This window comes from Oryx dammah, unplaced genomic scaffold (genome assembly GCF_014754425.2).
Source record: "Oryx dammah isolate SB20612 unplaced genomic scaffold, SCBI_Odam_1.1 HiC_scaffold_17, whole genome shotgun sequence".
NCBI lineage: Eukaryota > Metazoa > Chordata > Mammalia > Artiodactyla > Bovidae > Oryx > Oryx dammah.
In genome coordinates, this window is record NW_024070201.1 from 27,802,469 (window position 1) to 27,874,360 (window position 71,892).

The 71,892-nt window shown below is 48.1% G+C and overlaps 1 protein-coding gene across 1 annotated transcript; it reads right to left on the bottom strand.

The window, feature by feature from the left end:
* Positions 1 to 3,457: 3,457 nt before the first annotated feature.
* TMPRSS13 (transmembrane serine protease 13) lies at positions 3,458 to 36,686 on the bottom strand. Its single transcript, XM_040258075.1, has 13 exons — positions 36,592 to 36,686; positions 24,146 to 24,377; positions 23,055 to 23,159; positions 20,121 to 20,243; positions 19,069 to 19,198; positions 17,160 to 17,252; positions 16,187 to 16,230; positions 14,979 to 15,141; positions 13,591 to 13,763; positions 8,326 to 8,424; positions 5,906 to 6,048; positions 5,601 to 5,753; positions 3,458 to 4,904 (listed from the first exon to the last, which is right to left on the bottom strand). The coding sequence occupies exons 1-13, from the start codon at positions 36,610 to 36,612 to the stop codon at positions 4,878 to 4,880; spliced, it is 1,506 nt and encodes a 501-aa protein (XP_040114009.1). The 5' UTR covers positions 36,613 to 36,686; the 3' UTR covers positions 3,458 to 4,877.
* Positions 36,687 to 71,892: the final 35,206 nt, after the last annotated feature.

Genomic DNA, 71,892 nt, shown 5'->3' on the forward strand with positions numbered 1-71,892 from the left:
GAGCCAGAGCGGAGGAGGTAGGGAATGAGTGGTGCGTGCTTCTTGGAGTCACCCACACACATCGAGGAGACGTGGAGGCGTCCTGGAGCCTTGGTGTGTCGTGGCATGGGAGGGAAACCATTCCTTTGGGGACTGGGGGTGCGGGAGGTGCCAGGGGGCCTCCTCCCATCCATGAATCATTTGTCCCAGGTTCCAGAAACTGCCTGCTCTACGTTCTGGTCATGTGACGCCCTGAGGGATGTGCCCATCCTCCCAAGGGGTTGCCCACCCTGCCCCTTGCACAGCGAAAGCCTGGTAGAGAACGGAAAGATCCACAGAGCCAGATGGCAGACCCCAGGAGGGGCCAGCTAGGAAGACTCTACCTGTTTTTCAAAACAGCTTTTAACATCAGTCAGCCTGGATTCAAAGTCCAGCTCTGCCCCTTAGTAGCTGTTAGTTTGGGGCAAGCTTATTTCACTTCTCTTGGCCCTGTTTCCTCATCCGTAAAACGGAGGCCATAGAATGCGTACTCCAAGCTCACAGGCCATAATACACATCAAGTGTTGCACAGCATCTGGCATACAGCAAAGGCTAGCTGTTATTGTCATTATCCTCATCATTATCATCACGAGGAGCTCTCCATGTGCATCTCCCAATGTCCTTCCAATTTCATCAGAACATTGGCTGAGCAATTATGGGCAACAATAGCTCTTGGGAACCTAACCAAACCCCAGAGGCAGCTGGATGTGCAGCAAGGCTGTAACTGACTCCTCCAAAGTGTCATCTTCATCTGCCCCATTCCCAACGCATTCACTTGACCCTGCCCCTCTCCGCGGGGAAATTCCAGCCGTCAACAGAGCTGACAAAGCCAGAGAGTTTTACTGGTGCCTAGAGAATGCCTGGGAGGCAGCTAACACAGGACAGTGTCGCCAGCAAACCCTCCCCTCAGTACACACAGCCATCTCCCTGGAGATTCTGGATCAGTTTGGGAAGTCCCATCACCCACCCTCCATGAGCTTTTTCTTTTTATATATAAATCTCTAAGGTGCTTTGGCTTCCCAGGTGGCACTAGTGGTAAAGAACCTGCCAATGCAAGAGACTTAAGAGACATGGGTTCAGTCCTTGGGTTGGGAAGATCCCCTGGAGGAGGGCATGGCAACCCACTCCAGTGTTCTTGCCTGGAAAATTCCATCAACAGAGGAGTCTGGAGGGCTCCAATCCATGGGGTCGCAAAGAGTCAGACACAACTGAAGCGACTTAGCATGCAGCACAACATGGCTAAGGTATCTTAGTCTAGCTGGGAAATTCTGAGATTCTCCCAGCCTCTTTCTTAATGATTTATTTTTATTTTTTTGTTGCACTGGGACTCCGTTGCTGCACACGGGTTTCTCTAGTTGCAGTGAACGGGGCTCCTCTTTGTTGTAGTGCGTGGGCTGCTCTTTGCAGTGGCTTCTCTTGTTGCGGAGCACAGGCTCTAGGCTAGAGGGCTTCAGTAGTTGTAGCATTTGGGCTCAGCAGTTGTGGTGCAAGGGCTTAGCTGCTCTGCAGCATGTGGAATCTTCCTGGACCAGGGATCAAACCTGTGTCCCCCGCATTGGCAGGTGGATTCCTATCCACTGCCCCACAAAGGAAGTCCTTATGGTTTTATAGCCTCTATAGATGTCCTGGGCCTAAGGAATACTTTTATTTTTTCCATTTAGAGATTACTTTTTCTCTTACCTCCCCAAAACATGCACATGCCCTGTTCAGTTGCTCTTTGTGACCCCATGGACTGCAGCAGGCCAGGCTTCTCTGTCCATCACCATTTCCCAGAGCTTGCTCAAACTCATGTCCATTGAGTCAGTGATGCCATCCAACCATCTTGTCCTCTGTCGTCCCCTTCTCCTCCTGCCCTCAATCTCATGCTGCTTTCAACCCAGCATCAGGGTCTTTGCACATACGCCTGCACCCCTGAAAATCAATTACTGCCCTAGGAAGCCAAGAGAGGAAGGAAAGGGTTTGGTTCCTTAGGAAACAGGAGCAGAAAAGGCCTAAGCCCTAACTCTCTGCCCCAAGGCCTCGTTTTTGGGATCTGACCAGCTTCCTCTGGGAGACAGAGATGGCTGGTTATCCTCCAAAACAAGTGTTCTCTCCTGCCTGGGAACTGCCCAGGACCGCTTTTCTTAGGGCCTTTCCCACTTGATCTAGTTGGTGCCACGTGAGATGTGGACAGCCATAAAATATGAGTGAAGTGCTGTGGATCACTCCTGAGTCAGAGCGTTTAAGAAATGGATCTGCCTTCTTCACGTTTTCTTTCCTCTGTCCTCTCACTGGAAGCAGATGACAAAGTCAACTGGCTGAAAAAATCTGAGTCCCTGAAAAACCGCGTGGAAGCAAGGCTCCCATTGGCTAGACACCCTCATTGGACCCTTCGATAGATGAGACATAAGCTTTGATTGGGTCAAGCCACTGAGATCATGGGAAATTGTGGGATCTGTGACAGCAGTTGTGTTGCCCCTATTGCTCATCCAGTGGGCCTGGCACATGCCCCCACCTCATGCTTTGTCATGCAGATGGAACAAGAAAATGATTGGAGGAAGGATTTGCCCTGGCACTGGTGGGGGGAGTTAAACACTCTGCTGCTGCTGGTAAGTCGCTTCAGTCGTGTCTGACTCTGTGCGATCCCAGAGACGGCAGCCCACCAGGCTCCGCCATCCCTGGGATTCTCCAGGCAAAAACACTTTGGAGGTGTCCAAAGGCCAGGCCCATGCGGGCAGGCCTGGAGAATTCTGTGCTCATGGCTAGAGGCACGAGTGTGTGTGGTGGGGGTGGTGTGGGTGCTGGGCATTCATCGTGGGAATGTAATATTAAATGAGGTCAATAACATAAAAGAGGTCAATATATTAAATGCAGGAAAATTAAGTACGGAGCAAGAAGGACTAGATCTTTCAGAAGAGGCCAATGGAACCACCCATCCAATTCTCTTGGAAACAGTTGAGTAAGCACTGGGGCTTCTTCATAAACATGCCTTTTGCTGAGCTGGCAAAGTCAGAGGCAGAGAAAGAGGAAGGAGGCAAAAAGGACTGCTGGACTGCTCTTCCCCCACCCATCTGCTTGGTGAAGACTACGTACTCTTTAAGAGTCATTTCAAACCTCACCTCCTCTGGGAAGCCTTCCCTGACCTCCTTGGTGAGGCTGCTGGCTGTGTTCCAGGCACAGTGTCCACACTGAATCACAGCTTCCATCACACTGGGTCATGACCTTGAGTTCCTGAGGACCACTGTTGTTTTTGTACCTCCTGGGCCTGGTATAAGTTCCTGGTACAGGGCAGGCACCAGTATGGTGGGTAAATGAATAAATAAATGAATCATGATTAAATGAGCAGAACCCAAAGCTGAGGAACCCAAACTAAGAACTAAACTGAGGATGCCTGAGCATCTGGGTAGACAGCCTCAGTTTTCTACCCAAGGTACCACTGAAACATCCAATGACAAATTTTTCAGGTCACATAGTTTTTATTGTTGAAGATCACTGCTGGGGTGCTGTGGACATGAACACTGCTGTTTCCAACCCCAGCCTTGGTAACACATCACCAGCCCCCTCAGAACCTTCCGAGCCAGGCTAGCCAATCCCAGCTGCTCTTCCAGAACAGTCTATCCCCCAAGCAGCCACCTGCCTGAGCTGGGCTGGGCTGATCTGCTCAGACCCCGCTTCTGGGAGTCACAGCACCACCAGATAGGCCCAAGGGAGGCAGGAGACAGCAGGAGGACCAAGTGCCCCAGAGAAAAGGATGTGGAAGATCCCAGACTTCAGCTGACTCAGAGGCCAGACTCACTGATGTCCAGCAGGAGCAGCAACTCGGATCCTTCCTAAAAGCAGTTTGGAAGCAGCCTGGGGACAGAGTCAGCTTTCTCTCTTAGGCAGTTTCCATGGCAACACTGTGTCCCTGAGAAGGTGAAAGATGAGGAAAGCTGAGAAGAAATTCCAAAGTTCCAGGACATCCTGGGACAACAGAGAGGCAGCATCGGTTCCTTCTGATACAGCCCTCAGATACAGCAGCAGTGTGGCTGTCTTGGTGATGGATTTGCTTCCCTGAGTATCTCAAAGGGCCCCTTAATCTGGCCCCTTGAGGCCAAGAGCATTCCACGGGATGCCAGGGGGACACAGCTGCCAGGAGTCCCTCAGAGTGCTTGGAGTGTTTGAGTGGCTAGCTCTCTTGGCTCCTGGAATTTTGGGAGAACCTTTAAATAATACGTTTATTTCCATTACTTGAATATAAAAATGAAATGAAGTTTGCCTCCAACAGCCTGTGACCGAACGAAGACAGTAAGCCCTGTGCGGAGTGATCAGCGTGCACAGCCATGGCGCGGCCCCTCTCGGCATCCAGCGAGAGGGCTGAGAGGGGGCGGGATGGGCCGACGGTCAACGGGAAGATCTTCCCACTAGAGGCGGTCTAGGCACTCTGTGAAATCTGATACTGTCCCTTGCTGGCGGTGATGGCTGGGCCACAGGGGGCTGCCTGTTCTGGACTAGTCTCCAGTGAGGGTCGGAGAAACAAGAGTTCCTGACGTGGCCTTCCAGACCATCCCTGGGCTCCGCCTCCTCCATCCGTGATGGACACTTCCGTGTCGGGGAACCCTCATGGGGCCCAAACGGTTGTCTTCAGGTGATTTCCAGCCGGGGGTTTGGGAAGAGCTGACAGCTCTCCTGATTTCTGAGGACCTTGGGAGAGCAGTAACACACACATGTAAACATACACACATGCGCACACACGTGTGTATTCACAGAGGCAGCAGACAGTGGAGGTGGCAGTAACGATGGTGTCTGGTGGCCTTTAGCCCAGAGGAGGTTGCAAATGGCCCGGTCCCTTTGGCCAGAGTCTTCACGGCGGACTCTGTGAGCTGGCGCAGGACAGCTGCTTACGATTTCTGGAAGCGCACCTCCCTCTGAGGACGAGAAGAGAGAGAACAGAGTGAAGCTGGGCTGGGTGTGCACAGGGCAGGATGCGGGCTCAGAGCCTAAAGTTCAGCCCAGCTGCCACCGGGCAGTGCCCCTCAGAGAAGAGGGGCAGCCAAGGGGACAAAATGGAAGTGGTTTCTTAGAGACCCGCCACCCTGGATTTCTGGAGCAGCCTTCCCCACCCCTACCCGAGCTCTCACTGCCTGGGTGGAGAAGGGAAGGGTGGGCACAGCTACAGGAAGGATGGGGGTCCAGGGGAGGCAGGGGCTGGATTGGGTCAGCAGAGGTGGGGTAGACCTCTCCTTCCTGATGCCCAGTTTCCTGGGAGACCAACCTCCTGCCAAGGAGGGGAGGCCTCCCCAACTCCGTGTGTGAATTCACAACTGTCCATCGCTGGGAGAGGAGAGGGATCCTGGGGGCAGGCCCCCACCCTGGCCCCCACCCCTGTCCAACCCTCTGAGCTCTGTTTTGCAGGAGGAAAAGGAGGGGAAGAAGTCCGGGCAGCTAGGGTTGGCTAACATTTGTCACCTGTCCTGTCCTCTCCTGGCAACTTCTGAACACCCCTGCAGGCAGGGGGTGTGGAGACCTGGCTGAGACCCTGGGGAAAGGCCAGGCTCGCTTCCAGGCACCCCACCTTTGGGGGTCCCCGCCTGCCAGGAGCACGCCCCCAGCAGGGCTCTCACCTCCATCTTGCTATATATCCAGGGGAGCACTTCCGTCACCTTGGTGTACACGCCGGGTTTGTTCCTCTGGCCACAGCCCGTGCCCCAGCTGGTGACTCCTGCCAGGTACCAGCGGCCGTCCTGCTCGCAGACCAGAGGCCCCCCACTGTCTCCCTGCGAGGGAGCACGCACATCAGCAGGGTGGGAAAAGTGGCCCTTGAGCAGGAAACGGTGGGCCCCCGACTCTCCCTCTGACTACAGCACCCCAACCCTCCTCCCTTCCCTCTGGGTCCCAGGACCTGAGCCCCATGCAGAAGCAAGCCCACCTGGCAGGAGTCTCTGCCTCCTCGCAGGTCCCCCGCGCACATCATCCTCGGGGTAAGGTAGCTGTCGTAGACCAAGTAGTCGTTGCACTTCTTGAAATCAATGAGGTTGACCTGCACCTCCCGGAGAAAAGGGGAAGTCCTCTCTTCAGTGCAGTGGGGTGGAGGAGAGAGAGGGCGGGAAGGGAGTGAGACTCCGGGCAGCTCTGAGGCCATCCAGCTGCCCAACCCAGGCCCCAGACTGGCAACCTTCCAGGCGTGGAGGGCACCATTCCCATGGTGGGCCACCCAGGTCACAGGGGCACATACAGCCTCACATCAGACACAAATCACTACACAGAACAGAGACACACATGCAGAGACAAACACACAAGCCTATCAGGCTGCCTGACATGTGCACAATGCTTTTCTGTATTCAAAACAGAAAAGATAGAACGGAAAACCTGAAAGAACTTTTCAGTCAACACAATAGATCACTTCATTTGCCTTTGGCAATGATGTGCTTTAAGGAGAGCAGGTGTGATGAACCCACTTACAGAAGGAGAAATTTGGGGCTGAAGAAGGACTTGCCCACAGTCACAGGTGGCACTAGTGGTAAAGAACCCACCTGCCAATGCAGGAGGCATAAGAGACGCAGGTTTGATCCCTGGGTCGGGAAGATCCCCTGGAGGAGCGCATGGCTACCACTCCGGTATTCTTGCCTGGAGAATCCCATGGACAGAGGAGCCTGGTGGGCTAAAGTCCATGGGGTTGCAGAGGGTCAGACACGACTGAAGCGACTGAGCAGGCATGCAGTCACCCAGGTAGTCAGTTAGAGAGCTAAGGTCAGAGCAAGGCTGCTCCCAGCCAGTCACGTCATCCCACGAGCAAGGTCTTGACACCTGCAGTGGCCAGTCTCACGAGTCTCATGGCAAGGCCAGCTGACTGCTGTGCTTTCCTGCCCAGTATCCACAATCCGACAGAACTGACCCCAGATAAGGCCGCCCAGTAATCTCGATGAAGTGAGGGAAGACCAAACCACTTTCTAACCTTGTTTCAGCCCAGACAAAAACAAAGTAGGCCACATCACAAAAGGACCAAAGGGCCCCCTCTTCCAGCCAGAAGGAGTGGCTGCTGCTTCTTCATTTCTTCATCAACTATAGCTTTAGGCTCAGTCTATTGACTCTTTCTAGATGAGGTTATTAAGATATCTGTGGAGTCCTATCCCAAGATCACAGGTGCAAGGCTTTGCACCAAGGCCACAAACATGGAGCCCAGAACCAAGGCCACCTCCAAAACTGATTAAGTCCCATTGTAACCATTGCCAAAATCCCCACCTGATCATCACCAGCAGGCTTCCGGGCCCCAAATTAGGCAAAAATGCCCAACCCGGTGCCCACCCTACAGCACACTTACATGCACGCTGTCACTTCAGTCATGCCCAACTCTTTGCAACCCTGTGGACTGCAGCCCACCAGGCTCCTCTGTCCATGCAAGAATTCCCAGCAAGAATACTGGAGTGGGTTGCCATGCCGTCCTCCAGGGGATGTTCCCAACCCAGGGATTGAACCTGTGTGTGCTGCATTGCCAGAAGACTCTTTACCACTGAACCACCAGGGAAGCCTGGCTTTGATGTATATGCAGGTGTATATATACACACATTCACATCCAGGCCCATGAATCCATATACCCAAACCCTCATCTAGGTAGACCCTCATCTCTATACCCCTACATATCACCCCATACACAGAAGCACATGTATAGTTTTTCTGATAAGCAACCTGAGGTGACCTCTAAAAATGGTTCACTATTCACTTGATCCAGAAAACGCCACAAAATTGTGCAAATCAAGAGGTTCAAATCTTCATATTCGCTCTAAGAACACTGATGAAACTGCCCAGGCCATTAAAGGTATGCATATCTGAAAAGCCACCAAGTATCTGAAGGGTGTCACTTTGAAGAATCAGCGTGTTCCATTCCATCGTCACAATAACGGAGCTGATACGTGTGCTCAGGTCAAACAGTGGGGCTGGAAAGAATCAGTGGCCCAAGAAGAGTGCTGAGTTTTTACGGCACGTGCTCAAAAATAGAGAGTAATGCTGAACTTAAGGGCTTAGATACAGATTCTGTGGTCACTGAGCACACCCAAGTGAGCAAAGCCCTCAAGATGGAGCACAGGACTTACAGAGCTCATGGTCAAATCAACCCATACATGAGCTCTCCCTGCCACATGGAGATGATCCTTACTAAAAAAGGGCAGATTTTCCTAAACCAGAAGTGGAGGTTGCACAGAAGAAGATACCCCAGAAGATACTGAAGAAACAAAACTTATGGCCTGAAAATAAACGCCACAAATAAAAATACAAGTAAAAGAAAAAAGAAAAGAAACACATGTATACAGTCAAACACACACACACACACACAGTCTAGCATCTGCCTCTTACCATCTGTCTCCTTGGTCTTGCCAAAGCCTGTGATCCAGCAGATCTCATTGAGGCCGAAGGTCTGTCCGTGCATGGGGAGGCAGGCAGGGTGGACATGAGCTGCAACAAGACCTCAAGACATCAGCGAAGGGAAGAGGCTGGAGGTTTTGGAGGGGTGTGTGGAGGGACAGGTGTACCAACATCCTAGAACATCCTCCTTCCCCATAGAGTGCTCCTGAATCTTTCAAGGCCTTCAATTGACCAGGCAAGAAATTCAGTCACTTCATCTTGACCCTCCAGTCTTCAGCATACTCTCAGAGTCCCCCAGACATTCTGACTTTTCAGTGGGTGCCATGTGGGCATATGCATGTGCCTTGGAGTTTCCCTGTGCCAAGCTGATAGTGGGTGGCTGAGGGTGTCTCCACTCCGAGAGCAGCTGTCCTCACTGAGTCTCTTCCACATCTGTCCCCCAGAGCAAGATGCAGCACCGGCTAAATGCTAGGTATTATTGCCATGATGTGTCAGTGGTGGGTCCTGCTTGGTCTGGAGAGGGCACCCCTGGTTAGCCAGGGCCTGAAACTCTCCCTCCAGGGTGAGACAACCTCTCCAAGTGGGAAGAGTGAATCCCTAGAGGCACAGCCCACTAAACTGCTGCTCACTCGCTCCTGCACTCAGAATCGTATAGAAGGTGCTACTGTCCATCAGTTCATAAGTTCCCTCTGAGGACTAGTGTTTCCCTGTGGATTAGAGCATCGACCAGTTTACAAGAGGAAAAGAGTTGATAGAAAGGATACTTGCTGTTGTTTAGTCGCTTAGTCTGACTCTTTTGCGACCCTATGGACTGTGGCCCACCAGGCTCCTCTGTCCAAGGGATTTCCCAAACAAGAATGCTGGAGTGGGTTGCCATTTTCTTCTCCAGGGGATTTTCATGACCCAGGGATCAAAGTCTCATGACCCTAAGTCTCCTGCATTACAGGCAGATTCTTTACCCCTGAGCCACTGGGGAAGCCCTAAAGAGGATATTTGCAGTGTTCATAATTGTTATGCATGCTGCAGATTCCTGTACCTAGAGTTGTGCAGGAGGAGGGAAGGAGGAAGGGAGGGAGGGGGACAGAGAGGGAGGGAGGGAGGGAGGATAAATGTAAAATTTTTTTCTTATAAATTGGGAGTCTAACACATTTATCTGCTACAGTGTAAACAAACAAAAAATAAATGAAGGCATGGCACTAATTAACAACCAAAACCACAAAATATGACTTAAAATAGTCTATGCCTCTGAAAGCATTCCTCCTAAGATCAGGAACAAGACAAGGGTGTCCACTTTCCCCCAAATTATTCAACATAGCTCTGGAAGTCCTAGCTACAGCAATCAGAGAAACAAAAGAAATAAAAGGAATCCAGATCAGAAAAGAAGAAGTAAATCTCTCACTGTTTGCAGATGACATGATACCGTACATAGAAAACCCTAAAGATAGTAACAGAAAATTACTAGAGCTAATCAGTGAATTTAGCAAAGTTGCAGGATATAAAATAAATACACAGAAATCACTTGCATTTCTATATACCAACAATCAAAAATCAGAAACAGAAATTAAGGAGTCAGTCCCATTCACCATTGCAACAGAGAGAATTAAATATTTAGGAATAAACTTACCTAAGGAGATGAAAGAACTGTACACAGAAAATTATAAGACACTGATGAAAGAAATCAAAGATGACATAAACAGATGGAGAGATATTCCATGTTCCTGGGTAGGAAGAATCAATATTGTGAAAATGACTATACTATCAAATGCATTCTACAGATTCAATGCAATCCCTGTCAAATTACCAATGACATTTTTCATAGAACTAGAACAAAAAATTTCACAATTCATATGGAAACACAAAAGACCCTGAATAGCCAAAGCAGTCTTGAGAAAGAAGAAAGAGAAAGAAAGAAGAATGGAGCTGGAGGAATCAAGCTTCCTGACTTTAGATTATACTACAAAGCTACATTCATCAAGACAGTATGGTACTGGCACAAAAACAGAAATATAGACCAATGGTACAAGATAGAAAGCCAAGAAATAAACCCATGCACCTACGGGTTTGACAAAGGAGGCAAGACTATACAATGGGGGCAAAGACAGCCTCTTCAGTAAATGGTGCTGGAAAAACTGGACAGCTACATGTAAAAGAATGAAATTAGACCACTTCCTAACACCATACACAAAGATAAACTCAAAATGGATTAAAGACCTAAATGTAAGGCCAGAAACAAAACTCTTAAAGGAAAACATAGGCAGAACACTCGATGACATAAATCAAAGTGAGATACTCTATGACCCATCTCCTCAAGTAATGGAAATAAAAACAAAAGTAAACAAGTGGGACCTGATTAACTAAAAAGCTTTTGCACAGCAAAGGAAACTATATGCAAGGTGAAAAGACAACCCTCAGAATGCAAGAAAATAATAGCAAATGAAACAACTGACAAAGGGTTAATTTCCAAAATATACAAGCAGCTCATACAACTCAATACCAGAAAAACAAACATTTCTGCAAAGAAAACATACAGATGGCTAACAAACACATGAAAAGATGCTCAACATTGCTCATAATTAGAGAAATGCAAATCAAGACTACAATGAGATATCACATCATACTGGTCAGAATGGCCATCATCAAAAAGCCTACAAACAATAAATGCTGGAGAGGATGTGGAGAAAAGGGAATGCTCTTGCACTGCTGGTGGGAATGTAAATTGATACAGCCACTATGGAAAACAGTATGGAGATTCCTTCAAAAACTAGGACTAAAACCACCATGCTGCTGTTGCTGCTAAGTCGCTTCAGTCATGTCCAACCATATGACCCAGCAATTCCACTCCTAGGCATATACCCTGAGGAAACCAAAATTGAAAAAGACACATATATCGCATTGTTCATTGCAGCACTATTTACAATAGCTAGAACATGGAAGCAACCTAGATGTCCATCAACAGATGAATGGATAAAGAAGTTGTGGTACATATACACAATGGAATATTACTCAACCATAAAAAGGAATGACTTTGAGTCAGTTCTAATGAGATGGATAAACTTAGAACCTATTATATGGAGTGGAGTCAGAAAGAGAAAGATAAATATCATATTCTAATGCATATATATGGAATCTAGAAAAATGGTACTGAAGAATTTACTTACAGGGCAGCAATGGAGAAACAGACATAGAGAATAGACTTATGGACCTGGGGGGGGGGGGGTGGGATGTATGGAGAGAGTAACATGGAAACTTACACTACCATATGTAAAATAGATAGCCAATGGGAATTTTCTGTATGGCTAAGGAAACTCAAGCAGGGGCTCTGTATCAACCTAGAGGGGTGGGATGGGGCAGGAGATGGAAGGGAAGTTCAAAAGGAAGGGGATATATGTATACCTATAGCTGATTCATGTTGAGGTTGACAGAAATCAACAAAATTCTGTAAAGCAATAATCCTTCAATAAAAAATTAATTAATTAAAAAAATAAATAACAAGAACCTACTGTATAGCAAAAAAAAAAGTCTATACCTATTTTGGAGACATACAGTCTTAAAAACATGTAACACTAGTATATATCTACTTGTGTTTTTATAGAGTAATTAAATTTATCCGTGAGTTTTCACAAGCTTTCTCAGCTAGTACAGTGACTTCAAAGTGCTCAGTCTACCAGGCAGTTTAAGAAAATCTGCTCTGATTTCTAAACCAAAAATCGGGGCACATGGTCTGACCTCAGGACTACATAAATCCTAGCTGTGATTTATGATGCTACAAAGATGCTTCTTGACCAGAAGTTGGGGGCAGGGAGGGATGGCTATCAGAGTATAGGGAGGGACTGCTGTAGTCTGAAAAGCATGTATAATGCTATAATAACTTAAATTTCATTTTACAAATTATTTAATTAGATTTGGAATTTCAGATAATATTAATGGGGGTTTGGGTTGATGGTAAGTGAGGTCCGGATGGTCAGCCAAATGGAGTCTGTGTTTGACAAGGTTGAGAAGGCCTGTTTTGGTCCTGCAGACTGCCTGCCCCCTTTTATGTGTGCATGAGGGGGGCAAGGGAGGGGCAGTAGGGCACCCCTCCCCTCACAGTCCCAGGCTCCACAGACAAGGATGTTGGGGGCGGGGCGGGGGGTGGCAGGCAGATGGCAGAGAGGGCCCGCAGCGTGGGCGTGGCTGGAGGCGGGCGTGGCTCTGGGTTGGCCCCACCCAACCGAATCTTGTGTTGGGGATTGGACTCCTCCCCACATCACTCTGATGAGCTATCTGCTCTGACTCAGGACCAACCCCGCCTCCGCAATTAAAGTGCCAGGAAAGGCCAGCTCACAGGCCTAGGGCGCCAGAAAGGCTGGACTAACCAGAGAGTCCTCCGAGGCTTCCGGAAGCCTCTCTAGCCTGCCAAGACTGATTAGGTGCCCACATCTGTGCTACCGTACCCTGCTCCCGCGGTGGCCCCTGACATCACATCACTAGCTTCTAAGCCGCTGTTTGTGCGTGCCATCAGTCTTGTTCTCTTTGCAGGGGAACTGCAGAGCCTCTAGGTAGTAGACACACTATATTTGATACCTGAACAAATGGGCGGATGAACTAATGAACGAAAACTGATCTCCTCCTGAGAATTTCGGTAGCATTGCCTTTCTGTAGCCCCCATTTAGTTCTCAAGGTCTCAGCTCCAACCTTTCAGCAGTTGGCTCTTTTAGGTATTTTGCTTGTGTTCGCAACTTCGGTGTTGGCAATTTGCCAGCACAGAGCAGCGTGGGAAGAACGTTGCCTGTGAGGCAGACCCGCCTGGACCCAGTCCTGAAGCTGCTCCTTATTACTTCACGACCTCAGGAAATTATCTCTCTCTAAAGGTCTTCTCCTCAAAGGGAAAATGCAGCTAATAATAGTACCTGCTTCACAGGATCTGGTAGTGAAGAGTATATGAAATTGTAGATGTAAAACACTTACCATGGTGTCTGGCCTCTGTTAAGTGCTGGATATACCAGTGAAACAATTCGATCTGTTTATCTTAATGAAGCCCAGAACCTAAACCCTGGCTCTGTCACCAACTTGCAATAGAAGAGGAGTCACTGGGGCAAGTTTATTTCCAACCTCCCGGTCTCAGTTCTCCCAATTGTAATACAGAGTTCCACCAAATGATCTCGAAGACTGACATCTGCCATGCTGAAGTTCTGGACCCTGGGATGGGTTTGTGGATGCTGCTAAGTGCAAAGGCTCCGCACCGAGGGCTGCTGGCTGAGCAGGGGGCTCACTCACCGGACAGGGTCAGGGGCTTGGAGAGCCGCATGAGGGCGATGTCATAGTCATCCTGGTCATCTGAGTAGTTGCTGTTGATGATGATCTGGGCGACGGAGGCTGACTCGGGCAGGTGGTGCAGGTCGTTGGTGCCCACGTACACCTTCCAGCCCTCCAGGATCTTCTCCCGGGTACTGCCAAAGCCACAGAGAGCATGGGCCAGTTACCACCCGCCAGAGGTCCTGGCAACATCTGCTGCACACAAGGAGCTTCAGCCAGAGCATCAGCTTGGAGGCAGGAGGATGGATGAAATGACCTCTGGAGGGGGCACTCTATCTTAGCCCAGGGGTCTAGAACAATCCTCTACTTTCAGAAAGCTGCTCTGAACTGGTGGTCCTGTACCTTACAATAGAAAATGGGGGCTTCCTTGGTAGCTCAGTGGTAGAGCCACCAATACAGGAGACACAGGTTTGATACCTGGTCCAGGAAGATCCCACATGCCGAGGAGCAGCTAAGCCCATGTGCTGTATCTGTTGAGCCTGCGCTTTAGAGCCTGGGAACCGCAACTCCTCGCGCCACAGCTATTGAAGCCCCAACACTGCTCCGCAACAAGAGAAGCCACCTCAATGAGAAGCCCATGCATCGCAACTAGAGAGTAGCCCCGGCTCGCTGAAACTAGAGAAAGCCCACATGCAGCAATGAAGACCCAGTGGAGCCATAAATGAATAAATAAATAAACTTTTAAAAATGGAGAATGGGAGGAGATGAGTAAGACTTCTGGAACTACTGGCCCCACTGTCTCCTCTGGATACCACCAAGGATCCAATGAAGTGGATGGGACACATCTCAGTGGTGGTATTCTCAGCAGAAATGGGGCTTTCGACAGGACAAAGTGACCCACTGAAGACTCACTGCTGGGGAAGCTGGTGCCCTTGAGGCCTCATCTCCCAGCCCTTTCCTGTCCACCAACTCGAAGGACAAGCCTGGCTGGTGCCTGTCGAAAGCTGACTGCTCTGTCCTGCCCGCAGTTCCCAGGACAGCATTCCCAATGTCTCCAGCTCCTCTCCTGTAACTTCCAGGTTTTGAAAGCAGCCACAAGACCCAAACATCTTTATTTCACCCTGTTCTTTAGGGCAGGCTCCCAATTCCTCCTGTCTACCTTCCCCTCTCTCTCCCTTGAAGCCAGCAATGGCATTTTCTCACTCTGCACTGGCTCAGGATAAGTAACCCCAACTCACACTCCCGAATCAGGACCGAATCATGGTCCTCACCACACATGTGCCGCCCAGTCCTCGGGGCCAGGCTTACAACCAAAGTCCCCCTGCACAGAGAGAAGTCAGTCTGCCCTCAGCCCTTCCTGGCGTCCAGACCCTCAGCTGCGTTGCATCACGGCACCCTTGGGCACTTACATAAAGAAGCAGTGGGCGGCGGTGAGAATCCACTGGGCATCGATCAGCGTGCCCCCACAAATGTGGGTACGGGAGAACTGCAGGCTAACTTGCCAAGGCCACTTGCTTTCTGGGGCCAGCGCCCCTCCCACGATCCGCCCCGTCATGGCCCTCAGTCCACAGTCTGGAGAGAAGCAGAAGAGATGAACTATGAAGTCGGCTTTTCTTAGAGCTGCTACCATGCTCCTAGGCCCAGAGCAGCTCAGGCATGAGGGCACCACCCACCCACGGAGGCCGCTTTGCCCACTTAATCTGATTCGGCACAGCTATTTCCCACCAACACAGAGCTCCCACATGGTGGGTTAGCTTTCTGGGATCATCCAGTAGGAAGTCTGATCCTAGGAAATATCCTCTTTCCTCCCACTCATTTATTGTTCCAGTAATTCAACAAATGCTTCCTAAGCAACCCCTGCTTCGGGTGATGTGCCAGGCATTAGGGTCACAATGGTGAACCCCAGGGCTGCTGTCAAGAGCTTTGGAAAACAGACCAAGTCTAACACAACCCTGAATTGATGAGCAATGTGATTTGGATCGTTTCAAAACGAAGGAGAAAATTCCTTCCCATGATGCACAAGTAGTTGGTGCTCACATGGTTTCTCAGGGGGTCATTTAGTGCTGTTGGGGACCCTGTGCCCCAGGGGAACATTTCCAAACATGTTCCAGAGTGAGTCATCCCCTGAGATCATGCACAGAGTTTCCTTTCTCCTTTGAAGGAGGAGAGAGTGAAGAGCCAGCAGTGGTCTGAGGGGGCTCTGTCCGTAGCACTGTGCCCACTTGCTCAGGGGGGCACCCCACTTGTTCATCATGAGGACACAGCACTCGTGGACTGGTTAACGGTTTGGGCCCTGTGGTCAGACCCAAGATTCAATACCATCTCTTCACCTACCATGAGCTCTGACATGCTCTCTCAGTCCTCTGCCCACTGCCCAGAATCCAAGACACTTGAATGATGAGGTTGCTGGGCTGGGCAGAGTCAGAAGGGGAAATGCTGCCCTGAGAATGTCTATCCAGATGACTTACAGGCACCCTGGTCCTGAAACAGGCCTGCTGCTCAAGCCCCTCTTCCTGGCTCTGATCCCCAGGATTGGCTCCCACAGGGACTCCATCCCTCTGTCCCCTGACTCCCACCCCACACAGGCCACAATCCAGGAGGAAGAGCATCTTCTTACGGGAACACTGTAGAGCGACATACTGCTGGGAAGGGCAATCAGACCTGCAGGAGGAGATACAAAAGTTGAGAAAAGGGCACATCAGCCACCGCCTCCAGGAAGCCTTCCGTGATTGGCTCCTGCTAAGTTCTATCCTATCCCCTTTGCACAAGAAGATGGAGATTCTGACCTTTCTCCCTCCCAGTAGGATAGACCCTTCCTGTGCTTTCTCTAGAGACAGGGATGACTTAGTGCAAACCAGCCCCACCCTTCTCCCTATCTCCCAGTTTTTCTGTGGCAGGTTGCACATACGGGCTAGGTCATGTCTTCTGAACTCATGACTTCACTGTCCCAGCATCTTTCTGCAGCTAAACATGTGGCCCAGCTCTCCTCTGACACTTGCTCAACGCTCTACCAGCAATGCAGCACGTGAACCACCCAGCACAAGCAGGAATCCAGGAGGAAGCTCATTTGCCTTCCTTCCCTCTCCACGCCTTTTTCTCTCACAGCCTGGTTTCTTCTCTCCTCTCCCCAGGGTAAACACTGCTAGCTGCTGGAGCAGCCCCCCATCCCCCTCCACCCAGTGGCGTTGGGATGAGAGCAGCTGCAGTGCAGAGTGACAGGTGGCAAGGCCCGGCGGGGAAGAGAGGGTGATGCTCCCCAGATGGGCCTCCCTGCCCCCGACTCCCTGCACCTGGCACTCCCCCTCCCCACTGCCACCCCAGCGATGTTTCTCCCCCTCCACCCCAAGCGCCCTCCCTGCAGCAGCTTTCAGTCCTAACATCAGGCTGATCAGCGGCCCCACGGTTTATTCATTGTCTTTGGCAACCAGGTAAATTCTTTGGGCCCCCCTGACTTCGAGGTGCTCTGTGCACCAAGTTTTGATGACTTCCAACTCAGGAGGCAGGTAGTGAATGAGCGCTGTTTCTGAGATGCTCTGGACATTCACGAAGGACTCCTGGAGGCAGCAGACGGCCACACCCACCCCACTTACGTGTAGGTGCTCTCCTGGATGGTGGAGTTAAATTCGGAGACTGAGAAACTGCTGCCAACATTCCTATTGGCCACTTTGGTTGTCCAGTAAGCACTGCAAGGGAAGAGAGGGGAGAGGAATGAACCACCTTGAGAAAGCGCCCAACCTTGGTCCCCGGGCCTGCATGAGAGTCCCAGCCAGCCCTGCTGCAGAGGCCAGAGGCAGTTAAAATCCAATGATCTCAGACCCCACCCACATATTCCACTACTCCCCCCACTCGCCTTACACACTAGCCCAGTAGTTTTGAAAATATGGTCCCATCTCAGGGGACAATGTTAGCACTGCCTGGGAATTTGTTACAAATGCAAATCTGGGGGCCCTGTCTCAGACCTGCTGAATCAACAGTTCTGGTTATGAGTTTTAACAGGCTCTCCAGGTGATCCCACTGCACTCTGGAGTTTGAGGAACATGGACGGAGCCCTTTCCTATCCGGACTGTGATCCATGGACCCACAGCAGCAGCATCCCCTCCAGACCTGCTGAGCCATGCTCTTCATTTTAATGATCTCCACGTTATGGGTTTGCACATTAAAGCCTGAGAACCGTTTAGCTCCTTAGACCAGAGTGTGCCTAAGAACCACCCTGAGGTGGTGTTAAGTGTTTGAAATCCTAATTCCAGAGATTTTGATTTCAGGGTGCATTTTAACAAGCACCCCAGGTGATTCTGCTTTGCGTGATCCATGGACTGCTATCCGTGTGGCACTTTGGTGCGTTTCTAGGACATGGGACGCCCTTACATGCAAGCTTGCCTTTGTGGGTGCTCTTCCTCCATTGCTCTGCTGACCTCCAAGTGCAGTCAGTCACCCTCTCTGTTGTGTGTACATAATGCTTCCCACATATTCTTTCCATTACACATCACACAGCGTTGTGATTATTGGTTAAAGCCTCTCTCGCCCACACCATACCAGAGATTGTCCCACAACAGGGATCTTGTCTGGGTGTCTGGTACATAATAAAAACTCAATGAATATTCTTTGAATAAATGATGCTATCTATTGAAGTCCAAGGGAAGTTCACATTTGCATAAAGTCACACAACTCAATGATAAACCATGTCCATCATCTTCCAACTAGGTCACCCAGGTCATCTTTCATGATGGGAACTCTGATGTGGGGGCAGAGAACTGGTTCTCAGTCCTAACCTCCAAGCTCTAGTTTTCCAGGTGCTTCTTCTACAGAGAACCCACAGTGAGATCCTTAATAAACCCTCTCCCCAGAACTTCACACACATTAGTGAACCCCCCAAACTACTTGGTTTGAAACTCAGACCAAGAGGGAGGATGGAGGTGACTATGTGGCCAAAAATGGAGGGCTCCTTCAAGCTGGAAGGTCATGGTAAACCCCATTCCCTACTCCACCCACTGGTACCAGCTTCCTGTTTCAGATCTTTAGAGCCAAAGGTGCTAAGGATTTTACCTGGCCACATCTGCCCATCTCACTCTTCGTTTGATGAGTCCTAGCTCGAGTTGCAGCTGCTCAGAGTCCACTGAAGGGTTTGCCCAGCCTGAGCTGCTAGTTATCAGATATGAGGAGAAGACAAGACCTGCCCCAATGCACACCCACCTCACAGGCCACCGTGACCATTGAATGTGATCGTGGGCACAAGGGTGCTTTGATGCAAAGAACCATATAGGGGTGCCTTCCTGCTGCAAATCTGCTACTAACTACTTTGGCCTCCTGGAAACAGCTTGCCCCCAGACCTGGGCTCCCCAGGCTACTGTTCCTTTGAATAACTTGAGGGCACTATGAGCTCGTGACCTCAGCCCTGGTCCCCAAGAGTCTTCTTGGTATGAGTGACCCTCATTGAGCCTGAGATGCCTGTGTGAAAAGTCTGAGATGTCCCTGAAGCGAGGACTGGTGGGGAAGGTGTACCTCTCGAAACCCAGCTGCTGGCAGGTCTTCTTCGAATAGGAGTCATTCCAGCTGTCACTGCAGATGGGAAGCCACTGATGGGAGGATCCAGAGTAGACTTTAAGCAGAGACTTGTCCCAGTCAAACCTCACTGCCGGTCAAGAAAAGGGCAAGGTGGGTCCTCAACACTGGGAGGCTCCAAGCTCTTGAGGAATGAACCAAGCGAGGCTTGAGATGCTCCTGTCCCCAGGCTTCTTGCTGAGGCCTTGTAGACGTCTGGGAGCTTGGCCGGGGACAGGATGGCCATCAGCCAGTGCTCAGAGCCCAAGATGTTTGGTGAGGGCAGAGCCAAGGCAAGGGGCTGGAGCAGAGCAGAGAGCTCTCTGTTCAACAGAACCCAGGAGCCTTTGCTGGGAGAAGGGGTGAGCACTGCCAGGAGGCATTACCCCAAGAGGGCAGTGATGTGCCCAAATAAGAGTGTGACAAGGGGAACCTTGATCCAACTGAGTCCTCACTAGACCTGCACAGTCACAGATGGATGTGGTCATGGGCAAGGACACACATACGCACACAGGTGGAAGGGGCAGGTTATGTACCCACAGACACCCACGTCAGGGCTGTACATAGACGACACTTGTAAAAACCACTGAGGACAGCACTTAAAGAGGTCTTTGTCTCATCTGCGGCTTCATTTACAAACTGACCTTCATGAAACCATAGAGGTGACAGGTCAGAGGTTACCTGCTGGGCAAAGAGAAGGGGTACACGGACAGGACTTCGGACCCCACACTTGTCTCCAGCTGCAGAGCAGCTCTGCTTTGCTGGGAGCTATCAGATTTTGAGAAGCACTCATCTTGTCCAATCCACACATTTTGCAAATTAAGAAACTGAAGCCCAGAGAAGGTAAGTGATTCGCCCAAGACACACTCAAAGCCAGGTTCCAGACCCCAGTCTATTATGACTAGAACCCAGATCCTTCAGGTCTCTGTCCATCACCTCCCGTTTGAGCTGATACCCAGTTTGCAGCCCGCAGAGTGCACACACGAACACACGCACACATCCAACCTCCTTACCACAGCCCAGCTCATCACTCTTCAGCTTACAGTCCTCGACTCCATCACAGCGCACAGCGTGACTAGGGCAGCTCTCTTTTGGCTCCTTGTAATTGACCCCTGTGTGGCCCCACCAGAAGTAAACTGAAAAAAAAAAAAAATGAAGCAGAAGCTGGGTCATTGCTAGCCCCAGAGAGACACGACACGATGCAGCCCAAGGCCCTGGGGGTTCTGAGACACCGACCTGCAATCCCTCTTGGGCTCTGGGGTTCTCGTCCCCCATCTGTATGGAGAGAAAGGCTGCTCAGGAATGCTCTGGAATGTTCCAGAATGCTCCTGCAAGCAGGACAGCACCAGGCAAACTCAAAAGCAGCCACTCACAGAGAGAGAGAGAGAGAGAGTAAGGGAGGGAGGTGTGGAGATGGGTAATACTCTGGAAGCTCTCCTGCCCGATGTGCTGGGCAGAGTGTTGTTCCGAGAAATCTTCCTTTTCAGTGTCCCAGAGGCCCCTTCTCAGACCCAGTCCAGCACCCTCACCATCTCTATGCGCTGCAGGTTGTAGCACACACATCTGCAGCCACTGCCTGTCTGGTCTTCTCAGAGGTTGTCCTTCCAGCCTCAAAAGCTCCTAGATTTTCTTCCACCTCCCTCTTCTCTAAACTAAAGCTATTCCCTAGGCTCAGTTCTTGCCCCACTGCTTGTCTCAAGGGCTTTAACTGTCTTCCCAGGGACTCCCTGGTCGTCCAGTGGCTGGGAATCCACCTGCCAATGCAGGGACACAGGTTCGATCTCTGGTCCAGGAAGATCCCACATGCCTCAGGGTCACTAAGCCTGCAAGCCACAATTACTGAGCCCACACACTCTAGAGCCCGTGCTCCAGAACAAGAGAAACCACGACAATGAGACACCTACGGACCACAGCCAGAGAGTAGCCCACTGCTTGCTGCAACCAGAGAAAGCCCACACACGGAAACGAAGACCCAGAGCAGCCAAAAATAAATAAGCGTCTTCCCACTCAGCGAGCAACTCTAGGTGGCTGATTCCCGAATGCACAAGTTGAGTTGAAAAGCCAACAGCTTTACAAACCATATGTGAGCATCAGCTCCACAACGTCTCCTAAGAGCACTTTCCATACTGGGAATTGTCCTGCCTCCTGCCTGGAAACACCTCACCTTGGACGCCTGAGGAAGCCCAGGGTCTGACCACTCACCCTGCCTCCTGTCTGCAACCTGTTTCTCAGCCCTGACTCCGGCCTCTGTCGCTGGCCCCACTGCGCTGTCACGCCAGCTGGAGGTCACCCTCTGTGACTGCTCCTCCCTGGTTCAGACACCAGTCCCCCTAACTTGTTGGACTTCCCCTCCTCCTGTGCCCTGGTCTTTCTACCCCACCCCCACCCCCATCCCGGGCACAGAGGCTCCTGGGATCGCCTTGATGTGTAGCAGAGAGCTCTCATGAGACAGGGGGGCTCTAGTCCTGACCACATTGCCGAGCTGCTCCGTGACGACCTCCCGGGAAGTCCGGAGGTCAGGGGACTTCAGGAAATGCTGTGAAATCATATTGAGAGTCCCCCCGGCCAGGTTGCCCTCTCACCTCCCCCTGGATTATTTCCTGCTGCTTTCTGTGCACTGCCGGAGGCCTCCCCTGGAGCGTGTGTTTTGTGTGGGAAAGGGAGGGAACAGGGTCGAGCATCCTGGTGGGAGGTTCACATGGGGGCCATGAGGCAGGCTCTGTGCTGACACCCTCATGGGCATTGTCAAGCAGGCGGGGAAACTGAGGCTCAGGAAGTTCATTAACTTAAGTGGCTGTGCCAAGATGCTTCAGCAGGTCTGTCTGGTCCTAAAGCTGTACTTGTAACCAGCTACTTCTTTCCATGCGATTCTCTTCCTCAAACAGCCCTGCCAGCTGGGTGTTTCCCTGTAGTCACCCAGCCTGCCCTTCACCGCCCTGTGCAGCCTCTGTAACAGAATCCTCACCCCTTGGCCTGGCACTTCAAGCTCTCTACAACGTGGCCAAGCCATGCCCAACCCAAGGACAGCCTTCAGGTCCCCAGATGCGTATTCACCTTGGTGAATCGGGTCCCTCCCCATGCCAACTTGCCCATTTACCGCACCCCCCCCCACTTCCTGCAGCTGCTCACCCCGCTTAGATGCCCTGCCAGGAGATCCTCCCCTCCCTGCCATCTTCTGGATCCTCATCTGGCCCCACAGCCTTCAGGAACTGCCCCCTGCCTCCGTACCCACACAGCTGTCCTCTCTTCCTGTTGGTAATACTCAAATCCACTTGGCCTTAATTATTTCCATCTCTGTCCCCCAGGGGACTGTACTTGCCCCAAGGACTGGGGGGTACAGTAAGTACTCTCCTTTGCTTCCCACTAAGATTTCCCACTGTGCTGGGCTTAGAGCAGACACCCCCGCAGGGAGCCCTGCACAGGTCCTGAGTGTCTTTTCGAGAAGATGTGGATTTCAGGGAGATTGGATCCCCTGAATGCTTGATCTCACTGACCAAAAAGGCCCAAGGGGCCTTTACCTCATCAATTTTCCAAGTGTTTGTTTTTTAAATAACTCACATTTTTAGAGTGGGATTTTGTGTCAGGCACTGTGCCATTAGCTCATTTATTCCTCATAATCCAGTAAAATCTTCAGGATATTTTACTAAGCACATGTTAACTTGAATGAATGAATGGATTTAATCCCATCTGAAGACACAGAAACTTAGCTCAGACTGGTGAACTACTACAGAAGGGACCCACTCCCGGTTCCTCTGACTTCCCACCCTCTCAACCCACCCACCTCCAAGGGGCCTGGAGGTGCCAGGGTTCAAGGCCGCTTGTAGGAGTGTCCCTCTGTGGACACGGCAGCCGGTGTGTGTTCCCTGCTCTTGTCTCCCTGCTGAGTGTCCCCATCCCCCAACCCCAGTCCACCCAGGGGCCAGCCTCGCTCCCTCTGTTAAACTCACATAGGATGATGAGCGACACCACGAGGGCGATGAGAAGGAGGACACATCCGATGAGCGGCAGCCGCTTCTGGCCCTCCTGCCAGGTGAACTTGGGCAAGGTGATACCTAGGAGCAGGCCAGCAGCAGGGGAGGGTGCGACTGTGAGAGGGGAGTCAGGCAGAGAGGAGAAGGGGCAGGGAAAGAAGGCTGGTCCAGGAGGACCCAGCATATGCTACCATCCCTGCCTGATACCAAGTTCCCTTTTACTTAGCATCTATTATGGGCCCATTAGGCATTTGTGTGTGGTATCTTATTTAATTCTGACAGCAACTGTGCGAACTGGGCATTATTATACCCATTTTATAGATGGGGAAGCTGAGGTTCATGAAAATTAAATGACTTGCTCAGGGTTACTTGGCTAGTGAGTGGCAGAACAAGGATTCAAATGAAATTGTTTGATGCCGAGGGTCTCTATAACAAAGTGCCTCATTGACTCTTCAGAGGGCAAGACGGGCAGACTGAACTCGAGGGCAAGAGGAGGGCAAGTTGGGATGGGGGCAAAAGGGCTGCTTCATTAAGGGCAGAGCCAGTCCCTGAGGCCCATTTGGCATGTCTCTGTATGGGCTGAAAGGGGTGGGGAATGCCTGCCTGATCAGAATCTCTCCCTTTGTTCCTTCACCCACAGATAGGCCCTTGATCATCGCTGTACTCCCGTCTAGACCCCAGCTTCCCTGGCAGACCCTCCAGGGCAGCTCTAGGAAAGAGGCCTGGTTTTTAACCAGGAGCTCTGGCTCTCAAAATCTGCACCTTGACCCAGTATGTGCAGCCTCCAAAGTCATACCTGCTTTGTTGGTCCTGATTTCTTATGCTTTACCACATTTGCCCCAATTTCCCACTGTCTTGGGTTTGTGTGTCATGGTTCCTTTCTGCCCCCACCTCCCCAGGTCCCCAAATGCCCATCCAAACCATCCCCCCTCCTTCCCAGACATTGTCATCCAAGAACTAGAGGAGAAGCAGAGAGTGCCCAACTTGGAGATTTACCTGCACCACACCCCCTCCGCCTTCCAATGGCTTCCCTGTCCCTCTTGCCTTCCCTGCAGGAGTCCCCTTACCTGGGCTCTCCCTGGCGGCCCTGGTGGCTGGTGTGGGCCCGGCAGGAGATGCACGGACAGGGACAGTCCCCACTGGCGTGGCTCTCACAAGGTACACTCGAGTTGGAGATGATGTCAATGTTGACACGGTAGATGAGGACCTGCCAGACGATGACCTGGAAGGTGATGCCCGGGCTGGGGGTGCTCGGCCCGGGGATGCCCGAGCTGGAGTCGTCCTTGCTGGGGAGGCATTCTGAAAGCAGATCAAAGGCTGTCCCTCAGGCTGCTCCTCTATTAACTCACACAGCAGTCAGCTCTGCTGACCCAGGAGACAGAGGTCCTGGAGCAGGTGGCTAAGGGGTGAGCAGAGCCCCCAAACAGGGAAGAGAGTGTCTGAGGATGGAATGAAAGCTCAGAGCCTGCTGTCCCCAACTCCCTGTGGTCTCTCCCCTTACAGAGATGTGGGCAGAGGGCACTGGGCCCTCTGCCTAGAGCATGGGGCATCTGTTTTGGCTGTATGTGTCTGCTGTGCTGTGCTGTGCTAAGTCACTTCAGTCCAACTCTGTGTGATCCTATGGACTGTAGCCCACCAGGCTCCTCTGTCCATGGGATTCTCCAGACAAGAATACTGGAGTGAGTTGCCATGCCCTCCTCCAGGGGCTAAATGTGTCTGCTGCTGCTACTAAGTCTCTTTAGTCGTGTCCAACCCTGTGTGACCCCATAGACGGCAGCCCACCAGGCTTCCCCGTCCCTGGTATTCTCCAGGCAAGAACACTAGAGTGGGTTGCCACTTCCTTTTCCAATGCGTGAAAGTGAAAAGTGAAAGTGATGTCGCTCAGTCGTGTCCAACTCTTCATGACCCCATGGACTGCAGCCTACCAGGCTCCTCCACCCGTGGGATTTTCCAGGCAAGAGTACTGCAGTGGGTTACCATTGTCTAGGGACCCTCAAAAAAGAGGCTGCTGGACCAGACCTCACACTGAGCTGGGAGTTACCACCCTTTCTTCCCTCTTCACTCCCCGGCACCCCATCCTTCTGTGTATGTGTGTTAGATTATAAAACATCATTCTTACTTTGAGCTGTCATCAAAAAGTGTGAGAAGCACTGCTTAAGAAAAGTCCTGACCTGCCTTGTTCTCCCCTCTTCTCAGCAACAAGGGAACTCGTGTGCACTCACACACACACAAACACACAACAACACAACAGGAGAGGTAGAAGGCAGGCGAAGAAAGTGACCAAGGTCCTTAACCTTATTCAGCTATAGGAGAAGTGATTCATTCATTTAGAGTTAGCCCTTTAATCTGTAGTTTCAGAAGACTTAACGTGCTTTATATGTATTTATTCACTTGATCTTGAGAAACAACCCTATGAGGAGGGAACACTGATTATCCCTATTATGCATCCAGGGAAACAGAAGCAGAGAGTTTGATCAAAACTTGATCTCATGTGAGAGTGGCAGAGCCAGGATGTGAGCCCAGAAAGTTGGGCTCTGAAGGTCATGTTCAACCAGGAGGCTTTGCAGCCTCTCTGAGGAGGGAGGTGAGAGTTACAGCAGCTGCAGCCAGAGCAGGTGATCCACGAACACCAGTGCTGTTCCTCCGTGGAAAGCCTAAGCCTTTCAGTTCAGTTCAGTTCAGTCTCTCAGTCGTGTCCGACTCTTTGTGACCCCATGAATCGCAGCACACCAGGTCTCCCTGTCCATCACCAACTCCCGGAGTTCACTCAGACTCACGTCCATCGAGTCAGTGATGCCATCCAGCCATCTCATCATCCATTGTCCCCTTCTCCTCCTGCCCCCAATCCGTCCCAGCATCAGAGTCTTTTCCAATGAGTCAACTCTTCGCGTGGGGTGGCCAAAGTACTGGAGTTTCAGCTTGAGCATCATTCCTTCCAAAGAAATCCCAGGGCAGATCTCCTTCAGAATGGACTGGTTGGATCTCCCTGTAGTCCAAGGGACTCTCAAGAGTCTTCGCCAACACCACAGTTCAAAACCTTCGGGTGCACTCAGTTTGGGACTGGGAGTTGGTGAGCAGCCAGGGCTGATGGAAAATCTTCAAGCAGCCTCTGGTGGCAGCCATGCCCTGGTCTGTAGGACACCCAGGCCCTATCACCAGATTAGGCCTCCTCTCTCCTCTCCCTGGCCCCTTACAGAGGTCTCTGCCCTCCCTCGCACCACCTCTGCCTTCTAAGCCCCTATAGGAGTCCCCAGCACAGCAGGGGGAGCTGGGGGCTAGCCTGGCCTAGGGGGTCACGTCTGCCCCTCATTCTCATTTTTGCTGAAGGTTGAGTGAACACCAAGGAGGGCAACAGGGGAGCAGCAGGAAGCGGGGAGCCAGGACCTGTGCTCAGGGTCCCTGCACTGAGGATACAGTCAGCAGGGCTGTGAGGAGGGGATGTGCTCTGGACCTCAGGCACCTCCTTTTCATCTTTCACCTACCACTGTGCTTAAATGCATTTGACATTATTAGTAAGCAGCCCAGTTACTAAAAAGTCCTACTTATTAGAACATCAAACTCAAGTCAACACTATCAAGCCTACCAGACAGGGTTGTTGTTTTTTTTTTAACTCCATCTTCTAAGAGTCACATCTCAGTTAATTGATGGGCTTGGATTCTCACCAGGCCCCCTCAGAGCAAGTAGAATCTGGCCCCAGAGTATCAAGGGATTTAGTTACTTCTTTGTTTTTCTGGAGGCTGTGAGATGAATCCAAGAAGGAATGTCACGTCCCTGACTATACTCAGCTTGCCAGGGGCAGGGACCAGGAGTGACTATCCCACGAGTCACTAGTCCCTGGGGTTCACTGACAGATGTGGGTAAATATACATGGTCCAGATGCCCCGGCCAGCAGAGCAGCGACACACGCGTGTGTGTTTAGGGACGTGAAGAGTACCTGCAGCAGCTGCTGACCCAGGTGAACCAGAGCTCAAATTTCCCTCCTACCCTCCGTGTCTAGAGGCTAGAGCTCCACAGAACAAAGACAGGTTATGCCCCCGGAAGCCTCAAGGGCATCAGGACAGGAGTCGTCGAGCAGGGAGAGGAGGTGAGACTATGTGTAAATGTACAATGCCTCTGTTCTGGCTTTGGTGTCAGGCAGACCTGGGCCCCAATCCTAGGTCTCACCGGAGGTGTGACTTTGGACAAGCCCCTCAACTTTCCTTTTTCTTAATCTGTAGAATAGGACTAGTCGTCCTGAGGATTCAGTGAGATAAAATATGAAATCTCTGGCCTGTGTCCAGCAGGAAACGGTCATTCCTCTCTCCCTTTGCACTGGCGCACCCAGCACCCACCGTGCTGAGATTTAACAGCCCCGGGGCACGACCAGAGGGCTATAAGGTGGTGTGAGTTCATCTTTGGAGAAAGAAGGAACTGGACAAAGACCAGACCAAGGTCCTACCATGAGAGGGACAAGCTCAGGCTGGGTAGGGTCCCGTCCTTCCTTCCCACCAGTCACCCAAGCCTCAGCACCTGCCTGGGACCTTGGCATGGTGGCATCCCCACTGACCTACCAGGTTTCCGTCTGTGATGCTCATAATATAAGTTTATCCCCACCTCAGGGGAAATTCCCATAACTCAAGACAATAATATGATAATAGCTCTCAGTGAGTGGCACTTTAGAGTTTACAATAAACCTGCATATCTGTGGCCTCCTGGGGTCCTTGCTCCATCCGTGGGAGGTTGACACATCTAGAAGCCCATTTTGTAGATGAGGAATCCAAGGCTCAGAGCACAGATTGCCCAGAACCCCAGAGTCCGGAACTGCCACAAACCAGCGTGCATCTGAGTCCCCTGCCTCCTTGAGTCAGCAGCCAGAGGCTCCTGGCACATCTTCTCTCTGAACCCTGTGCATGGGCTGCTTGTTCTGCATCTGTGACGTGGCCTGAGAATCGGGCCTGGGGCCTTGCAGGGCTGGGAGCACCAGAGGGGATCTGGGGGTGGGGCCGGGGGTTCCTACAGGGATCTCGACCTTGTGGAACTTTCTGGTGGGAAACAGTGTTGGTCCCAGTGGCCTGTCAGGATCTCGGGTGGAACCTGGTGGTCAGGAGCCCTCCAGAACCCTTGAAGCTGGGTGGTAATTCTGGGAAAATGACTTAACCTCTGTACATCTTGGTTTCCTCATCGGTTCAGTGAGCTGGTCACCCTGCCTCATAGCATTACAGTGGTGGGTGATGAATGCAGAGTAAGCGCTTGGTGACCATCACGCTTGGTGATGGCAGGTGGGTAGGTGTCTATTTGCTTGTTTGTTAAAGATACTGGGCTTCAGATGGAAAAATTTGTGTTCAAATATGACGACATCCATGCCTGACTGGCTCGGGCAGGTGAGTTAACCCTTCAGAATCTGTCTCCCCACGTGCGAAATGGGACTGATCTTGTCTCCTTCCCCCAGATAAGCAAGGAATCAATATGACAGAGCCCGGTTTATAAATGCTCATCACTGTAACAAATGTAACAGCCCACCAGACGTCTTACTTGATCCCATTTCAACCTCATAACAGCTTTCGTGGTTGGTATTATTAACTCCATTTTACAGATTTTGAAACTGAGCTTCAACGTGGTTGAGAATATGCCCAAATTCACATCTCAGTTAATTGATGGGCTTGGATTCTCACCAGGTCCCCTCAGAGCAAGTAGAATCTGGCCCCAGAGTATCAAGAAGGCCCGTAGTAACTTCCTGCATTTCTTCAGGGTTTACAATTTGCAAAGAGCTTTTATACCCTTTATTCCATTTTTCACAAGGCTCTTAGTTAACAAGCTGGACAGAAATTTTTATCTCCAGTTTATACATGAGGAAACTGGGGTTCAGAGGCACTCAAGAGCATGCCTAAAACCTCTAAAAGGATTAGTGTTCTTGGGACTTGATCACAAGCTTCTGATCCTGTTACCCCATCATGAAGGGCAGGGGCTGTGTAAGAGAGAAAGGGCTAAGAGGCCTGCAGTGGTGAAGGCCCAGAGGAAGACGGGGGTGGGTAGACCTGGGGGAGGCTGGAGGGAACAGGGGGCGGGGAGGCAGAGCAGGAGGCCAAGAGTAGCCATGGGAGGCAGGGTCCCTGTCCCCGATGCTGGCTTCACTTGCAGGTAGGTCCCAACTTGCCCACCCTAGGCCTTGACCCACAGGAAGCAGAGATGAGCTGAGCCCTGGGGTCCTGGCAGGAAACCACCTGGGTCCCTCTTCTCTGAGTCTAGAGGGAGGTGGGCCCTGTAAGATGGAACCAGCCCAGGGGCTTGGTGCCCAGGGAGCCAGGTGGAAGGGTGTCGTCTCCAGCAGACTCTTGCAAACTGTTGACTCTGGGCCTCAGTGGCCCAGCACAAAGACTTCCCAGGGTTGGGAGGCTGGGGGTGGGCGTGGAGGAGAAGCTGGGGGGAGGGGAGAAATACCCCAGAAGGGGCTGGACGCCCCAGGAGCACAAGCGCTCTAGTGTCAGACAGGGTGGGAGGCAGGTGGAGAGTTTCTGAGCCCGCGGACCAGGGACCTCCAGGTGCCAGACAAAGCGGCCTATGTGGGGAGCTGCCCATGTGGGGAGCCACCCTAGTGTGTCCCCCTAGCAGGGACAGAGGATGAAAGCGCGGCCCCAAGACCAGAGGAACACAGCATCAGAGAGAGGCCATTGACTCCGTCTTCCTGACTCCAAACATCACAGGACGTGCTAGGTATTCTCATTTTCCGGGACCCCCCAGAATAGGAGGTTCCACGGCCATTGACAGCCTGCCACTCCACCTTCCCGGAAGTCCTTCCTGATGTCTAGCCTACTAGAGCAGTAACTCATTTCCTTTCCTCAGTTCTTGGAGAGCAGTTGCTGAGATTCCAGCATCCCTCCTGGAGACCTGACCTCACCCTTAGGGCAGATGCCTTGAGCAGGTGGGCAACAGGGCGTGGAGGAGACTTCCTGCCCCTGGTCCTGGACACAAGGGGCAGAGCCCAGGCCTGAACCGGCCTGACTCCTGGCCTTGGCCCATGAGCAGCAGACCTAGGAATGGAACTCAGAAGACCAAGGCCCAGGCTCTCCATAACCTACCTGCAGACCAGAGGCTCCTCTGCCTTCCCTGGGAGGGAGAGGGACAGGGCAGAGCCGAAGCCTGGGTGACTCAGGCCGTTTCCCTGGCTTAGCATTGCCAGTTGTAAGGCATTTCTTCCTGTCTAACCCCATCCAACCCTGGCGTGGTCTCTGGGTTTACCCCTCAGCAAATAGAGCTGCGAACCCTCACCCTCTTATGGACCAGGCCTACACCCCAGGTGGCCACTGCTGCCTGGCTGTGTTTCTGCAGCTCCCAGGGACCCCTACTCAAAACTCATCCAGTCCCCTCAAGATGTTCTGGGGCAGGAGGAGGGAGGCAGGGCCGGGGTCCACAGGAAGGCAGCGGGGATGGGCCAGGAAGAGGGCTGACAAGAGCAGGCCCGGCCCTGGGCCCTGGGGGCTCTTTCCAAGCACTTTCCTGGCCAGGAGTTGCTGAGGATTATTATGCCCATTTTACAGACAAGAAAGTAGAGGCTTTAATTATTTGTATGCTTTGCTCAAAGTTGCTCAGGTATGTCTTGTCTAATCGCAGAACAGGGACTAAAACTAGAGACCTGCCCTCTGTACCAACTGCATCCAGGGTAGAGTCACCATGACTCCTGGGTCAGGGTTTCCTGCTGCAGCTCTGCCCTGGCCTCTTACCTGGTGCGGGATGGGAGTGAGCTAACAGGCCCCCACCTGCCCTTGGCCTCTCTGCATCTCCTGCAGGCCCAGCCAGAGGTGCCAGGGAGGCGGGGGCCTCTGGCTGTGCTGAGTGATGTCACAGTCACTCTCAGATTGCTTCATCTCCGTAGTTACGTGGCTGCTGCCGTGGACCGTGCCCTGGGCTTTCCGCAGCGACAGTTATTTACCCACGGATGGCAGCCTGCATTCTGTGCGTCACTCAGAGCCCCGGGCAGCACAGGGAAAAGTACCCTTTAATAACATCTCACGCTAGACTTGAGAATGTCCGCCTGCAATAGAGATCCAGACTTGGAGAACGGACTTGTGGGCACAGGAGGGGGAGAAGAGGGTGGGACAAACTGAGAGAGTTGCGCTGGTCGGTGCTAAGTCGCTTCGGTCATATCTGACTCTCTACGACCTCATGGACGGTGGCCCACAGGCCCCTCTGTCCATAGCGTTCTTCAGGCAAGGATACTGGAGTGGGTTGCCATGCCCTCCTCCAGGGGATCCTCCCGACCTGCATCTCTCACGTCTCCTGGGTTGGCAGTGGGTTCTTTACCACTAGTGCCACCTGAGAAGCCCCGAGAGGGCAGCACTGGCGTATGTACACAGCCGTGTGCATAACGCAGGGAGCTCAGCCCGGTGATCTGTGATGCCCTGGAGAGGTGGGGTGGCAGTCGGGGTGGCAGAGAGGCTTAGAGGGAGGGGATTTGTTGTTGTTGTTCCGTTGCCCAGTCATGTCTGACTCTTTGCGACCCCGTGACTGCAGCATGCCGGGGGCGGGTGGAGGGGAATATATGTATACATATAACTAATTCTCATTGCTGTCCAGCAGACACTAACACAACATTGTAAAGCAATTATACTCCAATTTTTAAAACTGAATTTAATTTTTTTTATTTAAAAAAAAAAGGTCCACCTGCAGCAACTTGAACATGTCTTCGGGGCCAAGGGCAGGTCCATCAGGGTCTCTCAAGTCCAGCCGGGACTGACTGGGCCTCCCTCCTCAGCCCTAGGCTGTGCTTTAGGCTGTCAACAGACTAGAAGCATCTTGAAATGCCCCTAGTCCAACCCATTTTCCTACTGCTGAGGTCATTAAGGCCCAGAAAGGCAGTGTGACTTGCTGAAGGTCACACAGCCAGTGGGGGCAGCACCAGGATCAGAATCTGGACCTTCCGACTCCTGTCCTCAGGCTGTTGCCCACCTCCAGGCCCCCCCTACTGCCCGCCCCTTAACAAGCTCAGAAAAGAAAGGACTTTTCACTAGCTTGAGGCCCCTGTGGCAGTGTCGCTCTTCCAGGGATCCTTAGCATCAAGGAGGTTCGAGGGGTAGGCACCCCAGCACTCCAGGGTAGGCAGGAAGAGGTGGTCCCCAACCCTGCAGAAGCCGGGATACCAAGAGAGATCAGGAGCCCCTTTAACAGCACCCCTAAAGCTCCCTGGCTTATTGGGAGCCTGTGGAGCCCCTGGGCCATGGCAGGGGAGCCTGAACGCCCTCCAGCATGAACTGGACTGGATCAGAGAGGTTCAGCCTTCTTTCTATCCCCACTGCCCAAGCCAGGCTTCCTCGCATCTCCAGTACATAGGGCTGACTCCTCCCCTCCCTTCCCTGGACCCGGAGAAACCCCACAGATACAGGGCCCTCAGAACACAGGCAGATTCCCCAGCATCTCCTCCCACCCAGCCCCCAGTACCACCACCCCCGGCCCCCTGCACCCCTCCGCCCCTCGCCACACACACAAGCAATGTTAGCCTCAGGGGCCCGAGGCAGCCTGGAATTAAACTGGGCTCCAGAACAAGGAGCCGGAGCTGTGAGACGCCCCTTGCCCCATGCACTGAAGGCACCAGGGAATCTTGCTTCTGCTCTGAACCAGCTCTGTGACCTGAGGGATAACGGCATTCCTTTTTGGAGCTGGCAACTTTACACAATGAAGGGATTGAACAATCAGCTGTTTTCCAGAGACAGACTCACAGACTCTGAGACTGAGCTTATGGTTGCTGGGGCGTGTGGGGTGGGGGAAAGGCAGGAAGGGATAGTCAGGGAGTTGGGGATGGACATGTACACACTGCCATATTTAAAATGGATAACCAATAAGGACCTACTGTCTAGCACAGAGAACTCTGCTCAATGTCATGCGGCAGCCTGGATAGGATGGCAGTTTGGGGGAGAATGGATACATGTGTATGTATGGCTGAGTCCCTTCCCTGTTCACCGAAACTATCACAATGTTGTTTGTTACTGGGCTGGTATACCCCAATACAAAATAAAAAATTTAAAATAAATTAAAAAAAAACAACCAGCTATTTTCAGACAAGTTTGTACTGAGCATTCGAAGTTCCATGGAGACGCCTTGGAATCCAGCTTAGTAAGTAAAATTCTTCAAGTCCTTTATCCCACTTCAAACAGAGCAGATTAACTTTTCAGTTTGATACAATGGGTTCCAGATAAGATTTCATCTGAATGAAAGAGGCTGCTCCTACAAAGAACTTGAAAATTGCCAGCATGATTGGGAGCTAAAGTTCCTTCTAGTTTATGATGCCTCTTAAACGTGTGAGAAAGCTGGGGATCCCTATTAGGCCAGAATGAAAACACCTTCCTATTCACTCATTCATTCATTAATCAAATAGTTCAAAGAGTATTGAGTACTCCCTATTGCCAAGCAAACAATGTTTGGTTTCCCAGGAACTTGGTTCCTCAGTTTCTCCTTATGTCCCCTCTCTGCCAATGGTGGAGTGTTGACACAGTTCAGGGTTGCTATGAATGGGAGCCCCGTGGGCAGTCCTGGGTACTGCTACCCTATCACAGACTCCACCTGGCATTATCAAGGCCTCCACTTGGCTGACAAAGCCCAGGGTTCCCTGTGCTAGCTTCCCTCATGCCCTAATCCAGCACCCTCCCTGCCTGGCTGGGCACCATCCACCCCCATTGTTGCCATACCAAGAGGAAGCTGTTTTGCCAAAACACTTACCCAAGACACTTAAGCTAAGTGGCTATTGTTACATCAGGCGGTCTTCCTGCCCAGCACCCAGCCTGGAGCCCCTTACACACACACACCCCCATGTTGACGCTCACATTTGCCAGATCACAGGGACAACACAGGGGGCGGCAAGGCAGGCTTGGCTTGGTGGAAGGCTGCTCAGCACCAATGCCAACACGGAACCCAGAGGTCTCAGGTGAGGGCTGCATACCTGCAGGGACAGGTGCCGGAGGTCCTAGGGGGTGCCTACACTTTAGGGTCTAGGGAATGGCAGAGTCACCTGAGCCTACTGTCTGCCATCTTGGGAACCTGACAAGCCGCCTGTAGAGAGGCTGCCTCATCCTGGACCAGACTTGGGATCTCCAGCCATTCTCAAGTCCACTGCATCCGTGGTCTTGGAAAACCTGCTCCACTTTAGGTAGACCCAGGAGGGGAAGATCCACTCTACAGAGAATTGTTGCTTTATCAGTGGGTCTACTCCTGTCTTTCTTTAATAAATGTGACACTTCTTTAAGGATTAAGAATGTGAAGCCTTATGAAAAAACACAAAATACACACTATTTTTAAAGAAGCAACGTGCATCTCCTTGGTGGCACGTCTGTAATTCCCCTCTATGTGATTCCAGAGACTGTCACAGAACCAGGAAAGGGCCTCGGGGCAATTTGTCCAACCCTCTCATTTTGTAAGTGGGGAAACTGAGGAACAGAAGAAGAAAAAGAAGAACAGAAGAAGAAACTGAGGAACAGAAGATATTTGTCCAAATTTAGAGGAACTAGGACTAGCCCCTAGACAATGATGATGATGACAATAAATCTTAGCTATGAATATATGTCTACCTCTATGTCTATATCTATCTAACTATGCTAGACATTCTCGTCAAAGAGCCTTATTATGTGAAAGACACTGTTCTAAGTCTCCTTGAAGTAGATACTACATTGGTTCCATTTCACAGATGAAGAAACTAAGGTGCGGAAAGGTTAAGTAATTGGTTCAAAGTCACAGCTGACCAGGAATTCGGTCAGTGTTCTGTCCACCACACCCTACAGCTTCTCCTTTGAATGCAAAGAAGCTCTGAGCCTTCTCTACCTTCTTTCAAAGATTCCCCTGAAGTCCCGACCAGCTCATAGAGAAGCTTCATCCGGCTGAAGTCCAGTGGCCACCATCTTTCTCACTCCTCTATGGAGCTGATGGTCAAAAAGTACAACGCATCTTTCTACAACAGAGTCCTCAGGGAGAAGACACAGCCTTGGATGATCAATTACTCCCACTTTGCGCTTAATCAGTTTCATTTGTATTAAGAAACCCACTACAGAGAAGATTAAAACCCGCAGGAAGCTCTCTCTGTCCCCCCGTCAGGCTCACAATCTTGGAGGTTCCACCTTAAATAAGGGGACAAATCTAAGAACCCTAATTAAGGAAGCAATTGTTCAGTTCTTTCATTCCAAGGTAAGCTAGGACAGCTTCCCAGAGTGAACATGGCACCTGCCACACATGTGTCATTTATTCCATCAATAATGAAAAGCCTGCATCCATCCTGTGCTCCAGTGACCTTCCATTTTGGTCCCTAACTCTGGAGAGGGGAGCTTCCTAGCAGGTGTCACCCACTCCCATCACCCTGCCCCAGGGACTGACCCTTCAGATAGCTTCTGTTCTCACCCCTCTTGTCTAGGAGCCATGAAGTTTAAGTTCCCAGCAAGTTATCAAGGAACATGACCCATGGCTGAGACCATGGGCTCACTTTTCCCATACCTCAGACAAAACTCCCTCTGCATTACCCTTACTGCTCACCAGAGGCTCCGATGACCCCCAGAAACCTAGGGTCAAATGACCTTGGTGAGGCAGAGACATGAGCCAAGAAGTCCAGAGCAGAGGGCAGGAGAAAAAACCCAGGACAGAAAAGTCAAGAAGGAGCTGGAAAAAAATGGCAGGAGAGATGATGGTAAGGTGTGCAGAAACACTTCTGGGGTTCAGAATGGACCACAAGCCCACTGTCAACCAGGACATAGGCTTCCGTTCCAGAGGTGGCCCATCCGTCCCCAAGTCCTAGATTCTACCACACCAGTAGAGAACAGAAGAAGGTGGAGATGAGCAGAAGATAAGACCTGAGGAGAAGTTAGAGCACAAGAGGAATGTCCCTCAAGAAAAGAAAGCTGAGCTGAGGAATCGTTGAACAAAAGCTTTGGAAGCCTTCAGATGTACATGGCTGGCTTTTCCACAGAGGACAGTTGGCTGCTCTCCACCACCAAAAGCAGAAGAGGAAAGTCACCTTGGTTGTAGCAGAAGGAATCATGGTTAGACATAAGGAAGCACTTTCCAAGCGTGACTATTATGGAGGCTCAAAATAATGACCAAGGGAAGTTGAAAAAGCCCTTTGAAGATCTTAAATGCACATAGAAAGTCACCTTTTCCAGGATGGTTTAGTGAGGAAGTTTCCCAAGATAACCTTGAAGCTTGGTGAGAATGCTATTAATAATTTTTTGTGATTCTCAAACCAGCAAAGACTTCCCAGGAGCACATACACTGGCTGGGGTTCTCAGAGAACACAGAGGGGGAACCCGGGATCCAGCCACAGAGCCCAGGGGCTGCTTCCTGACCAGTCTCCAAATCCCATCAGCTTCTCCTCCCATGCAGCCCCTTCTAGGAATTGTGATAAAGCAGGCTGCCCAAGTAGCTGCCAAGTAGCTCCTGGAAAAGGCACCTTCAATCTCCTCTGAAACCCAAGGCGCGCACGGGTGCCCGTGCCACACCCAGCTGCCAGACCCATCCCTGCTTTCCTGGTGCTAGGAGGTTCTGGCCCGAGGTCCCCAGACGCACTCACCCGGCGGCTGTCCCTTTCCATGGTCTCCCAAGGGCTGAAGCCTCTGGACTCAGCTGGTGTCGAAGGGAGGATCCATGTTGGCCTCTGGCGTCCCAGGCATGTAGGGAAAAAAGGGGTTGGAACTGAGGGCCACCCCCCCGCACCTCCCCGCAGCTGGGCGGGGAAGCTGGTTGGGACATGTGAAGTAATCCCATGTATGAACAACAGCGCAGAACTAGCCAGACCTGTCCCCTGCCCCTCCTCCAAGGCCTCCACAGTTACTCAGCAAATGCCAAATGCCCAGAGGATGAAGCTACCATTATTCCTAAAGCTGCCCCCACAAAGTCAGCTGTTGGGGAGAACAGGGGTTCCAGATTGCCTCTTTCAGAAGAGGATTCTGGGGAGACATAATGGCCCAAAATGTCCTCACAGCACCTGTGAGAATGATCTTAGCCCCACCAACCTCAGCTCCTAAAACAGGGGCTTCTGAGCCCTCTGAAGTATGATCCTGTCCCCATGGGGCTCGGTCAAGCTCAGAGGCCCACCCATGGCAGGACAGTGTGAACCTTTGTCTGCAAGGACCGCATGTCCACATCTCAAATCAGGACATGTGGTCTGGCAAAAAGATTTTTTTTTTTGCTTATTTCTATAAAAACGCTAAAAGAAATTAAAATCAAACGGCTTCTAATTATGCACATAATGATTGCCTCTATTGAAAATGATAAAATGTTATGAAACAAGACATCAAAACCAGTGCAAATAAAACATACAAATGTTTTGAAGGGAAAAGGTTCCAAGAAATCCTAGGCTGACTCATGGTTCCATAGCTCTGCCCTATACTGTCAAAAGAAGTCGAGTCTAAAGAAACAGAGCAAGAGGAGCCGTGAAGGGTTACTTAGCACCTCCACACCCAGCTGAGCTGCTGAGAACAGCGGAAGGTGAGCTTCAGGAAGAACCTTCCAGACTCTGAGTATCTGGAGCACAAAGATCATAGAACTGCAGATCTTTTAGAGCCTGAAGGAAGCTGAGAGTTCATCTAGTGATTCAATCTCCTCACTTTACAGATGGACAACCTGAGAGCTAAGAGCCTGAGGAATCTGTACAAGTCACATCTAACAAACAATAGCAACAGGAGAAATAATAATAAGGTGCTGGGTATCCTACCAAATGCTTCACATTCAGCGATGTGTTTAATCCCTACAACAATCCTATTCACCCATCCTTCACTCATTCATTGAACAAATATGTGTTAAGGGCTTCTTATGTCCCTGGCACCATTTTAAGTGCTGGGGACCCAGTAAACAAAATAAGTGAAGACCCCTGCCTTATGGCACTAGCATTTGGGGGGTGGGGCAGGCAAAAATAATTTTTAAAATAAACAGACAGATAATAATGATGGTGATAGATAGAAGATACAGTGTGTTAGAAAGGGGAGAGGGTCATAGAGCAAAACAAGGCAGGGAAGGAGATTGAGAGGGCTGGGGAGGCAAAATGACAGTTCGAAACAGGAAGGTCAGGGAGGGCCTCACTGAGGGGACATTTAAGCGACAACAACGGATGTGACTACTATTCTCTCCATTTACATACAGGAAACTGGAAAATTCTAGATCAGATTGGAAACCATTGGCTGCAAAGGTGCTTTGAGGGAAATCAAATTCAGAGGCAGAAGGATGGTGGAAAGGCATTCCGGAGGGCCCAGGCAGAGACCCCAGGGACCTGCAGATTTGGGTGATTTGGGGCATCACTGCTCTGGCTCTCCAAAAGAACTCAGCTTTGGCCCCATCCCCTTCTCCCTCCCTCCACCAGCCTGCCACGGCAGGGGGACTCCTCCCACGTGGTTATCCATTCCCAAGGAGATGCCAAATTGTGGCTTGTCTTCCCTCTTTCCTAGGGAGGCACCCACCCCCACTCAGGCCACCAGGGACTAAGGCTAGAGACTGGCATCGGGCCTTTCCTTCCACGCACCAGACTTGAGGACCCCCACTCTGTCCCCCAGGCAGACCACTGACCTCCCAGGGTCACCCTTAACTTCACATCATTCCCTGAAGTTCCCACTCGCCTCGAGAGCTCAGGATTGGGGTCCTGGGCCAGCCTGGGGGGATGGAAACCCCACCTTGGAGATAAAGGCCAGCTATGTGAACTTGGAGGTCTTTAGCTTCACTCTCTGGAAGATGGTGGTGACACGTCCACCCCCAGAGAATATGTCCAGCACTGTGAGGCTCTGGAGAGATGTTGGTTGTATTTCTTGCTCTGTTCTTTGGGTCCATCAGAGACACAGGTTGTCTCAGCATCCTTGCTGACCAAGCCTTAGGACCCACGTGGGAAAATTCCACCAGCCATTGGTTCAGTTCAGTCAGTGCTGACGGCTCAGCACCAGGAGTCACAGTAGCTGCTGGGGTGAGGGTGGCACAGAACAGAAGGGCGGGACCCTGCCCGGGGTTGAGGTTACATGTGCTGGGGCTGCAAGGCAGCGCTGAGGGACACTGAGGCTTGAAATTCTGCGCTGGTAGTTTTCCTCTTTCCAGAGAGGTAGGTGCTGGGCTGGCCTCTGGACTCTCCCCCAACAGAACTGGCCTTGGGGAAGACCTACCTCTACCTTCGGCTACTGCACTGGCTTGTCTCCATAGAAGGAAGACACCCGGTCACACCATCCTCGGTTCTCTCCGACCAGGGACCTGGCCTTGACCACTCCCCATCCAGAGGCAAGCAGTGCAACGGACCCAGGTGTTCATTTGCCCTACCGTTCATCTCCACTGCAGTGGGGACCCCAGTCCATCTGTAGCCTCTTCCTTTCCTGCCTCTGGGTCATTTTCCTTCAGGGTGGAGGAGGTTTCACATAAAATATATCATCCATGCAAACAAGCAAATGCCTCAAGGCAACCCCAAGAGCGTGAAGAGTGACAGAAATCTCACTACTATTTTGAGACTAAACTCTTGGCACTCCGCTTTCACGGCTGCTTCAGTTGCCACTACCCAGGTCCTTGCGAGCTCCTTCCTAGGGCTACGATTGGGAATTGAGGCTCTTAGCCATTCTGTTTGCAGCTGGTTGCCAATGGTACTGGCTCCTGAATCCTTCAGCAGCCTCACTCCCGAATTTCTTCCTCGCTTCCTCTGTGGAAACTCTGAGTGCCCTCCCTCCTAGGCACCCCACTTCTGAGCTGCTCCATCACTCAGAGCTCTGCGGAGGGGTCCTTCAGGTCTAAGGGAAGCCAGGACACACAGACCACATACCTAGAGGCCAGGCAGAGAGGAGTCACCCTCAAGGGAGTAAGTCACCAGGAGAGACCCCTTGGGTCAAGACAACTGCCCCACTCCAGAGTCTGTACTACCCCCACCCAGCCCCTGCTCCCCACCCCCCAGCGCCCAGTCCAGCACTCTCCCTGAGTCCAGACCAGCAGGGCCGGATCAACACCAGGTACTTGGCTAAGGATGCTCCCAGATAGTATAAGGGGAGGCTGGATAGAGTGGGGGTACTTTTTTCCAAACCAAGAAGAAACAATCTATGTGCCTAAATGATGTCCCTGGTCCCAGCTGGCCCCTTGGGTAGCCTGAGGAAGACTGGTAGGGGGCTTGGCTGGTGGGGCACGGCTGAGGCTTCCCATGTCCTACAGATAAGGGGCCTCTTGGCTTGAGTAAAGGGGAGAGCAGAGGGAGGAAGGCCAGGCATACCTAGAAAAGAAAGGTGGGGAGGAAGCCTGAGCATGGCCAAAGTACTACCTGGTGACCCCACAGCTGAGTGCCTCAGAGGGTCCAGAACCCTCAACCCAGGAGCCGGTGTTCCCCTTAGTTGTAGAGTTTCTACCCCTTGGGTCTGGTGCAGGATCAACAGGAGACAGAGAGGTACCACGGGTCTTCTCCCCATGACCATCACTGTTCCCATCACTGTCTGGGGTGGTTAGCATCACCCCAAATCCATGATTACATGGGATAAACTGGGTAAGAAGCCTCTGGCAGAACCCTGGGCTACCTTGGCACACTCTGGCCCCTGCCCCCTCTAACAGTGGGCAGTGAGCAAGGCTGGGCCTGTCCTCAGGATGCCCTAGGCCACAGCAGCCAAGCCCTCTCAGATGGACCTTCTGCGATGCCCCTCCCTGGAAGCCACCCAGCTGTGCCCAGATGGGAGCAGAAGATGCACCATCTGGAGACAGTCCTAGGTGCCACCTGTTTCCAAAGAAGGATTTGGTGCAGCTGCTCTTCCTCATGATTCGCCCACACCCATCTCTCCGAATTCCCAGTCCCCCTCCCAGCAGAAGTCAAATCCTGCTTCAGCACGACAGCCCCTCTCACACTCGGGGGAATGGTTTGGTGACCCTCTGAGTTGGCATTTGCCCACCTGAACACACCCAGTTCCTTCACTTGCTCCTAGTGCCAGGGGATGTCAAGGTCTTCTTCCCTCCACGAATTTCTCCAAAATTGGGCCCACGGCTGCTATGGCCCCCTGAAACATGGGCCCAGAGCCAGGGCCCCCACAGTCATATTTACATGGGCTCCTCCTTGAGAAAAAATCAGGTGGCACAGTTGGTAAAGAAACTGCTGGCAATGCAGGAGACCCAGGTTCGATGCCTGGGTCGGGAAGATCCCCTGGGGAAGGGAACGGCTACCGGCTCCAGTATTCTTGCCTGGAGAATCCCATGGACAGAGGAGCCTGGCGGGCTACAGTCCACGGGGCCAGAAAGACTGGGACGTGACTGGGCGGCTGAGCACACGCAGTGGTTCACCAGGACCACCCACCGACTGCTGCTAATTTTTCCACAGGACTGAAGCACCTGCAAGCAGACTGAGGGCGCTGGCAGACAGGTGGAGGGTACACCCTGCAGAGGCACACTGTGCCACCTGGGCACAGCCAGTCAAATACTTGCAGAGTGTGAGGATAAATGAGACACTGCTGTGGCCACGAGACTCCCACGTCAGACAGCAACGTCTCTACTCCTCTCTGATCCATCTGAGAAGGCTTTCTGGAGGAGGAGGTGAGATCCCAGGAGGTGTGAGAGACAGGCAGTAAGACAGGCTGGCACTCTGGGGCTGCCAGGAGGAATGCGAGAGGCCTTAAAGGAACATTCAGAGCAGGGAGTGTTGAGTGGTTTGTACAACAGACTCTGAGATCTGGCATGGAAGCAAAGAACTGATGCTTTCAAACTGCTGTGCTGGAGAAGACTCTTGAGAGTCCCTTGATTAAACCAGTCAATCCTAAAAAAAAAAAAGTCAACCTGAATATTCATTGGAGGGACTGATGCTGAAGCTGACGCTCCAATACTTTGGCCACTTGGTGTGAAGAGACGACTCACTGGAAAAGACCCTGATGCTGCGAAATATTGAAGGCAGAAGAAGGGAAGGACAGAGGATGAAATGGTGGGATGGCATCACCAACTCAATGGCGTGCTGAAGTCCATGGGTCTGCAGAGAGTCAGACATGACTTAGAGACTGGACAGCAGCAAACAGAATCTCAGCTCTCCGGGTACGACCTCTGTGTCCTTGGGCAAGTTACTCCTCATCTCAGAGCCTCCCTCAGATGGAGATAATGGTTCCTCTCAAACAAAGTATTTATGTCCACTCACTGAAATCATTTGTATAAAACACTTGGCACAGGCCTTGGCACATAGTACCCACCAATAAATAGTAGCCATTGTGATATAATTTTTAAATTTGGTTGAAGAGCAAATACTGCTTTGAGTAGGTATAGCGAGGGTTAAGACCCATGCTTTGAATCCAAAGCCCAGAGAGAAGGATCCGTACTGGAAGTGTGCAGGAGGGAAGCCCTGGGCTACGGCTCAGCACTGGACTTTGGTTGCTGCTCTGTTACTCTAGCAACTTCTTCCCAGGGGCCCCTAGTCTCGGCTTCCTTACCTCTAAAGAGTGAGGTCCTTTTCAACTCTGGAGAACCTAATCTCTAAGCAGAGAGACTGGGCACAAGAGAAGGGAGTCAATGAAGCGGATCAGGCAGCATGGAGATTGTTGCAGAAGAGCTGAGGAACAGAAAATCTCAAGAGAGAAATAGAATCACAGTCCAAGAAAGAAGAAAATGCCACCAAAGTTTGCCCAGAAAGACAAGAACAGAAGGGTGATCAGAACCCAGAGAGAAGAAAAACAGGTGCAATGTGCAGTTAATAAGAATTTGAAGGGAAAAAAATATATATATATATACACACACAAACATATATTTCATGGTTAAATATAAAAGGAGCACCAAGAAATAATAACTCACATTTGCAAAGCACTTGCATGAATGTTATTTCATTCTGTCCTCAGAACACAATTTCATTTTGCAACAAGGAAGCAAAGAGTCAATAACCTTGCCACTGTCAATAGTTTATGCAGGATGGAGCTAATGCTCAAATCCAGATTTTCTGCCTCACATCTATGTTCTTACCATGATAGTGTTAGTTGTAATAGACGGGTGTAATGGGTCATCATATTTTTAAATTTTCTTAAGTATCAATATGCTGTTTTGATAATAAAGTTTAAAATATTAAATATGTACATTCTTGTTAGAACCTTTACTCTTTGCAACTCAGAGTATTTTAAAAGGACGACTTCATTTGGTCAGAGCAGATGAAAAGTGTGAAGTCGTTGAAGGTGAAACCCTGCAGGTCCCCAGATTAATCATGCTGTGTTTTGCCAACTGTCACCAAAAGATAGACATTTATATTGTTTCCCCAGTGAAAGGGAAACATTGTGCATTTTGAAATTTGGGCTTTTCTAATATGAGTTATTTTTAAAAAGATACAAAGTTATCCAGACTTTAAATCTAGACAACATGAGAAACTTTAGATATTTTTGTAAAGTATAGTTAATTTACAATGTTGTGTTAGTGTCTGGTGTATAGAAAGTGACGAAGTTTTATATATATGTGCATATATATACTTTTCAGATTTTTTCCATTATAATTTATTACAAGATATTAAAAACAGTTCTCTGTGCTACACAGTAAATCTTCATTGTTTATCTATTATACATAGTAGTTTGTATCTGCTAATCCCAAACTCCTAATTTAACTATCCGCTCCCTTCCTTTGTAAACATAAATTTGTTATCTATGTCTTTGAGGAACTTTAGATATTCGAGCATGCAACTATGTTATTCCTTTTCTCCAATAGGTTATTCAGAGTTTAGAAAGAAAGCATGAGCCTTTCTGCTTTTTCGGCTTTCAAAAGATTTCTCAGTTTAGATCAAATTAATCTATAAGAATATGAGTGTTTTCCTCTATGCACATGGATATTAAGACATTAACAACCACATTTGCAAAGCCCTTTCTCTTTGTTTATCTCCTCTAGCCCTTAGGACAGCACTCCTACATGGACGGGACAGCTAACAATCTCAGGAAAGGCCAGAGAGTCTCTAGGTCCCCAGGCTGGTGGCTTGGCTGAGCCCGGCTGCAGCCGAAGTGCCTGCAAGACTGTGCACTTCACATTCATGCCCCTAATAACTGTGATCAACATAAAAGTTCATGAAGGCAAAACTTCCCTTGAAACTGTCTGTGTATCCAACCTAGAATACTACTTAGGGACAACGCGCCTTGACCCAGGTCCAGTCCTGGCTCGGTTCCTTCCCCAGAAGTGGAAATTTGGCCAAACCACTCCACTTTAGTTCTCTCAGCTGTGACCCAGCAAAGATAGGGTCTTCTCTGCCTGCCCCTGTGAGATCAAGCGATAGTGTGAGATGGCTCATGGGAAACACTGAAGTAAACTTTTAGGACATAAGATGTTATTACCATCAGCTTGAAACTATGTATAAACACATCTGCCTACAATTTGTCTTCACTCAATGCTTTTGACTGCTAAAATGTGCCCAGAATTCAGTTCAGCCTTCCAAGTTTTCTAAGTTCATATTGGGGTTTTCTTTTTAGCTTTAATTTTCCCACAATTTCCCTAAACTAACTGGGTTTAGGGGTTCCTGATGGAGACCCAACTTGAAGCACTGAATGGTGGGCATTACACAGTGCAAGACTAGATTTCCAGCTAGTTTCCAAAGTTCTCCCCCAAAACATCCAGATTCCACGGACCTTCGGTGCTGTGACTACCCTTTGAACCACCCACTAGTAGGCAGTATCCAAAACTATTTGTAGCGCCTTTTGGTTCCCTTCCTTGAGTCAGAACAGAAGGCTCAGGACCCAGGACCTTGAAGGTAATTGTTGCTGCTGTTGTTGTTTTGTTGCTATGTTGTGTCCGACTCTTTGCCACCCCATGGACTACAGTACACCAGGCTTCCCTATCCTTCACAATCTCCCAGAGTCTGCTCAAAGTCATGTCCATTGAATAGACAATGCCATCCAACCGTCTCATCCTCTGTTGCCCCCTTCTCCTCCTGATGTCAACCTTTCCCAGCATCAGGGTCTTTTTCAATGAGTTGGCTCTTCACATCAGGTGGCCAAAGTATTGGAACTTCAGCTTCAGCATCAGTCCTTCCAAAGAATATTCAGGGTTGATTTCCTTTAGGATGGACTGGTTTGATCCCGGTGCCTGGATCATTTTGCTGAAATATGTTCCCTTCCATTTACCACTCGGCCCCTGAAATCTTGCTTACCTATTATACATCTGTAAACAATAATTTGCTGTGCACCTGTCATGTACCGAATACTGCTCTGGCCACTAAAACAGCAGGAGCGGCCGAGCATGGTGCCTGTCTTCATGACACTTACCCTTCATGGAAGCCTCATTCTTCTCCATCCTCACACTCCTCATCTCAGGACTTTGCTGCCAGAAGAGTAGCTAATGTGTATTGAATCCTCTTTATGGGCAGTGTCTGAGTCGATTGCCACATCACACTTATGAATGGATACTTTTATCCCCATTTTACAGACAAAGATGCCATCAAGGTTCAAAAAGGATAAGTAATTTGCCCAAGAACACATAGCTAGTAAGAGCTGGAAATGTGTCTGAAAACAACTGTGACTTGACAATTCTTTGCATAGAGAAGTTTCCAATTTTCTCTATGGTTGGTTTTCTGGCTACTATTTTATCTATAATGGTTAAGGATGTAAACTAGACTATGGCTTAAAATATATATACCCTAAAGTCAAATTCAGGTTATATTACTTATAAATTTACTATCTAGATCTCAGTTTCTCCATCTGCAAAAAAGAATAATAATACCCCATTACTATCCCATGGAGTTTCAAAGATTAAATGAGACAACACTCAATACAGTGGTAGTGTATTATATCATACAACTTTCCTCTTAAGCACCACTTTTTCAATAACCTTGAATATTGGAGCTTTTCACCATATTTAGAAAATCTAAAACAAATATTGAAAACTAGGTTCTCTCTAGTTGGATTAAGATGTTTGTGATGGGAAAAACTCAGTGTTCATCTTGTGTTTCCCCATTCCTACCTTACCCACAACACTGACACCAGAAGGTGGGTTTTTTCCCCACACCAAGCAATTTTGTGACACGAGATGAATGTGCTACGATTTAACTCAGTTCTGACACATCTCACGGGTTAAGGGCACAGTCTCATGAGGCTGCTCCCAACTTCAGATACCATTGCAAGTAATAAGGTCTCTGCTTACCTACAACTTTCGTTCAACTTAAACTGCAGACTGGAGGACCTCATGACCTCCTCCCCCTTGGATTCAGTTACTGACTAAAACAATTCACCAAACTCAGGGAAACAACTACTCACACTTACCTTTTATTAAAGGGTATGATAAAGGACACAGATGAGCAGCCGGATGAAGAGACACACAGGTGAGGTCTGGGAGGGCAGGAGTCTCTGTCTCCACATTCACCCTCCCAGTGCTCACCAACCTGGAAGCTCCCCATGCCCCACACTATTGGGGTTTTATGGTGGCTGCCTCAGGTAGGCATGATCAATTGTCAACCCCGTTTCCAGCCTCTCTGCCCTTTCTAGGGAATGAGGGGGTGGGGCCGAAATGTCCAAGCTTCTCATCCTGACTTGGCCTTTCTGGTGGCCAGCCCCCATCCAGGAAGGCTCAAGAGCCCACCCAGAGTTGCCTCATTAGAACAAATGACACTCGTATCACCCAGGAGATTAAAAGAACTTTAGGAACTCTGAGTCAAGAACCAGGATCAAAGACTAAAACACTAAAACAAAAGGTTCTCCTAGCATTCTATTTACAAGGGATGCAGGAGCCCTATGACAGGAATCGGAGGGAGCAGAGACCAATACATATATTTCTTATTATTTCACAGTATATTTTCTTGAATTTGGACACTATTACTTTTACCTTAATTAATTGCCAACATTAAAAAACCTGTAGAAGTTTGGTCTCTCTTCCAAGACCAGACAATACTTTTCAGAAGAATACACACAATAAGTACTCATTAATTGACATGTAATTCTTTTGCATCCCCTCACAATCTCTAGCACAAATCTAAGCAACCAGTCAGTCAGTCAACAAGTCTTTATTGAAAGAAAACTTTTTATTTTGTATTGAGTGAGAGTCACTGTGTCGTGTCCAACTCTTTGTGACCCCATGGACTGGAGCCCGCCTGGCTCCTCTGTCCACGGCATTCTTCAGGCAAGAATACTGGAGTGGGTTGCCATTTCCTTCTCCAGATTTTGTATTGGGGTATAGCTAATTAACAAACAATGTTGTGATAGTTTCAGGTGGACAGCAAAGGGACTCAGCCACCCATATACATGTATCCATTCTCCCCCAAACTCCTTTCCCATCCAGACTGTCATGTAACATTGAGCAGAATTCTCTGTGCTAAACAGTAGATCCTGGATGGTTATGCATTTTAAATACAGCAATGTGTACATGTCCATCCCAACTCCCTAACTCCCTTCCCCCTGTCCTTTACCCCAGCAACCATAAGTTTGTTCTGTAAGTCTCAACAAGTCCTTATTGACTCTCTACTATGTGTCTATCAGGAGTTGCTTAATAACTAAATTTCCTCCACTGATTTCCCTATCACAAAGAACAATTCCTGTGACTAGGCTACACCTCCTAGGATTATGTGAAGATGAATGAAGACAGGGCACACACAGATTGTGGCTCACTGGGTGTTCACAATCAGGCCTGCAGAACGTCCGAACTGAAGGAACCTCAGGGATCCTCTTTTCTGAATCATTCTCTTAAACTACTGCAGGGTAACTCTCTGACACCTTATGGCAGAGCTTTGAGAGGCCAGAATTCTAAAGACCTACTTCCTGTCCTTGACTTTTATTTCTAGGCCTCTGCCCACATCTTGGAGCCTGAAGGCTGCCCAAGGCTCCTTTGGTTCAACACCAATCCATAGACCCTCCTATACTAAGTTCAATGTTTCAAGGCCAACCAGCCAGCCATCCTCAGCTCTGGCCTGAGCCACCACGGCTCCACCCACTCTGGGTCCCAGTTTTGGGGTGAGAAGTGAGGAAGACCAGAGAGCCCTCTGTGCCACCACTGTCCCCTCTCCCTCTAAGTGCTGAGCGCCCTGGCTTTCCACTCACCCCGAGCACCTGGGAGAGCCTGTTCTCCCAGTCTTCACTGGGCCAAGACTGGTGTGATGCAACGTGGCCCAAGTCATCAGCCCCAAGTTTAGTGCAATGATCCACATGTGTGGATGACACACACACAGAGGTTGAGGGGCAATTAACCCCGGGCGGGGTGACAGAGCCCAGTGACTAAGAGAATGCTTTGCTCTAGCACAGAGAGTTGGAGAGAAAATTCCAGCAGTCTCACCTGGGCCTGGATCCTCCGCGGCCCTCCAGGACACCCTTTCCAGGAGGTCTCCCGTAGCATCCAGGGGTGCTCCACAGGGATGGAACCCCAGAGGGGAATGGGACATGTGTGTGGATGTTTCTTGCATCCCTATGCGTTTCCAGAACAGAGCAGAGTAGACCAGCTTATGGGCTTCCCAGGTGGTGCAGGTAAAGAACTTGCCTGCCAATGCAGGAGATATAAGAGACACGGGTTTAATTCCTGGGTCAGGAAGTTCCTCTGGAGGAGGGCACAGCAACCCACTCCAGTATTCTTGCCTGGAGAGTCCCATAGACGAAGGAGCCTAGTGGGCTATAGTCAATACGATTGCACAAAGTCGGACATGACTGAAGTGACTTAGCACACACAGACCAGCTCTTAGCACACACAGACCAGCTCTTAGCACACAGACCAGCTCATGGGGGCATGTCTTACTTGATTTGTCTCCCCTAAGAGCCAGGAAGTGATCAGAAGAAGCAGATTCATGAATTCATCCCCCTGCCTCCCGCAACACACACAAAATTGCAGCTTTGAGATAGAATTCACATCCCTAATAATTTGCCTGCTTACAGTGTATAGAGTTATGCAACAATCACCACAATGAATTCGAGAACACTCATCACCCCTCAAAAGAACATCCCACCCATTAGCAGTCACTCTCTCTTTCTCCTCAGCTTACCTCTTGCAACCCCATAGGCAACCACTAACCACTAGGCTACTACAAACATTTATGTACAGGTTTTTGTGCAGACACATGTTTACAATTCTCTCAGGTATATACCCAAGATTGGAATTGGTGAGTCATATGCTGGGAGGGACTGGGGGCAGGAGGAGAAGGGGATGACAGAGGATGAGATGGCTGGATGGCATCACCGACTTGATGGACATGAGTTTGAGTGAACTCCGGGAGTTGGTGATGGACAGGGAGGCCTGGCGAGCTGTGATTCCTGGGGTCACAAACAGTTGGACATGACTGAGCAACTGAACTGAACTGAACTGATGATAACTCTGTGTTTAACCTTTAAAAAAAAACTTTCACAAATAATTTTGAGAGCTTCCTGTGTGCTAGGCCTGGGCTGGGTACTGAGGATTCTGAACAAATCTGGTGAAAAAATCTGAACAAATTCTAGTGAAGAAAACAAATGAGGTTCTTGTCCTTATGGAGCTCAAGTTCTAAAAAGGAAGACAAACAGTAAGCAAGAAAAAGTAAACAAGCACAATCATTTCATGTAGCAATGGAAAGAAAATTGATAAAATGGAGCAGAATGAAGGGGTTGCTTTGGGTGATGGAGTCAGGGAAGGTCCTGGATAATGAGAAAGAATCAGAGGCAGTGCTCTAGGTAGAAGGAAGAGCTTCATGGAAAAGAGAGCAGCATCGTGGAAGCAGAAAGAACAAGGGAAAGAGTGGTCCTGGAGTCCCATAGGCCACAGTCCAGTTCAGTTCAGTCACTCAGTCATGTCTGACTCTTTGCGACCCCATGAACCATAGCACACCAAGCCTACCTGTCCATCACCAACTCCCAGAGTCCACCCAAATCCATGTCCATTGAGTTGATGATGCCATCCAACCATCTCATCCTCTGTCATCCCCTTCTCCTCCTGCCCTCTATCTTTCCCAGCATCAGGGTCTTTTCAAATGAGTCAGCTCTTCACATGAGGTGGCCAAAGTACTGGAGTTTCAGCTTCAGCATCAGTCCTACCAATGAACACCCAGGACTGATCTCCTTTAGGACGGACTGGTTGAATCTTCTTGAAGTCCAAGGGACTCTCAAGAGTCTTCTCCAACACCACAGTTCAAAAGCATCAATTCTTTGGCGCTCAGCTTTCTTCATAGTCCAACTCTCACATCCATACATGACCTCTGGAAAAACCATAGCCTTGACTAGACAGACCTTTGTTGACAAAGTAATGTCTCTGCTTTTTAATATGCTATCTAGGTTGGTCATAACTTTCCTTCCAAGGAGTAAGCACCTTTTGATTTCATGGCTACAATCACCATCTGCAGTGATTTTGGAGCCCAGAAAAATAAAGTCAGCCACTGTTTCCACACTTTCCCCATCTATTTGCAATGAAGTGATGGGACTGGATGCCATGATCTTAGTTTTCTGAATGTTGAGCTTTAAGCCAACGTTTTCACCCTCCTCTTTCACTTTCATCAAGAGGCTCTTTTGTTCTTCTTCAGTTTCTGCCTTAAGGGTGGTGTCATCTGCATATCTGAGGCTATTGAGCTTTCTCCCAGCAATCTTGATTCCAGCCTGTGCTTCTTCCAGCCCAGCGTTTCTCATGATGTACTCTGCATATAAGTTAAACAAGCAGGGTGACAATATACAGACTTGATGTACTCCTTTTCCTATTTGGAATCAATCTGTTGGTCCATGTCCAGTTCTAACTGTTGCTTCCTGACCTGCATACAGGTTTCTCAAGAGGCAGGGCAGGTGGTCTGGTATTCACATCTCTTGAAGAATTTTCCACAGTTTATTGTGATCCACACAGTCAAAGGCTTTGCTATAGTCAATAAAGCAGAAATAGATGTTTTCTGGAACTCTTCTGTTTTTTCGATGATCCAGCGGATGTTGGCAATTTGATCTCTGGTTCCTCTGCCTTTTCTAAATCCAGCTTGAACATCTGGAAGTTCATAGTTCATGTACTGCTGAAGCCTGGCTTGGAGAATTTTGAGCATTGCTTTACTAGCCTGTGAGATGAGTGCAGTTGTGCAGTAGTTTGAGCATTCTTTGGCACTGCCTTTCTTTAGGATTGGAATGAAAACTGACCTTTTCCAGTCCTGTGGCCACTGCTGAGTTTTCCAAATTTGCTGGCATATTGAGTGCAGCACTTTCACAGCATCATCTTTCAGGATTTGAAAGAGCTCAGCTAGAATTCCATCACCTCCACTAGCTTTGTTTGTAGTGATGCTTCCTAAGGCCCACTTGACTTCACATTCCAGGATGTCTGGCTCTAGGTGAGTGATCACACCATCGTGATTATCTGGGTCCTGAAGATCTGTTTTGTACAGTTTTTCTGTCTATTCTTGCCACCTCTTCTTAATATCTTCTGCTTCTGTTAAGTCCATACTATTTTTGTCCTTTATCGAGCCCATATGTGCATGAAATGTTCCCTTGGTATCTCTAATTATCTTAAAGAGATCTCTAGTCTTTCCCATTCTGTTCTTTTCCTCTATTTCTTTGCATTGATCACTGAGGGAGGCTTTCTTATCTCTCCTTACTATTCTTTGGAACCCTGCATTCAAATGGGTGTATCTTTCCTTTTCTCCTTTGCTTTTCGTTTCTCTTCTTTTCACAGCTATTGTAAGGCCTCCTCAGACAGCCATTTTGCTTTTTTGCATTTCTTTTTCTTGGGGATGGTCTTGATTCCTGTCTCCTGTACAATGTCACGAACCTCCATCCATAGTTCATCAGGCACTCTGTCTGTCAGATCTAGTCCAGACAGGGGTCTAAATTTTATTCCAAGAACAATGAAAAGCCATCGTGTTCTTTTAAGTAAGTGGAGTGGGTTGGGGGAGTGTAGTGGCATGATCTGATTCATTTTTTTAAAAATCAGATGTCATGAAGTGTAATTTATGTACCATAAACTTCAACTTTTTAAAGTTTGAAATTTGATGAGTTTGAAAAATATTACAGTTGCATAGCTGCTACTGCATTCAAAATAAACAATTATTCATCTTCCCAAAAGTTTCTCTTATGCTTTTTCTCCATCAATCCTCTGTCCACACTCCCAGGCCCTGACAACCATAGATTCACCTTTCTGCGCCTTTTAGAATGTCATATAAATTGTAATCGTAAGTATGCACTCTTTAAATATGCGACTTCTTTCAGTCAGCACCGTGTTTTGGCATATAGCAGTAGTCTGTTCTTTTTTTTTTTATTGCTAGTGCTATTCCATTATATGGATATGCTGCAATTTGGCCCTTTACGAGTTGGTTGACATTTGGATTGCTTCCAATTTGGAAATTATAAATAAAGTTTCTATGACTGTTCATGTACCTCTTTGTATGGACATGTTTTCATTTCTCTTGAGTATAAAATATCTAGGAGTGGAATTTCTGGGTCATATGGTAAGTTTACGCTTCGCTTTGTAAGAAAAACTAAATTGCTTTCCAAAGTGGTTGTACCATTTTTGCATCCCCGCCAGCAACATATGACAGTTCTGGTTGCTCTGCATCCTCACGCGTGCTGGCTATGGTCGGTCTTTTACATTTCAGCTATTCTAATGCGTATATAATAGTATTTCAGCGTGGTTTCAGTGTGCATTTCTCTGATATCTAAGGACGTTGAGCATTCTTTCTTGTGCTTATTAAGACAAGGTAAGTGAGTGAAATTGCTCAGTCATGTCCAACTCTTTGCAACCCCATGGACTGTAGTCTGCCAGTCTCCTCCGTCCATGGCGTTCTCCAGGCAAGAATACTGGAGTGGGCTGCCATTTCCTTCTCTAGGGGAACTTCCCAACCACGGATCGAACCCGGGTCTCCCACTTTGCAGGCAGACTCTACCATCTGAGCCACCAGGAAGCCCTTGTGCTTAGCGGTCATCTCCATATCTTCCTTGGGTTTGCCTGGTAGCTCAGCTGGTAAAGAATCCGCCTGCAAAAAAAAAAAAAAGAATCCACCTGCAATGCAGGAGACCCCGGTTAGATTCCTGGGTCGGGAAGATCTGCTGGAGAAGGGATGGGCTACCCACTCCAGTATCCTTGGGCTGAAGCTGAAGCTCCAATTCCTTGGCCGCCTGATATGATCAGCTGACCCACTGGAAAAGACCCTGATGCTGGGCAAGATTGAAGACAGGAGGAGAAGGGGGCAACAGAGGATGAGGTGGCTGGGTGGCATTACTGACTCGAGGGACATGAGTTTGAGCAAGCTCCGGGAGTTGCTGATGGACAGGGAGGCCTGGCGTGCTGCAGTCCATGGGGTCGCAAAGAGTCGGACACCACTGAGCAACTGAACTGAACGGATATCTTCTTTACTTAAGTGTTTATTCAGATCCTTTTTGTCCCCTCCCCTTTTTATCTAGTTGTTTCTCTCTTTATTATTGAGCTCTAAGAGTTCTCCTTATATTCTAATATGTTTTGCATTCTCTGTACATCTCCATTCTGCAGCTTATCTTTTTATTTTCTTAACAGTGTCTTTTATTTATTTTTTTTAACAGTGTCTTTTAAAGAGAAGGTTTTATTTTTGATGGAATTCAACATATCAATTTTTTCCTTCATAGTTTGTGTTGCTCAGGACTTATCTAAAAGTCATTTCTTAGGGAATTCCCGGGCAGCCAAGTGGTTAGAACTTGGCACTTTCGTGACCAGGCCCTGATTAAATTCCTTGTTGTGAACCAAGATCCCACAAGCCACAATGTAGCCAAAAGAATCTTTTTCTTAATAAAAAATTAAATAAAAATTATTTCCTAATCCAAGGGATTTTTCTCCTATTTTTCTCTATAATTTTTATGGTTTCAGCTTTTACATTTAGATCTATAATCCTTTCAAAGTTAAAATTTTTGTGTCGTGCGAGGTAGAGGTCAATATCCTTTTTTTTTTTTCCATTTTGAACATCCAGTTATTCCAGCACCCTTTATTGACAAAACTATCTTTTCTCTATTGAGTTATCTTGGTATCTTTGCCAAAAACTCAACTGACTATATATATATGTTGGTCTATTTCTGTACCCACAGAGCACATTAGTGTCTGAAGCAGGGAGCTACATATTAATCTCTGACCCCAGAGTAGGAATGAAATTAGAGTCACTGGGCAGCCTCATGACCCCTGGGCTGAGGGATGCCCAGGACCCACCTGGGAGGAGGCACACACAGGGATTGTTCTCCACTGTGAAGAGGAAAAGGGAAAGACTACCAGGGCACAGTGCCTGGCTCTAGTCCCAGCAAAGGGGACATCTGAACTTAGAGATCTCTTTCAACTTCTCTAGTGAGAAGTGAGAGAGGCTAGAGAAGGGGAAGGCCAAGACAGAGGATGGACAGTAGAAGGGATGTTGTTGATTGGTCTAGGCCTAGTAGGCAAAGCTGGGTAGAATTAGCATTAGGAACCTAGGCATCCAAGAAAGACCTCAAGAGCCGCAAAGGGAGATGGAGAAGTTGGGGAGGGGGGAAGGAACAACGGTGGCCACATGGGCCAGCACTTGAGCCTGGAGATGAATTACTGCGTCACTGACACCTGGGTCTCACCCCAGTCAAAGCTGTGGAAGAGAAGCTAGCCACTTGTATTTTTGAGACACTTCCCTAGTAATTCTAATGAGCAGCCAGGGCTGAGAACCCCTGTTCTCATCTAGCTGCTTTATCTTACAGAAGAAGAAACCAAGAGGCAGAGTTGAGTGAAGGCTTGCACTAGAATAACTGGCCATCTTGGTTTGCCCAGGACTCTGGGGGTTCCCAGGATGTGGTGCTTTCAGTTCTAAAAGCAGGACAATCCCAGAACGTGGGACTTTCAGTGCCCAAACTGGGTAAGCCCCCGGTTAACCAGGATGAGTTGATCATCCGAACTAAAATATGTACCTCCCTATTTTCAGTAGCTCTTTCCACTTAAAATGATAGATTAGATGATCAGTGAATCCTGACAACCTACTGGGTGTCTTGCTGTTTGATCAAACCCCTAATGTGGCAGAGTTTTAGTTTCTAGCTGCCCCTCAGGACATGACATCCCTGAAATTCAAATACAAAGCAGTCAATTAGCCTCTGAGAGGACGGAAGTCAGGTGATCTCAGCAGAAGCCACATCTAGCTTTGCTCAGACGTGTTACCATGCTGGTTTCCTGCCTGTGGGTGACAGAGGGGCTCCTTTCCTGGCTAAATTCTCCTAAAACAAGCTTTTATTTCACCATACACCTCTCCTCTGTATCACAGTATCATTCTGTATTTGTGTGATAACTGGATGGACCCCTGTCAAGATTTTAAATTCATTGAGGACAGGGGCCATGTCTGTTTCAGCTCATTATTGCATCTCAGCATCTAGCGCAGCATCTGGCACATAGTAGGTGCTCGAGAAATGAGTAAATGCAGGCACAGATGAATGAATGAATCATGAATATCACTACCTATAATTGTGCCCAGGGAGTAACACTGCCCCACATCCTTCTATCACTGGGAGATTTCAAACCAGTAGAAGCTAAGGGTTAAGTGCTTGCCTAGTGGGTCCTACGCTCTTATGATAAATGTAATTCATCATCAGCTGAAATGTTCAGGATGATAATGAAGGGTGTGCTATCTTTGCTATCTGCTTCCTGAGACATGACTACTTCCAAAAGCAGAGGTGCTGGTTATCCTCAAATCCAAACCACACACCGCCCTGCCTCAGTAACCTTTGACATCTTTATTAGTATCTGTGACATTCAGGGCTTGCTTCAGCAGGGCCTCTGTAGCATTCCTAGTACATTAATGCAGACGGCCCATGGATGTATCATCAACATCATCACCATTATCATTATTACCATATCTTTATTGAACATCCATCGCTATGCTCTAGTCACTGTACTGAATGCTGGCAAAGAGGTAGCTGGGGTGGGAGTTCGTAAGATAGTGTTAACGAATGAGACATAATTCCTGACCTACCATCTTTTACCATTCAGCTGGTTGGAGAGATAAGATATGTACTTTGAAAAAACTTAATCAGACTTTAGGGCAGTTTGCAATAAATGCCAGAGACATAGTAGAGTCAAGAAGTCGTGTGCAGTTTCAAAGGAGGGAGAGTGCAAGAAAGAACCATGGGTTGGGCTGGGCTGGGGTGTTCTCCATTTTGCCATCCACACCCCCCCATTTTCCAGGTTCAGACACCAGTCTTTGGCTTTCACTCCCCCATCCTCCACTCCACTTCCCAAACTCAAAAGGAAGCAGGACAGAGGTATCTTTGTGGAAATGCTTGCTTATGTCCCTCTAGACCAGGCACTAATTAGATTGTTGATGAAGGTCGAATGAATAAGTCAAGAAGGGAACCCCAGCTGCACCGTCACCTCAGATATAACGAAGTGATGCAGTCCTCCTGGGTTTCACCCCACTGAACCTAGTGGTGAAAAGCCCACTGATGAAGTCATCCTGGAGAGTCATTTCCTGGCAAAGGGCCTGAAGAACCACCTCCCACTTTGCTCGCTGAGCCTTACAGAACACACTTGGTTTAGGGCGCCACCTGCTGACACTTCTAGGAAAGGCTCTCCAGTTCACCACCTCCTTACCCACCTGGGCCAGCCTCAGAGTCCTCCAGGCTAGGAACTACAGGACACCAAAAGAACAGAATCAACTTTTTCAAAACTCCTCCTATAATCCTCTTGTGTGGCCTTGGTTTTGATCATCCTCTTAAGGGAAAATGTCCCCAGTATATCAGTTTTGTATATGTCCCTACCACATTTGAGTTGTCTGAAGATTTTACCCTCTGCTCCCCAGCCCAAACTTGTGGGGAGCCAGGGTCACTCCCCACACCTCCAGGGATGACGGAGTGGGACTCCTGTTTCCCAGAGTTTCCTCTAGATCTGCATTCTTTCTTCTGCTGGTGCTGGCACTTTTGCTCACTGCTCTGAGTTTTACATCCTATTCACATGCTCCTCTTGTTCTGCACCAAATACCCTAACCCTAACCTTATTGTGGGAAGAGAGTCTCCAAGATAGCTAAGGTCAGTTCTGGACAGGAGTTCTGCGTGAGCAGATGATGGCCCTGCCCTCATGAAGCTTACATCCTAGTGGAGAGAGATGGGCAAAAAGCAGCGGGGCTAGTAAATGATTAGATGAATTCCATAGTAGTAAGTGTGACAAAGAAAACAAGGTGATAAGGAGTGCCTGGTGGGAAAGAAGAGAGGGAGCTGCATAAAAATGATGTCAGGGATGACTTCTCTAAGAAGGTGAGAGGCGAGCTAAGATCTGAATGGTGAGGAGATAGAGCAAGGGGGAGGGGAAGAACAAATTGTGAGGAAGAGAGGGAGAAAGGAGTCAGAGTAATAGCCTTTCACCTTTGAGCTGAAGGGCCAGAAAGGGACCCCCAAAGCTAAGTAACCAATGTGAATTTAAAGGACAGGAATTTCAACACACAAATTCAAAATTCTGCATTCATTGAGAGGTATGGTGTGGTCACCCATTTTCAGTAAATCTATTCATGGATTTTTTTTTTGCAAGGGAGTTTTTACTTTTGTTTCTGTTTTGGTTTTGGTGGAAATCAAGGGAAGAAGTGTGATCGTCACCACGGAACAGAAAAGAAAACATGACTTGGAAACAGAAACACCCAGAAAAGACAAGCTTGAGCTCACGGGCTTCCCTGGGGATTCCTCTTGAGCAGGCTTCAGAGCACAACCAGTCTGGGACTTGGAGCTCAAACCCACCCTTGATCCCAAGGAGCAGGGAAAGAATTTACAATGCTTATCACTTTCACTTTCATGCATTGGAGAAGGAAATGGCAACCCACTCCAGTGTTCTTGCCTGGAGAATCCCATGGACGGGGGAGCTTGGTGGGCTGCCGTCTATGGGGTCGCACAGAGTCGGACACGACTGAAGTGACTTAGCAGCAGCAGCAGCAGCATTGCATCATTGCACTTTTCCCAACATCTCATTTTAGCCTTGCTCCTAGGTACCACTGTTATTTCCACATGACAGGTGTGGACGCTAAGGTAAGAGAGGTTAAGTACCTTGCTGAAGATGACATAACTCCTAAGTGGAAGATTAGAATTCAAGTCTGACTCTAATCTTGTGCCCTGAGTCAGACTCTACAGATGGCATCATCATTGCTTATTCACTAAGTCGTGTCCCACTCTTTGCGACCCCATGGACATAGCGCCCCAGACTCCTCTGTCCATGGAATTCTCCGGGCAAGAATACAGGAGTGGGTTGCCATTCCCTTCCCCAGAGGATCTGCCTGACCCAGGGATCAAACCCAAGTCTCTTGCTTTGGCAGGCAGATTCTTTACCACCGGGGAAGCCCACAGATGGCAAACACAGATGAAATTTTTAATGAATATTTCTCCTTCCCTCTCACCCCAACACTCAAACAGCCACACACACAATCAATTCCTCACTCCTTTGACTCCCCCTAAGTAGCTGGTCTGTTGAAACTTGAAAGAGACCTAGACTGTGCAGAGCAGTGGTTCTCACCCAGGGACATTTGTCCTTGTCTGGAGACATTTTTGGTTGTTGTTTTTGGTGGTGGCGTGCACCTAGTGGGTAGAGGCCATGATGCTGCTAAACACCTTGCAACGGATGGGACCCACAACAAAGCATTATTCCTACCAAAATGTCACTCATACTGAGGCTCAGAGACTCTGATGTGGAGGATGTCATCAAAGAAAGCCACTAGCCGGTCAACTTGACATTATCTCGATGACTTAATCTCAGTCAGGGACTGTTTCTCAGCTAGCAGAACCCAGAACCTAGGCTTTATGAATTCTCTGAGATGATAAGGTCCTAAAGAAATGATTCATCTCAAGCCAAACAGACTTGTAGACACAGAGGGGGAAGGAAAGTGTGGGACAGAGAAAGCAGCATCGACATCTAGACACTGCTGCTGCTGCTGCTGCTGCTGGTGGTTGGGTGGTTCAGTCCCTCAGTCGTGTGGGATTCTCTTACCCGTGGATGCTAGGCTGCCCGTCTCCTCTGTCCATGGGATTTCCCAGGCAAGAATACTGGTGTGGATTGCCATTTCCTTCTCCAATATATACACTACCGTGCGTAAGATAGCTAGCTGGTGAGAAGTTGCTGTATAACACAGGGTGCCCAGCCTGGTGCTCTGTGATAACCTGGAGGGCTGGAGTCAAGAAGGCTCAAGAGGGCGGTGATATATGTACAGTTACGGCTGACTTGCATTGTTGTTCAGCAGAAAGCCACATAACATTGTAAAGCAATTTTCCTCCAGTTAAAAAATAAATTAAAAACAATGAAATTTTGAACGTGGAACCCCCCAAACCAAACTAAAACAAGAACTCTCCCCCCTATTCATAGATGCTATTGCACTAAACCCTAGAAAAACCAAAGGAGGAAAGTGAAAGAAACCCTCAAGTTCATTAAAGTCCTGGGGTATCAGACCTTTTCTCCAGCAGGTAGGGCAGGAAGAGCCCAAGGCACTTACCCACAGCTGGGCACCACTCATCCAGGGCTGCTCCACTGGCACCTGGGAACAGACACCAGAAGCAGCCCTTCTAGAAAGATGCAGACTTGGAGATAGTCTGAGATCCACAGGCACAAAGCCAAAGGGAAAGCGCCCAAGAGGACAAACCCCACCCCAAGGAGACCAGAGCGTTCCCCAAAGCTGTGCTCATTAACTGACCACAGAGAAACAAGGGTCTAGACAAGTCTAGAATTTTCTCACAGGCACAGAAATAAATTCTCCCCAGAAGCAAACCCTCAGAAAACCAACTGCTCATTCAATTTGGAGAGAGTTCCCAGAGGAATGAAGTTGATAGTCTCCTTTGAAAGTGCCTTTCTCACCCCGGGACTGATCAAGCCAGACCCTTCCAAAAAGACTCTAGTCCTGAGTACAGATGACCTTCAAGCTTCTCAGTCCTAGAGAGACCTGGATTCCTCTGCCAACCTCCCTTCTCACCCACACATCTTTTTCCTGCAGACGTGTTGTCTAGGTCATAGTGAGTCTTTCTTAGCCAGTAGCGAACATCTTGATTTGATGTGGGATGTGTTGATTTTCTAGCTCAGCCCTCAGAAAGCTCTCTCATGTCCTTCCTTCACCAATTCGAATTCACAGGGGCCCCTGTGCCCTGCGCTGCTGCTCTACGCTGGCTGCCCTATCCCTTCCTGCACTGTAACAGTCCCCTGGGTATGTATGCTACCTCCCGACACCTAGTCTGCAGTTGGCAAGGCAAGTTCAATAGTGCAAACTCTCAATGTGGGCAAAGTGGAGCCAGGGTCCCAGATGCAGCCCGCCCTGGCTGTGTGAGCCTGGACGATGGTTCTGACTTTGCCAAATCTCAGTCCTCTCATCTGTAAATGAGGGTTACAAAGGGCAATCTCATGGGGAGGTGTGAGGACTAAATGAGGGGATAGGGATGAAGTGCCTGGCACAGTGCCTGGCAAAGAAGTTCTCAAGGAACATCAGCAATGACCGTAGCTGTCACTCTGTACAGGATCCAGCGAGGGTGGTGGCACCATGCTTCTCACACGACCAGTGCCCAGCACGTGTTTGTGACTTGGGGAATCTGGTGGGACTCCTTGTTCACTACTGATTTCAGGCACACATGATCGTCTGATCAGTGTGGATTACAGACTCTGGGAAGACAGAGAGGAAAGCAGTGCCGTGCGGCAGGCGAGGTGGAGCCCAAGGCCTGGATGTCAATCCTGCCTCCTCCTGGATCATCCCGGTGGCTCCTTAACACCTCAGTTTCTTTGCCTGAAAAACGAGGCAATGGCAACACACACCTTCCTTCAGACCAGCACTAGCTAAGAGAAATAAAAGATGAACCAAAAATGCAACCACTCAGGTGCAATTTTTAAAAAGTTAATACCTATATGATAAAGAGAATCTCCAATACTTTGACCACCTGAGGTGAAGAGTTGCTGCTGCTGCTAAGTCACTTCACTTGTGTCTGACTCTGTGCGACGAGACTGAGGGCAGGAGGAGAAGGGGATGACAGAGGACGAGATGGTTGGAGGGCATCACCGACTAAATGGACGTGATTTTGAGCAAACTCTGGGAGATGGTGAAAGACAGGGAAACCTGGTGTGCTGCAGTCCATGTGGTCGCCAAGAGTCAGACACGACTTAGGAACTCAACAACAACCTATATGATATAGAGTAAAAAGAAACAGACAAAACTGAACTTCACATATTTTATTTAACCCAATTAATTTTTTTTAATGTTTAATCTTTGAAATTTAACATGTATTTTATATCCACAGCACATCTTAATTAAGACTAACCAGATTTCAGGTACCCAGTGGCCTCACGTAAAGGGGTAGCTGCCACACTGGGCAGTGCAGTTCTAGGAAGTTATAAAAAATTAAATGAGTTGATGGAAATAAATTAGTCAGTCCCAAGTAAGTGCAGGGTAAATGTTGGTATTGTTACTTTACCGCTCGAAATGAACAACACACAAGGAGCCTCTGAATAATTTTGTGTCAAGATCTTTTTTAATACCCACCTTCTTATGTTATAAACACAGCATACAGTAGAGGATAGCAGCTAACCCATAGTATCTGAAGTTAAATTGCCTAGGTTTGATCCTCCCCCTGCCACTTAACAGCTGTGAAGCTCTGGGAAAGTTACTTAACATCTCTGGGCCTCAATTTACTCATCTGTAGAAGGGGAGTAAAAATAGGCCCTCCACCATGAGCTAGTTGTGAGGATGAAATGAGGTAACCCATGTAAGTGCTTAGAACCAAGTCTGGCACTTGGTATCATAATAGTAGGTATTATTGTTCCATGTTCGTTAAAGAAAATCTAAAAATACAGAAAGGTAGGAAGAAAAGTAATCAATTAACCCCGAGTCTTTTCTACCCAGAACAACCACAGATGATATTTTTCTGTGGTGGTTTCTCAATAAAACTTGAGGCCCCACCTAGTTCCTCTCTTTATGTTCTAAAATGCCTCTCCCCACTCCACACCCCTGTTGGCCTTTGAAGTCTCTGGCCCCTGAAGAGAAGCAAAGTGAAGGTCAAAGAACATTCCGAAGAAAACGAAGAAAAAGCAAAAAAAACAGACTTATGCTTCAAGGCAACCGTGCTCTGGTCTGCTATCCAGTGACAGTCTGGTCAGTAATCGACATGACATCTTACTTCCATCAAATGTCAGTTGAGATGGGACCGTTGATTTGGTCATATCACAGCTCCATGTGTCAGAGACGTGACACTCCCACATGGGACAAGCCCGGGCCTTCTCTCAGGCACGCTGGCAGTTGCAGTGCGCCTCGGCCACTCAAATTTGAACAGAGAATGCTTGTCCCTGATGACGACCCCTCCTGCTAGGCCTGCAGCTCCAGCTATGGATACTTCTTTCTAAGGCTGCTGCTGCTGCTGCTGCTAAGTCGCATCAGTCATGTCCAACCCTGTGCGACCCCATGAACAGCAGCCCACCAGGCTCCCCCGTTCCTGGGATTCTCCAGGCAAGAACACTGGAGTGGGTTGCCATTTCCTTCTCCAATGCGTGAAAGTGAAAAGTGAAAGTGAAGTCACTCACTCGTGTTCGACTCGTAGTGACCCCATGGACTGCAGCCTACCAGGCTCCTCTATCCATGGGATTTTCCAGGCGAGAGTACTGGAGTGGGGTGCCATTGCCTTCTCTGCTTTACAAGGCAGTGGTTCTCAAACTTGAGGGTGTGCTTATGAGATTCACCTGCTGAAATGGTTACACTGCAGATTTGACTGGGTTTGACTCTGAACGTCTGATTGAATAGCTGTGAAGATACCCAGGAATCTGTGTGCCACAGGAGGCTCTGATGCCCTATGGTCTGCAGCCCACTCTGAGAAATCCTATTAATGTGAGGGTGGCAATTCTCTTTGCAGTTCACTGATATTTACAGACGCAAAGCTAGAGACAGTGATGGTGAGAATGAGGGAGCAAAGGGGAGAAAGACTTTCTGCTCCCTGAGTCTCTGACCCATGGTCCTCTCCTTGGAAACTCAGTGTCAGCCTTCAACCTGAGCACAGACAGCACCCTTCACAGTTATTTTAAAATGCTGTGAGATTTCCCTGGTGGTCCAGTGGTTGAGAATCCTCCTTCCAATGCAGGAGACACGGGTTTGATCTCTAGTAGGGGAACCAAGAGCCCACATACCATGGGGCAAGATCCCACATGCTGCAGGGCAACCAAGCCCAGCCACTGCAACTAGAGGGGCCTGCATGCCACAGTTAGAGAAGACCCCCTGTACTGCAACAGAGACCCAGCACAGCCAGAGTAAAAATAAACAAATAACATAAAAATGCTCCACGTCAAAAATATCTTAAAAAAAAAAATTGTGACTCACATATTACATTCCAAAGACAGTGGAAAGAAACACCATGTCTGGAGTCAAATCTGTTAACTTTGAGACTTATTAGCTATGTGATTTCAGGCAAGTTTTCTTCCTCTTTGAGCAATTGACTCATCTATAAATAGAGACAAAGAAACCAATCTGTTGGGATCCATTAAATTGGATGCTGTTACAAGGCTACTTTATTAATAGAAACATATATATTACCACCTGTAAAATAGCTAGCTAGTGGGAAGTTGCTATATAACACAGGGAGCTCAGTCTGGTGCTCTGTGACAACCTAGAGGTGTGGGATGGGGGGGGAGGTGGGAGGGAGGTTCAGGAAGGAGGGGACATATGTATACTTATACCAACACAACATTGTAAAGAAATCATTCTCCAATTAAAAATAAGCTTTTAGAAGAAAAGAACATAAATAAAATAAAAAATTTTAAATAAATAAAAATAAAGCAAATTTTGATACTGTAAATGAACCAAACAGAGCAGAACCTCCTTCATAGTGAGACTAACTTTGTTTATTTAACCACTATTTATCAGAAACCAGTTTGAACCAGGTGGGCTTCCCTGGTGGTTCAGCTGATAAAGGATCTGCCGGCAATGTGGGAGACCTGGGTTTGATCCCTGGGTTGGAAAGATCCCCTGGAGAAGGGAGCGGCTATCTTCTCCAGGGAAATACTCCAGTATTCTGGCTTGGAGAATTCCATGGACTGTACAGTCTATGGGGTCGCAAAGAGTCGGACACAACTGAGAAACTTTCATTTTCAGTGTGAACCAGGCTCTGTGCTAGCTTTGGAGGCATGAAGATGAATTCAGGGAGCTGCCTTTCTACAAGATGTCATCCAGTTGCTGGAGCAGGCAGGTAACAGCTCACTACGAGACAGAAGAAAAACCAGAGGGGCAAGATGGCTTCCCAGAAATATGAGTCCCTTCCCTTCCCCACATAATCTTTTCCTACGCATTCACAGGTTGGGGAGTGGCCCACTGAGATCCGCTCATCCCCACACAGGGCTGGCCATTGAAAAAACATGGCCCAAGGAAAGCTAACCTCCAGCAAAACTCACATTCATTAAGTGAGCTAGGGAGTGAAAGCTGACCAGGGTGCAAAGCTCTTGCCTGAGTGCACATCAAAGACCTTTGGTATATTTATGCCCTAATAATCCCAGTTCTTGACATTTCCTCTAAGGAAATGATTTTAAAACGAGAAAACCTTTATACACAAAAATGATATATCATAAGATGTTTAAAAAAAAAAAGTCCATGGCCTTTAATCTAGTAATTTCACTTCCAGAAATCTATTCTAAGGAAATAATAATAGAGTCACACAAAGAGTGTGAGGTGTACAGTTTGTTCACTGCAGTGTGTTAAGGAAAATTTTTTACTCTAATGTCATGCAAGAGAGGAATTAGCTAGGTAGGAAATAATAGCCAAAACCTTAAACAACCAGTACAAATAAGGGTCCTGAAGGCCCCTAGTATGCCAGGCTTCTAGTTGCCAGACTGTGCAAAGACTGGGGAGGGGGTATCCAGGGCAGCCTGGAAGGGAAGACAGGGCAGGGTACCATTGGCTATCCTCTTACTTACCAAGCTAAAAATTCAAATTAGATTCAGAAGAGTTATGAAGTCATTAAAAATGATTGTGGGAACTTCCCTGGTGGCCCAGTGGCTGAGACTCCAAGTTCCCAATGCAGGGGGCCCAGGTTCGATCCCTGGTTGGGGAACTAGATCCCACATGTCACAACTAAGCGTTCTCATGCCATGACTAAAAGATCCTGCATGCTGCGACAGAGACCTAAGATCCCACGTGCTGCAACTAAGACGGGGCACAGTCAAGTAAATAAATATAATTTTTTGAAAGATTGTGATTACATGTATATACATTTGTCAAGACTCACAAGTTTATACACTTAAGATCTGTGGATTTTACTGTATGTAATTATATCGCACTTTTTAAAAAGTATTATGGGATAGGGTAGTGGTTAAAAATCTGTATTCTGGCCTCAAATGGATCTGGGTTGGAAATACCAGTTTCACCAATTTCTTTCCTAAGTCTCAACTACCTATCTATAAAGTGAGGATACTGATAGTGTTTACCTCATAGTATTGTTGTGAGATTAAGCAAGATGATTAATGAAAAAACATCAACACAATGCTCAAAACTTTGTAACTGCTCAATAAATGTTACTATGAAAAATATGTATGATATATCATAACACATATGATATACATATGAATCATATACAAACATATCATACATATATCATATATATCCATGATACAACAGGAAATTAAAAAGCCAAATACAAAATTATATCTGCAATATGATTAAAACCACATATATTTTTATTTTTATTAATAAAATTAATATAATTTTATCATATGATTATATTGTATATTTTATAAATATATAAATTATATAAAAATTATTTTTATTTTATTTTATATAAATTATTATTATATTTATATATAAATTATATTTTAACCTTTGCATTATACAGAGAAAAGGATGGAGCGATGTCACCAAAATGAGGACATAAGTCATTGACTTCACCCCACTTCACAAGAGCAACAACTATTCATGGACAAGACATCACTGTAAAAATCCAAAAGCATGTAGGTGAGGCTGAAACACCTCCTGTACCACACAGACCCAGCAGACCATATAAGTGGGTTATGAAGAGTGGCTACATGCTGACCACATTGCCCCTCCCCTAGACTGGCACAGCCCCACACCGAGCGGTTGCCCGTGAGCCGATGGTACCTCCAGAGGGAAAAGGGAGCCCAGTGTGGACATCCAGCTTCCCCAGTGTCTTGGGAGTCCTACTCCAGTCTTGCCTCAGGGGGATCACAGGGGAATCTGTGGAGCTTGACCACTGGAAATCAGACTGGATGGAGAAAAGAGGAGGGCTCCTAGAAACCAGAGCTTAGATTTTGGCGGGCCAAGTTCCTACTACCTGTACTTAAGTGGTACCCTCAATCAGGAAATTTACTCATCTGTAGAGCAAAGATGTTGGTGCAGTCTGATCAGGGAACAAGGCAGGGTACAAGTCTGCCCAATTTGAAACCTCAAACATAAGGCCTTGTCAGTCCTAGAGCCTGGTTTGGCCCTCTACCCAGACAAGGAAGCCAACTCACAACCCTAAATACTGCTAGCCAGGAAACCCAAACGGAGCTCCTGGGAATCTCAGTAGCCCATCCCACAGCCCCGATTACAGTGGCACTTGATTGGAGAACCCAGCCAGTGGCTCTGAATATGCTCAGTGACCATGTCTGTCCAGGGAGCTTAGCATGCAGGTCTGTCTGATTTGATCACCCAAGAAAGAACCTTGCCAGCCCTGGGGCCTATTCTGCAGCCCCAACTGGCAGGGAAACTAATTTATACCATTGCCCAAACCTGAACAGACCCTGGGCTGACCTGAACAAGAAACCTAATCAGAGCTATCTTGCAACTCTGGTTAAAGCATCACTTGAGTGAAGAACCTGGCCAGTAGCCCTACCCATCTGCAGAACTATGATGGTGGCCCACCAGACTAGGGAAGTTTGATCCCTAAATAATAGCTTTGCAGAACCTACCCCAACAGGGAATCTAACTCAGAGCCCCACCCACTGCTGAATACAGTCTTCAGCCTGTCCAGCCAGGGAACCTAACCAGAGCAAACAGGAAGCTGTGTAGACCATCCTATAACCCTCCTTCCAGTGGCATTCAGACAGCATATCCCATAGCTTTTCCTGTCTGCAGGGCAAAACCAGTTCACCCATCTTCCAGGAAAGTCAGTGCACTTTCTTGTCTGATTTGGGTCCCCAAACAAGTTATGCAGGCCCTGCCAGTGCAAGGAAGTTAATTCATATCCCCATCTACTGCTGAGTATGGAACCCAGTACCAACAATCTAGGAAGCCTGATCAGAGAACCCAGACAACCACAGAACCCATCCTATAGCCTTGCATGTGCAGGGAACCAAGCCAGCAGTCCTAATTAATTGTCCTCAGACAATGGAGTTCCCCAGTGTCAGAGCTTGGGCAGTGGACTTATCCAAAAGTAGATCCAGATAGTAAGTTTCACCCGTCCAAGGATGTTACCAGCTGACACATCTAGATCTCCTACCTGAGAAGTCCAGTGAACCTATAAAGTGTGGAAAAGAAGACTGCTTACTGAAATGTGTGAATACCAAAGTAAGGAAGCAAAGATCATGGAAATCAAGTACACATAGTACTACCAAAGGAACAAATAAAGCTCCAATAACCGACCCTGGGGAAATGGAGATCTGTGAACTGTTGGACAAAGAATTCAGAATAATCCTCTTAAAGAAGTTCAGGAGCTACAAGAACACACAAATAGACAACTAAATAAATTAGCAAAACAATATATGAACAAAGTGAAAAGTTCCACAAAGAATATATCACACACAAAAAGAAAAAAACAGAAATCCTAGAGTTGACAAAACGACTAAACTGATTGAACTGAATAATTCAATAGAGAACCCCAACAGCAGATTCAACCATGCGGAAGAAAGAATCAGTGACCTTGAAGGCAGGACATTTGAAATTATCCAATCAGAGGAGCAAAAAGAGAAAAAAATGAAAAAGAATTAATAAAACCTGTGGGACTTAGGGGACACTATTGAAACAATATCTGCATTATGGGAATCCCAGTAGAAGAGAAAGAAAAAAGGCACAAAGTATATTTAAAGCAATAATGGCAGAAAATTTCCCAAAACTGGGAGAAAAGGATATCAGATCCATGAGGCCTAAAGAACTCCCAATAAGCTGAACCCAAGTAGGGCGACACCAAGACACATTATAATTAAATTGTCAAAAGTCAAAGACAAAGAAAGAATTTTGAAGGTAGCAAGAAAAAAAGACAGTAAGTCACATACAAAGGATCCCCCACAGGATAACTGGCAGATTTCTCAACAGAAACTTTTTAGGCCAGGAGAGCTGGGATGATATATTCAAAACATTGAAAGAAAAGAGCTGTCAGCCACAAATACTATACCTGGCAAAGCTGTCCTTCAGAAATAAAGGCAAGATCAAGATGTTCCCAAATAAATAAAAGCTGAGGGTGTTCATTACCACTAAACCTGCTTTATAAGAAATGATAAAGGAAGTTCTTTGAATGGAAGTAAAAGGACACTAATTAACATCATAAAAATATATGAACGTAGTGTAAAAATCACTGGTAATGGTAAATACATAGTCAAAGTCAGTTTTCTATTGTGGTAGTGGTGGTCTAGAATTTACTTTTTAATATAACTCTAGTTTTAAAGTTTAAAAGTAAATATATTGAACAATAACTGTAACTACAATAATCTGTTACGGGATACACAATATTAAGTTTGTTAACACAGGGACCGAGCCTGGTGCTCTGTGATGACCTAGAGGAGCGGAACGGGGTGTGGCGGAGGGAGACTCAAGAAGGGAAGGATATATGCATCACGATGGCTGATTTGCTTTGATGTACGGCAGAAACCAATACAACGTTGTGAAGCAATTTTCCTCCAATTAAAAAATAAATAAGAAAAATTTGTAAACTGTAACATCAATAACATAAAATGTGACAAGGAAGAGAAATAAAAGTGCAAAGTTTAGGAATGCTATTGACGTTAAGATATCAGTTTAAAACAGGATGTTAAAATTTTAAGATATTTTATGTAAGCATTGGGCTTCCCTGGTGGCTCAGACACGAAAGAATCTGCCTGCAATGCAGGGCACCTGGGTTCAATGCCTGGGTCAGGAAGACCCCCCTGAGGAAGGAAATGGCTCCACTCCAGTATTCTTGCCTGTAGAATTCCATGGACAGAGGAGCCTGGTGGGCTACAGTCCGTGGTGTCACAAAGAGTTGGACATGACTGAGCAACTGAGCATGTACACATGCGTGTGAGCCTCACGGCAACCACGGGTTTCCCAGGCGGCACAGTGGTAAAGAATCTGCCTGCCAGTGCAGGAGATGCAAGAAACATGGGTTTGATCTCTGGGTTGGGAAGATTCCCAAAGCAGAGTAGGAAATGGCAACCCACTCCAGTACTCTTGCCTGGAAAACTTCACAGACAGAGGCGCCTGGCAGGCTATAGTCCGTGAGGTCTCAGAGTCGGACACGAGTGAGCGACTAAGGATGCATGCACGGTAACCACAGGGGAAAAACATGTACTAGTTACACAAAGGAACATAAGGAAGAAGTCAGAGCATTCTGATACCACAAGACATCAAATCACAAAAGAAGGCAGTAGGATAAAAAACAAGGAACTGTGGATCTATAAAACAGTCAGAAAACAATTAACAAAATGGCATAAGTAACCTACCAATAATTACTTTAAATGTAAATAAATTAAATTCTCCAACGAAAAGACATAGAATGGCTGAATAGATTAAAAAAAGAGAGAGAGAAAACAAGATCCAACAATATGCTGTCTACAAAAGACTAGCTTTAATAAAGACACATGTAGACTGAGAATGAAGTGATGGGAAAAGATATTATAAGCAAATGGTAACAAAACAAAACAAAACAAAAAAAATAAAGAGTAGAAGGTAGCTATACTTACATCAGAAAAAACAGACTTTAAAAATGGTAAAAGGAGACCAAAAAAAGTCCTTATATAATGATAAAGGGGTCAATTCATCAAGAAGATATAATGGTTATAAATATTTATGCACCAAACATAAGAGCACCTAAATATACAAAGCAAATACGAACAGAGCTAAAAGGAGAAATAAACAGCAACACAATAATAGTTGGAGACTTTAATATCCCACTCTCAACAAATGGATAGACTATCCAGAGAATCAATAATGAAACAGCAGATCTGAGGAATGCGCTAGACATAATGTACCTAATAGTCACATACAGTGCATTCTCTCTAACAATAGCAGAATATATATTCTTAAGTGCAGATGAAACATTTTCTAGGATATACCACATGTATGGATGTGAGAGTTGGACTGTGAAGAAGGCTGAGCGCCGAAGAATTGATGCTTTTGAACTGTGGTGTTGGAGAAGACTCTTGAGCGTCCCTTGGACTGCAAGGAGATCCAACCAGTCCATTCTGAAGGAGATCAGCCCTGGGTGTTCTTTGGAAGGAATGATGCTAAAGCTGAAACTCGAGTACTTTGGCCACCTCATGCGAAGAGTTGACTTGTTGGAAAAGACTCTGATGCTGGAAGGGATTGGGGGCAGGAGGGGAAAGGGACGACAGAGGATGAGATGGCTGGATGGCATCACTGACTCGATGGATGTGAGTCTGAGTGAACTCCAGGAGTTGGTGATGGACAGGGAGGCCTGGCGTGCTGCAATTCATGGGGTCGCAAAGAGTGGGACATGACTGAGTGACTGAACTGAACTGAACTGAACTGATGACCACAAAACAAGTCTTGGCAAATTCAAGATTGAAATCATACCAAATATCTTCTCTGACTACAGTGGTATGAAACTAGAAATCAATAACAGGAGAAAGACTGGAAAAATAAAAAATATATGGAAATTAAACAACACTCTCCTGAACAACCAATGGATGAAAGAAGAAACTAAAGTGGAAATAGAAAAATACCTTGGGACAAATGAAAACAGAAATACAACATGCCAAAACTTATGTGATTCAACAAAAACAATTCTATGAAAATTTTATAGTTATAAATGCATACATTAAGGAAATGGAAAGATCTCAGATAAACAACCCAATCATTTTGCATCTTAGGAAACTAAAAAAGAACAAACTAATCCCAAAATTGGCAGAAAGAAGGAAGTAATAAAGATTAGAGCAGAAATAAATGAAATAGAGACTAGGAAAACAGTAGAAAAGATTAACAATGTTGAGAGTTGGTTCTTTGAAAAGACAAACAAAACTGACAAAACTTTAACTTGACTAACCAAGGAAAAAAAGAGGGGAGATTCAAAGCAAAACAATTGTTAATGAAAAAGGAGACATTGTAACTGACACCCCAGAAAAACAAAGGATCAAAGTAGGCTTCTATTAACAACTATATATTAACAAACTGGACAACCTAGAAGAAACAGATAAATTTTTGGAAACATACTACCTACCAAGACTGAATCATGAAGAAATTGAAAGTCTGAACAGATCAATTCCTACGAAGGAGATTGATTCAGTAATCAAATATCTCCCAACAAAGAAAAACCCACATCCAGATGGCCTCACTGGTCAATTTTACCAAGTATTTAAATAAAAATTAATGCTGACCCTTCTCAAATTCTTCCAAAAATCAAAGTGGGGGGAATACTCCCACACTCATTTAAAGAAGTCAGCCAAAAATCAAAGCCAGACATGGACACTGAAAGAAAAGAAAATACAAGTCAATATCCCTGATGAATATAAGTGCAAAAATTCTCAATAAAATTCTAGCAACTGAATTCAGCAGCACACTAAAAAGATTATTTACCATGATCAAGTGGCATTTATCCCTGGGATGCAAGAATAGTTCAACATATGCAAATCAATAAATCCAATATATAGCACTAATAGAATAAAATAAATCACATGATCATCTTGATAGCAGAAAAAGTATCAACAAAATTCAACATCTGTTCATTACAAAAACTGTCAACAAATTAGATATAGGAGGAACATACCTTGCCAGAAATGAAGGCCATATGTACTAGGCCCACAGCTAACATCATACTCAATGTTAAAAGTCTGAAAGCTTTTCTTCTAAGATCAGAAACAAGGTTGCCCACATTCACCACCCCTGTTCAACATAGTACTGGAAGTCCTAGCCAGAGCAGTCAGGCAAGAAAGTCTCTTCAATAAAAGATGCTGGGAAAATTGGATGTTCACA

What these genes read in the sequence shown, in the direction of transcription:
- TMPRSS13 (XM_040258075.1), bottom strand. Translation starts at nt 36,612, where the DNA reads ATGGAAAGGGACAGCCGCCGG. An exon ending in ATCCAGGAGAGCACCTACAC is followed by an intron (nt 16,231 to 17,159) that starts GTAAGTGGGGTG and finishes CTCCTCCTGCAG; the next exon opens with GTCTGATTGCCCTTCCCAGC. An exon ending in CAAGACCAAGGAGACAGATG is followed by an intron (nt 6,049 to 8,325) that starts GTAAGAGGCAGA and finishes ACTGCACTGAAG; the next exon opens with AGAGGACTTCCCCTTTTCTC.